Genomic DNA, 72089 nt, shown 5'->3' on the forward strand with positions numbered 1-72089 from the left:
TGGCTGATACTCCAACTGCTGAGCCAAACCAGCCAGGGATAGTTTATTATTTTCCCTACTTGGCATGATCAAAATGTTTCATATTTACACATTTAAAACAATAAAAAAACAGTTTCTCAGACTTACTAATGTCCTGGACAACTGAAACCAACTTATGGATTCATAGAAGTATATCGATGTGGGGACAGGGCCGTTGAGAACATCTGGTTAACCTCCGTCTGGTTCCAGAATCTCTTCTATGACTTGCTGTGGCCCTGCGTGAACACCTGCCCTGATGGGAATCTCTAACCACTGGGCCTTCCCCAGATGAAACTCTTGGAAAGTTATTGAGTTCATCGAAATGAGCTTTCTGCTGGCTGCAGGCCACTAGTCCCAGTTCCTCTCACCCTCAACACTCCCACCACCGTGGACTTGGGAGCTGCTGGGATCGGGGACCTGGGGCCAGCCTTGCAGGGGAATGATGGGAGAAAGAGGAAGCTGAGGGGCTGGAGCCAACCCCCAGGCGTTCCTCTTTGGAAAGGCTGGTTGTGAAGGGACTTGCCGGGCTGACTAGTCCTCTGAGAGGAGGAAGGCTGGCTCCCAGGGCAAAATTCCGTTGATGCACTGCAAACTGGCCCTGCATCGCTGCCTTCCCAGGCCTCACTTCCCCAAACGGGCACGTGAGCAGCTGCAGCAGCCTGGCCAGACGCTGTGGGATCCTGAAAGACCAGGCTGCGGAAGGGCAGGCTCCGAGTAGTGACTCACAGGGACCCTCCAAGGTGCACCCCCTTCCCTGTCTTTTGTGAAATAAGCTGAAAAAGGCAGTCACATGCCCGATCCCCTCTGCCCTGCCCAGCCTTACATAGAAAGTCTGGTACCAAATACAGCTTCCTCTGATTCTCTTGTGTCTTGTTGAAATGTAGCCAGATTCAAGTCCTGGTTGACAGGTAGAAACAACTTTGATAGACACAAATGAAAGCCTTTTTTTCTATATTGCAAACAAAGTAGTGACCAGTGGGAGTTTTTTAATTTAATTTTTTTAAAGGAGAAAATGGTAAAGGATTTTGGTTTAAAAAAAAAAAAATCAGCTGCCAGGGTAAGGTCTGGAATTAATTCAACTTGAACTTAATCTCTTGCCTTCTCATTGTCTTAGTGAGAAACTTGAGATTGCTGAGAACAGGGTCCACAGCTGTAGGTTCTTTCTCAGGGAGATCTCAGTGCCGCCGGAGGAGAAGGGGATGCAGTGGCTGTAAGCTTGGCTGCGTGAAGGCCCTTGGCCCTGCGTGGTCTCTGGTTATAGGTTCAGTTCCGCAGATCAGTGCTTGTCAAGCTTTGCTGCCTACAGGATCCCCAGGAGCTCTGTGCAACGGGAGCTGTGCCCCGAGTGCACCCCAGACCAGTTGAAGCAGAATCTGCAGGAGTAAGACCCAGGCATCTGTATTTCTTAAAACTCTTAAAAGCCAAGTTTGAGAACCAACGCTGTGCCTTGAAATATAAAAGAGGTGTTCTCAGGGCCCCGTGAAAAAGAGCAAATGTCAAAGATTTTACTATGTTAATAACATTAAGACCACTTGGGGGCTCGCCACTGGCCAGGCAGTGTCCCAAATGTTTTCTGTAGATTACCTAATTAAAATTTTAGAACGGCATGCTGAGTGAGGTAGGTGTGTAGTTGAAAGTGACCTTTAAATAGGTGAAGGAACTTGCCTAAGGTGACACAGCAGAAATGCAACTCCGGGGGCCCTGACTGCGGAGGCTGAGCTTGGCCTTGATGACATTTACTAAGGTGGAAAATGTCTTGCTCTCCCTCTCGCTCTCATGCTCACTCACTCCTACACAATTTAGTCAAGTGTGTGTGTGTGTGTGTGTGTGTGTGTGTGTGTGTAACAGTCCTGTCAATCCATTCCTTTTTAGTTGATATCCAGAAATCTGAATTCTCTAGGCACTAGAGTCCTTGAGCTTCTTGAGTTCGGAGTTCAGAGTTCACTTCACCGAGTGAGGCCTCCCATCTGGTATTCGAATCCACAGAGTCAGAGTTCTTTCATTCTCGCCCTCAACTGAAAGGCAGAGAAGACAGCGAGAACACCCGTGTTACTTTAGGAGACCTGGAAAGTTGATACAATTTCTTATTGTTCAAGATGGGGTGATGATGTAATGGAAAGGACAAATGAGATCAAGGTTTGTTTTCTTTTTTCCACCCCCAAGCTGTGTAATGTTGAGCAAGTCACTTCCTCTCTCTGGGCTTCCTCCTGTGAGAAAGAAGGAAACTGAAACAAGTGCTTGTTGAAAGGCCTTCCATCTCTAGCCAGGATCCAAAAGGTAGATGGCATCACAGCAGCCTGCCGGTTCCGAGGCTGCAGCAGGCTGGCCTGTTGTCGTGGGTCCATTTAGTTCTGACAGCATCATATTTGCAGGACCGATTCCGTCCAAATATGGTCAATGATGTAATAGGGAGCAATCGCCTTCAGACACTGGACAAGTCACTCAAGTAGCAACAGATGGTCCAAGAATAATTGGAAAAGACACACTTTATTGTGTTATGAAGATTTTGTATATAGATTTTAACTGCATGTGGATAAAAGTTGAAATAAAAAGAATATATGCAAAGAAAGTCCACCTCATGTCAGATTTCTGGATCCCACGTGGGCACCATGGGACTGGACTTCACTGCAGCGTGGAAGGGTGTGTGGCTGGGTGGAGCCAGCTCAGCGGGCACTCGGCCATGCGTATCACAACACCCAACTCAGGACATCTGCCTTGAAATAATCAGCAGTGACTGGTAGCCTTGCTAACTTGCAGTGAGGAATCTTTCTTCCTTTGGAGAGAAGCGTGCCTCTGCCATTGGGGAAGAATCCTCAGCCCCAGCCCAGAGGAGGTGGATTGGAACTGGACAGGTGAGCATGGGGTCCGGCCAAAGGCAGAGGGACAGCCGCAGAGGACATTTTCTCAGACCATGTTGTAGATATTGACTGCTCACTGACCATTTTCACTTCCCAACAGCATCCCAGTTCCCGCCTTAGGATTTTTCTCTCCTCCATCAGGTTTAGGCGTTGGGACTTGTTGGTCCAATACAAATTCTCCTGTTAAAGGTGAAAGGTTCCTCATGGAGCCCTCTGCTGGGAAGCAGGCATGTGACCTCAGCGTGATCCATGGTAGGCTCTCTCCCAGGACTGCGTCCTTGAGTGTGACTAATGGTTAAAGTTTATACTGGGGACAGCACCCGGGTGAGGCTGTGCAGTAGCTTCTGTGACTAAGACCTTCAGGAATGGCCGGGTCTCATCTGGTCCAAGCCTGGTCTGCCAGCGCCTGGGTTGGGCCTCCGTGCTTTTCTATTCTCCTTCTACCAAACTTCATCCCACCCCCTTTTGCTGAAAGAGCCCAGTGTCAGTTGCGTTTGCAGGCACAGGTCCTGGTGAGACATGTGGAGGCCTCCTTGCCGCATGAGGTTCCACCCATTTCATGACGAGGCTCTGTCCATCTCATTGTCTCTCTCCTGGAAGGGGTGGGTGAACCCTGAGCTTTTCCTTTCTCCGTGAACTCACCCTCTTTCTGTTTCTCCCTCTCCAAGCAGTGCACAAAATAGCTGATTCGTGGTCCACTTGCTGGATCCAGTTGTATTTCTTTCCTCTCACCTTGAGAGGTAGCTTCGGTGTTCCCCACTCTTTGGGCACACACCTGCAGGACATCTTCCCTCTTTCTTAAAAAATTTTTTTTCTTTATGCTTCTAGAGAGAGAGGAAGAGAGAGGGAGAGAGAGATAAAAACATTGATGAGAGAGAACATCGATTGACCGCCTCCTGCGTGCCCCCCACTGGGGATTTGGCCCACAACCTGGGCATGTGTTCCGACCAGAAATTGAACCAGCAACCTCTTGGTTCATAGGTTGACACTCAACCACCGAGCCACGCTGGCCGGGCTTCCCTCTTTCTTTTAGTGTATTAGCTAGCCTCATCCATTGTGCATGAATTTCACCAACCTAACTTTCCAAGGGCAACTGCGTTTGCAGGTTCTTGTAAGTCACTTCACACTGTTCTTTGTGTAACATCTAAATGTTTAAGTTCGTCTCCAAATGATTAATAGCTCTTTGAAAATTCTGTTTTCCATGCTTCCTGACTGAGGATAGCTTCCTCTGCCCCAGCTCATGTGTTATTTCTGTATTATACTCTGTGCCCTGAATGACAAGCTAGAGATGCAAAGAAACAAGAGGTTGGTTTCTTGTCTGCAGGGTTTATAAACCTATTGTAGACATGAAATAATTATAGAGCAACATACACCTTCAATACCCCCCAATGGCCAGTGGCAATGATTTTCAGATTGGTTTTCTAAAGCCCTAGTTGTTGTGTGATGCCCCCCGGGGCTACCTGGGGGGTGGGTGGTGACAAGGGGCCACCTGCTGTTCTGCAGATATCACCGGAACAGAGTTATCTGCCTTAAGATAAACATAACTATAAGTGACAATCTTGCTATCTGGCAGTGAGGGATCCTTCTTCCTTCGGAAAAACATTTGCCTCTGTCATTGGGGAAGAACTCTCTGTCACAGCCTAGGGAAGGTGGATTGGAACTGGACAGGTGGCTAGGTGAGCCATGGGGTCAAGTCAAAGGCGGAGGGACACCCTCAGAGGACATTTCTTCAGACAAAGGTTTGAGGGCTGCAGGTGTACAAGGCCCTTCATGATCTTCCCATGGACACAGACCCAGATCCCGTGTCCTGCTGACCCTCCAGGGGTTTCCGGCTGTTGGGCCCCTGTGCCACCCTCCCCTTCCTCGTGCAGCTCTTTCTGCTTTGCGTGAATCACTCGCCCAAACTACAGCTGACCTCGATGGTAGACTCAGCGAAGGCAGGGACCGTGTCTCATTTGTATGGAACTCCAATAACTAAGTGAGGGCCTGGCGTTTGTTTTTTGAGTTATGACTGGATTGCGCTTTCCTGTCTGTAAGCTTTGTCAGACCTGGAGATGCGTAAGGTCATTACTGGCTGGGGTAGGCTGGGGAGACTTCCTAAATGAAACCCTCAGGCTTATATTAGGCTATTGGAAAATGTGGTATATTTAGATTCATGGAAAGAAAGAAGGAGGGCACTTTAGGCATGAGTAGCATCATGAGCAAAGGCTCAAAGTTGGGTTTATGAGTGCTCCATAGAGCAATAAAGAGTTGCAGAAAAAAATCGATGAGGGAGCATTTAAAATACACCCATGTTGGACCCCACTGCAGACCAAATGAATCAGAGTCTCTGGAATGGGCTTGGGCCTCAGGACTTAAAGCTTCTTTTATTAGTCTAATGTGCAACAGGCCTTAGGACAGTCCCGGGACTGTCATGTCCGATAGAAGGGGTGTAAAGAGAGGCTGGGTTTGAAGCATGGAGACTCCAGATGTAATCTCTTCCATTTTTGGCCAGGAATTTTGGACTTTAGCCAATGCATTTTAGGGTGCTTTTCATATTTTGCCAACGTGTTTTTATGACAGGTTAATCTGGTTCAGATTCACGTTGAGGACAGTGGGAGGCTTGGAAAACTGGACAGCAGGATTATACAAAGGTCTAGGCGAGAGGTCTGCTCCAGGTGGAGGAGCAGAAGACAGAAGATGAATCTGAGAGGCATTGGACAGGAGAACTCATGGAACGTGGTGAAATGGAAAAGAGAATGTGTGTTCTGGTTAGGGGTGGCAGCAATGACAGAAATCTCTCTGTACGCAAACAGTCCCCCAGGCTGTAGAAGAGGAAGCTGGGAATGGTATTCAAGCCCTATATCCACACTCCTTTCTCCCCCCATAGTTCCTGGATATTAGGAGCCTTTCCCGCTTTTGATCTGAACATCTGCTAAACTATCATTACTTTCTATTTCCCTCTTCCCTTTCTTGAGAAACTTTCTGAAAGGGGAATCCACACTGCTGTCCTCACTTCCTTATCACCCACACTCTGACCTCCTACAGCCGGTCATCTACCCTCAATCTCTCTTGATGGCCTCCAGTGGTCTCCCACTTTCAGAAATTCAGTGACTTCAAAAAACAGAACACACAGACTTTTTCTATTAAGCCCATGGGCGGCATTAACTCTTTCTTAAAGCTTGACCCTCCTGGCTTCTGGGCTACTGGGTGCTCCTGGTCCTCTTCCCACCACTCAGGTGCCTTTCTCTCACTTGACTTTCCCTTCTGCCTGCGTCAGATGCCCCGTTGTCGCTCTCTCGGCACCTCTCATTTCCGACTGTCGGGGGATGTTGTCCACCAGCTGTCCCATCTATGCCCAGTACTCACCGCCATTACGACAGTATTTGCAAAGTCCCTGATCGCCCAGAAAGGGCTTTTCCTACAGAGTTTCACCGGAGCCCCGTTGCCCTCCCAGCCCTGCATCTTTCCTGCTGCTCTTCCCGGAATTGGAAACTTGGCTTTGGCACTTGCTAACTGAAGCCTCGATTTCTTAATCTTTAAAATGAGGATAGTAATACCTGTATCATAGGGGTGTTGTGAGCATTAAACAAGAAAATGGACATAAGAAGGCCGAGTTCACTGTGGCAGCCCCACTTCTTCCTTGAAGGCAGAGTCTAGGTTTGGTTTGGGTTGGTTTTCCTCACTAACCCCAGAGGAAATACGCCCGAAAGGATGCAATGGACACTTCCAAACACTAGAAAGAGAAGTTGCCGAAGTGATGATTTGAGTCAATTTTGAGGACCTGGCAAATTTCAACTGGACTGGGTCTGAGCTTCTTTTTCCTTCTGAATACCTTCTCAAGAATATGAGGTAAGCCCTGGACAGTCTGGCTCAGCGGTTGGAGCATCGGCCTGCGGACCAGAGAGTCCCGGGTTCGGTTCCTGCTAGGGGCACGTACCAAAAAATAAAAATAAAAAAGAAATATAAGTTACAGGTGTTTTGAGTGAGGTGTCTAATTTTTGGAAGGGTCTAATTGTTGATAAGGTTGGCTAGTGCGATGTACAAAGACAACAATATGAGCGTCTTTGCTATTCGCAGCCTTGCGTGTCAAGGTGAGGTCTTATCAAGGGTATCGAGTGCTTGGCAGCCTCTGAGTTGGATGATGTGATGGCAAGATTTTTACTGTCTAAGCTAGTCTAAATATTTTTTTGTCAATTTTGATTTATGAGTTGTTTTAGATCTTTGAACTGCTGAGCAACCAAATCCATGACTTGCTACTTGGATTACTGCCTTAAAATATTTGGGGGTGGGTGGCTGTAAAGTGATAAGGTCCTAAGGCATATGGTCAATAATCAGGGAGTCCCCATGACAGGGCTGCTGGCGACTTACTTGTAATTTGATGTTCTAGCCTAACTGTGCAAAATTACTTGGCCTTGAGAACTAATGCATCTAGAATTATTCAGGAACTATGAACACCAGGTAGCCTCTCTTTAATGCAACAAATTTTTTTTTAAAGGATATATATTATTTATTTAAATATATTTACTTTTAACATAAGTATATGGAGAGAGATATTCCCTTCTAATTTAGTCAATAATGTTAATATTAATTCAGTGTACTACTGAGTTAAAATATAATATGCAGATGATATATTATACAAGTATACACCTGAAACCTATATAATTTTTTTTGTTTTTTTTTGTATGTGCCCCTAGTGGGAACCGAACCCGGGACTCTCTGGTCCACAGGCCAACTCTCCAACTGCTGAGCCAAACCAGCCAGGGCTGAAACCTATATAGTTTTATTAAGCAATGTCACCCCAATAAATTAAAAAAAAAACCAAAACACAAAAAATAATAAATATATTGTATAAATAGTTTCAAAACAAACAAATAGCCTTGGTCGGTTTGGCTCAGTGGTTAGAGCGTTGGCCTGCGGACTGAAGGGTCTTGGGTTCAATTCCTGGTCAAGGGACATACCTGGGTTCCAGTCAGGGTCGTGCGGGAGGCAACCAATTAATGTGTCTCTCTTTCTCCCTCCCTCCCTCCCTCCCTTCCTCCCTCCTTCCCACTCTGTCTAAAAATCAGTGGAAAAATATCCTCAGGTAAGGATCATCAACAACAACAACAACAACAAAAACCCAATAAAACAAAACAAACACAAAACACACCATGCTTTTAAAGGTACGGAGAGCTTTCCTTCAGGTCCATGCTTCTGAAATGGTAGAACCCCGTTTCACCTCAGCATTTAATTTCAAATAATATCCTACACATAGAAAGTTAATGCAAAATATCTTTATACTGAAGCCTATAGTAATGTATCAAGTAAGGCCTTAATGCAACACTCTTAATTTACCTATTTCAACTGCCAACAGTGATTTGGAACGTTGTAGGCAAAGGTTTTTGGACTTGGTTCCAGACTTGCAAAGAAAATGCCTGATTGTTTTGTGTGAAATGCTTTGGTAGACATTGTGAAGGTATTAGATCAATGTGCTATAAAGTGAGGAAGTGGACTATATATAATTTTTGCTTTGTGTGTGGGAAAGCAAAAGGCAGTTTTCCAAAAATGTCTTCACTAAGCTTAATCACATTCCATGATTTTAGTTAACACATCTTATTTTCACTATGTGGATGGACTTCCAATAACTAAATGTGAATACTCAGTAGTGATGACCAATGTGCTATGGAGATAAGTGAGCAAATAATGTCAGGATGAGCTGAAAACAACTTAAGCCCAGTTTCTGTGATCTTTGTTACTCCTTGTATCAGAGGTGAAATGCATTATCTCATCCCTTGAATCTGTGTGGTCCTGTGACTTACTTTTTTAATCCTTAGAAAGCAATGGACGTTGTGCACTTTGGAGCCTAATTCCTGAGAGGCCTTAGAGCCTCTGCTCTGTCAGAATGCTGCCCTGAGTTGGCCACGTGAAGAAGCCACGTGAAGAAGCCACGTGGAGAAGCCACGTGGAGCTTCTTAAGCCTTCCCAGCTGAGGCCTCCTGGACCCAGCAGTGGAGAGCCAGCATCGACCTGTAGACGTTGGGTGTCCAGGCCCTTTCAAGCTCCCGACAACTGTGGTCTCATGAGTGACCATAGGTGAGGTCAGAGGAAGAATCACCTAGCTAAATCCCAAAGAATCATGAGCAAATAAGAAAAATTTCAACGTTGTTTTAAGCCACAGAAGTTTTGAGATTGTGTGCTATGTAGCAATAGATAGCTGATATGGAGGAGGAAACCGGCAAGAACTATTATCATTAAATGTTAATTGAGAAATAATACTTAAATATATTGGACAGTGACGTGTTAGAGCTCAGAAATTTGGAGCAGGAAGGTGACTTCAGAGGGGATTGCTCTGATTCTGTTAGTCCCTGACACCGTTTTCATGGATTCATGTTTTGCCATTCCCACGAGAGAAGCTGCTCTTTGACAGCCGGGCCAGGTTCATGCTTCTTAGTGTCCCCACAGAGCGTTTGGGGCCTTACGCAGGTTCTCAGGACATCTTTGCTGCTTGCTGGTCATATGGGAAGTGGCCAGAAGGTCCCGGGGCCATGAGTTCCCAAGGGGATGTGACCCAGGGCCTGTCAGCTGCTTGGTTTCCTTTGTAGTTCAGGTTTGCAAGGCGTTACCTTCTCTTGCTGTGCTGTGTTTTGGAGATGCCGGGTTTTTGTTGCCAAGGATGGCATGCCTGTGCACATTTGTAGGTTGGTACCAGGAGGGCATGGAGGCAATCTTTAGAACCACATTTTATGTACCATTTATTTTTGATAATGGCAGTCTTACAGATGCCCGAGTTAACGACAAATGGACCAAGATGTTCTTGCCATCTGTATCCGTAAAGGACATGGAAGTCTGGTCAGTTCAGAACCTGGAATCCTAGGCTTTGGAAACTTTCTACTAGACAGACCCAAACTCCGGGTTACCATACACAGTTAAGGAAAGTGCGACAGTCATCGGTCTGTGGGTGGGTTAAGAGTAAATGTCCTTCAAAGACTCTTGCAAAGAGCTTTTAACTTTTTTAAGAACGTTCACAGCATTCGATGTTCACTGCTAAGCTGGGGAAAGAGAGGGTTACTGTCTATATTTCCAGACAAGAAAACAGGGAAGCAAGGGTCAGTCTGGGATGAATCCCCAGGCCTTCTAGCCACCAGGTCAAGTTTTGCTCCTACAGACAAGATCACCTCAATGACTGCTGACAGGTAGTCTTGGGCCCTGCGGTTCTGTTACAGGCCTGGCCAGTCATGTTATGCTGAGTTTGAGGTTCTGATTCTGTACTTGTGGGAGACACGAGAGGCACTGTCCTGATGTGCAGACCTTTCTTCGGGGTGAGGGGCACTTTCACCAGCTGCGGGTATGCGGTGAGCAAACATCCCCAGCACTCAGCTCCTTCAGGGTCGGCCTCAGCTGCTGAGAGCTACCTCGCCCAAGGTCAGATCCTTCCTAGGACGATCGGTATCTGATGACTGAGCAAGGCAGGTTATAAAAATCCAGCAGCCATCTTGGACGGACGCTGGGCAACTCTGGTGGGCAATATTTGATCTAGAACTTTCTACCAGGTTGGCAGAGACTTGGTTGGGTCTGTGTCACTGTTTACCCTCGGCCCAATACTGCTTCTGCCCCCTCCCTCCCACAGGTGTGGGTTCCTGGTAAACATCCTGCTGTCTCGGCGTCAGCTGTCAGAGGCCCTGCCTGTGACAGTCCCTTCTCTCTTCGCTCCCGCCTGACAGAGGTCACCGTCAGGGTTTGTAGAGATGGGAAACCGTAGATAGACAGCCCACTGACATATTTTGATCAGCTCTGCAATGTTCACAAAAATGAATCAACATAAAAAAGATTGGAATATCACACATAAAATCTGAATTGCTAACTTTACGAAGTAGACAAGCTGGCAACATTGGCCCTCTATTCTATTCTTGCCAATACTGGTTTAGGGCTGGACAGTGATATCTCGCTGCAGAGAGCAGAGTTCTCCAGCTTGTCACAGTGCCTATGACTTGGACCTGTCCACTTTCCTCATTGACGTTACCCGCCCAACACCTATGGGCATCTGCGTTTTGCCCTTGACAGAAATAAATGGCTAACAGGGGGAATCTCCTCCATCCCACCATTTCTTGCTGATCCTACACGAGCCTTTAAGAATTGGATTCCTCTTGGCTCAAGGCTGGAGAGCCTTCATGGGCCCTGGGATTTAGCTAAGCAATCAGGGTCACCACTGCTGGCCCAGCCTTGCCACGTCCGTGCCACTCGCCACCCTGGGCAGAAGAGTCTCATCACAAGGTTCACATCAGATACCTCCCACACCAGGAAAGCGCATTTACTTTTCTTTAAAAAGTCTAATTATACTTTTTCCCACTAGTAAAGACATGTTCATTATTGAATATTTGAGAAAGATGCCCTTATTATTTTATCAAAAATAAACACCTCTCTCAATGTGCCCTTAGGTTAATAATGGACCCCTCACACCAAAGGAGCAGAATAACCAGAAACTCCTCAAACAGTGCCACCCACCTCCCTCTTGTTGCCAATATTGCCTGTGACCAGGTGTCCAGGGAACACTGAAAGTCCCTTTGCCAGCCAAGTTTGATTCCACCCCACCTCCCCAAATGAAAATAGTTGCTGCTTCTTCGAGGGATTGTAATTATAAGAGACCAAATTATAGAGCAGATTATATAAATTAGATCTACAATATACATAAAAGCCTTAATTATATAACAAATTGCTTTGAAGTGATTATTTAAATTGTGTATTGGCAGGAATTAGATATGTGAATATAATGAGTTTCATTGATTATAAAATTGTCTTCTCTGAGCTGGTATAATAACTGCCTCTGTTGGTTGCTGCTCAAAATACCAGCCAGCTGGAAGATTTCAAAAACTTAGATGGTTTGAATTGCGTTCAGAATATGTAAGGGGATTGGTTCCATCTAAAGCTTCTGTTCCTGGGTGATAAGGGGACCTAGCGTAGATCCTTTGGCCCCAACATGGGGCAGTCACTCTGGCAGGGCAGATGGGCTGGTTCCCGGGAACCAGGACAGTGCAGGGCTGGGAGGCCTGCAGTCTGCAAGGCAGAAGGTCTGCTTGGCTTGGGCAGCTGGAAGGTGCCCTAGACCTCCAGTCCTCTCCTCCTCTGTTCGGCCCACTTGGGGAAGGAAGCCTGTGTCTGTTTGGTGGGCATGTGCGGTCCTGCAATCTCCATGCTGTTCGAGGCTGACACTGGAGAGGGGGTGCCAGGGGTGTGGTGGGATGTCTGTTGGTCCTGTGTGAATCGTGACCATGGGGAGTCGTGGCAGGCTGGGACAGACTGCTCGGTTTAAGTCGGAGAATTAGGAGGAACTCAGACCCCTCATCCCTTGAACTGACCACTCTCACACCAGAGCACCTGCATGGAACAGGAGAGGGCCTTGGGAGCCAAGGGCATTCGATTGTCCCAAGAGGGCCTCAAGGAGACCTTGCCAAACAACGGTCACTTTTGGCCCCTGTGGTCTAGTGCAAACATTTTCTGTAAATGACCAGATGGTAAATATTTTAGGCTTTGCAGGCCACAGATTTCTCTTTTACTACTACAACTACTACAACAACAACAACAACTACTACTACTACTACTATTACTACTACTACTACTCTTCCTCTTCTTCCTCCTCCTCCTTCTTCATGGTTTGAACAAAAAATGTCAAAATCATTCTGAGCATGGACATTGGAAAAAAAAAAGATTTCAGGCTGGATTTGACCCCAGGGTCCTAGTTGCCATCCCTGCCTCTTCTAATGTATTTGGCGACAACTCCCTGGATGTTTTGCTCTCCACACTGAAGCCCCTAAGGTCTGGTGAGGGGCACCCACCGATGCGTCCCAGGGCTGGGTAGCCATTTTGGAAAAAATGGATAAGCTCTGAAGAGTCACATGATCTCCTCGGACACTTTGATGCATCCTCCAGCCCATGGTAGGTCCTCTTGGCAATGCCTACAGCTCCTGCAATTAGCATGTACTGTCTGGCATTTGTAAGGATCATTTTATGTGCCCCTGTGAGCCCAGACTGTTCTCGCTCACGTCCTTCCCACACACTGGCACCCTCCCTCAGAGCCCCTTGAGGGCAGGAGAAGCAGGCTTTCAAGCACTTTGCTTCCTGCCAGCCCCCACAGCAGTGTCTGCTGCTCAGCACTGAATATTGTGGTGACTGAGCGGATACCTCATGTGCCCCTCTGGGTGCCCATCTCTTTTTCCTTCTCCACTGGTGAATCCTGGGAGGTAGAGAAATTGAAGCTATTTTGTGCCTTGTGGAGTTCTTGGCAACGTGGGACCATTTGAGTGTTTCCTATAGCTCCTGTCTTGGTTCTGAGTGTTACTGTGTCTGAGCACTGCGGCAGCCTCTGTGATCTGCTCACACGGTCTGGAATGTGGCTGCTCTCTGGTTGGGAGAAAACCAGGAGCCCTCCTGAGCCAGGCTGTCGCTCTGGCCTGGACAGACTGCAAACCTGCTGTCCTCGCTTCCCTGCAAGAAGCCAGGATTATAGAGAATCAGAAGCCCTGACTGCCCTCCCCCCCCAAGAGTACCTTTTGGACTCAAGTGCAATGTGATTGGCTTCACCCTGTGCTTGTAGACATGTCTGTGTCAGACCCTTAGCCTAGAGGTTCTCATGGAATTCAGAATATTTGGTTCCCTCCCAAGGTAATTTAAGGATTACTTCCTCTCAGAGATTATCTTTTTAAGATGGCAAGTTTGTCAGACTACTCTTGGGTGCTAGCAATAGAAATCACTGACTCAACTGGCTTGAATAGTAAGAAATGTCATTTTCTTACATAACAAGAAGTCCTTAGGTGTGGTGCTGTGGAGTTAGTTAATTCAGTAGCTCTAGCTTCTGATTAAGGGCCATATGCTGTGTTTTGGCTTCGTCTTTGCATGAGCTTTCCTCATGAATGCAAGATGGCTGCCATTGTTCCAGGTGTTACATCATCATTACAGTACCCAAGAGGAGCAAAGAGATGCATACATCCCCTTGTATTTACAAGAAAAAATTTTTTGAGAAGCTTCTTACTGACTTTCTCTCTTATTTTTTTAGCCATAACCATGTCCTATTCCTACATCTAAATTCATCCCTGACATGGGTCATAAACCACCATGATAGCTTTAAATAAATCAGATCTAATTCTCTGGGATTAGACTTCCTGGGGGCATAAGACCCCACTGAGGGGTATAGCCACCCACAGAACATCAGAGTTCTGTTGGGAAGAAAGTGGAGAACACCCAATCAAAGTATCTAGCATAAAAAATACTTCCCAGAATCTTCCCTCCTTGAGATGTTAAAGGATTCAGAGCCTTCTAAAGATTTTTTTTTTTTTAAGTGAGTGGTAACAATTACTTAAAATTTTTTAAATTAAATTTATTTGGGGGACATTGTTTAATAGGACCAAATAGTTTCAAGTGTACGTTTCTATGATACAAGATCTGTATATTGTGCACTGTATGCCCACCACCAAAAGTCAAAACATCTTCTGACACCATATATTAGGCCCCCTTCACCCCCTACAACCCCTCTCCCTCTGGTAACTGTCACACTGCTGTCTGTCCACGAGCTTTGTTTTGTATCCCACATATGAGTAAAATCATATAGTTCTTAGCTTTTCCTGACTGACTTATTTCACATAGCGTAATATTCTCAAGGTCCATCCATGTTGTTGCAAATGGCAGTATTTTATCTTTTTATGGCTGAGTAGTATTCCATTATGTAGATGTATCACATCCTTATCCAGCATCTATCGAAGGACACTTTGGCCACTGTAAATAATGCTTCAGTGAACATAGGGGTGCATATATCTTTGCAAATACATGTTTTTGAGCTTTTTGGGTAGATACCCAGGAGAAGGATTGGTTGGTCATATGGTAACCCTATTCTTAATTTTTTGAGGAACCCCCAGAGTGTTCCATAGTGGCTGTACCAGTTTACATTCCCACTGGCAGTGAATGAGGGTTACCTTTTCTTCACAACCTCTCCAACACTTGTAATTACTTGTCTTATTGGTAATAGCCATTCTAACAGGTGTGATGTAGTATCTCATTGTAGTTTGATTTACATTAAAGTTCTAAAAGAGAACTTTTAGAGAACTCTGGGAATACCTTGAGCTATCTCATCTTGCCCTATCCTGTTTTCACGGAAGAACTATGGGTCTGTCCAATCCTGTCCCTGACCCTTGGCATCATGGCTTTGGAGACAGCCATGACAGCCATTGTTAATTGAGCACCTGTTGTGTACCAGCTGAGTGGGAAGGACTTTACACATATGGTTTCTAATCATATGGCTGCACTGGGAGGGCTACGTGATTCTCCCCGTTTTACAGACTGGAGACTGGAACCCAGAGAAGTTCAGTAGCTTGCCTCTGACTGCACTGTCTGTCTATGGCTGAGTCAGGAGTTGGTAAGGACATTGAGCATCTGCTTTGATCCGTGCACTAGGTGCTCAGGATACAAAGAAGAATCAAATCTGGCTCCTGTCCTCAGAGAGCACACAGCCTGCTCCTTTCTGGAGGGTCCCCATGGAGAATGTATGTCTCTTGTTCAGCCTGGAAGACAACTTTGGCCGGGTGAGGAAATTAGGAATTGTCATGTCCCTTCTACCTGAAGCCGTCCTGCCTTCTGCCATGAAGGTAGGACAGGAGGGATAAAACTTTGATGAATGTCCTGGTAAAAGAAGTAGAAGCTTGGGCTTGACGCCAGACTGCCTGATTCGAATCCCAGCTCTACCACTTTCTGCTTATTGGCAGGACACCCCACTGTCTGTGCCTACTTGGTGGGCTGCTGTGGGTTTAAATGAAAGAGACTAAAAGCAGAGAGGAGCTCAGTGAAAGTAGCAGCTATTATTACCGATGTCGACTGCTCTTCAATGCACTTGTCTTATCAAGTGCCGACGGTTAGCAGCCTGGCCTCCCTGCCCGCCTGCACCCAGTCTCGCAGCTGCTCACATCCTCCCCCAGGTTTGGGCACAGTGTCATGAGCTGCAGCTTGGAGATGGCTCCAGATAGCACCTGGCACTTTGAGGTGGTTGATACATACTCTTTAGTGCGAATGGCAGGTTTGTCAGCCAACAACTCTCCCTGGAGCTTTGATGCCCTTCCTCAGCCGGCTGCCGAGGGAGGCGATGGAACAGAAAATGAGCCTTCTCTGCCTCTCCAGGAACTGTTTATAAATACAACCCACTGTGCTGAGAGTCCCAGAAGGAGACGTGACTGAGCGTGCAGGGGAACCCTCTTGCTAGCCTCTCGTCTCTGGTCACAGGCTGAGGTTGGGGCACCGGGAAGTCCCCTGGCTTTGGCTTCCTCTCCTCTGAATTTGGAGACCATACCAAGTCTGGAGTCTCATTGAAAAATCCCCTGGGGCAGAAACGGAGACGGGCGTCTGTGAGATCTAGGGCACCCCAACCCTGCCTCCCAGGCGGCTGGCACGAGGCATGAGCTCTGCAGCCCGGGACACACGCAGCTCGCCCTCCCTGATCAATCTTGGGAGATGATTAAGGCCCACGGAGCCTGGCCAGGCTCTATTGGCACAAGGTGCTTTAGGAACAAGATGAAAGGTACAGCCATGATTGACCCTTGAGAAGAAGGCCAGAGGGCATTTTTCCTTGTCATGGTGTCATGGGAGAGCGGTGTCCCAGGGAAGCAGGATGAAGATGGAGGGGCAGAGGACACAAAGCCGTTGTTGAGTAGACAAGAGACCATGAAGAAAAGAAATCTTCTAGAATTCCTGTGGTTTTTGTTTTCTTTTTGTAGTAAAGAGATACACCGTGAGGGATGGGTGGCAGGTTTGCGGGTGATACCCACACCACCCTCTCCTTTTGGTCTCTGCTGCCTCAGGCGAACAGTCGGGACTGTCACTGCTATAGCAGGAGCCCCTTTGTTCGGGGGGAGGGTCTGCAGCCTCCCAGAAGCCCCTGCCTGGGTCCGCTCTTCCTCCCCCTCTGCATGGCTTTGCTGAGGGGCTGCAGGGAGGGTCTGCGCAGAAGGCCCTGATGACTGGCTTCGCTGTGGCCCTCAGACCTTTTATTGAGTGGCTGGCTGCTCTCTTTTTATTGCCGGCCTTAGCAAAGCCAGCTCTTGGGGCTGAAATCCAGCTGGGGGGATCTGATTTCTCAAAAGCCATTTTGATCTTTTTACTTCAAAGGGAGTTCTTTTCATGTAAGCCCCAGTCTGGTAGCCTCAAACCTGCCCCTTTGGGCTGTAGGTCTGGATGGGGCCTGTGGTCTCTTCTTTAAATCTGGCATGTAGAACCTGGGATCCCGGACTGGGGCAGCCTGGGGTCCTGGCACTGGGACAGCCTGTGGTCCTGGATCCTGGCACTGGGACAGCCTGGGGTCCTGGCACTGGAACAACCTGGGGTCCTGGAATCTGGCACTGGGGCTGCCTGGGATCCTGGATCCTGGCACTGAGGCAGCCTGGGATAGCTTAGGAGGTAGCAGGATTTGTCATCAGTGTTCCCATCTCTGGTACCTTGAGGTGCCCTGCCTTTTTCTCTATCTGGCTCTGCCCCATTTATCTTTTGATTCCCAAAGTCCTCCTGCTCCCTGTCCTCATTTGTCTTATCATAACATGTTCTGAGGACTGGCACTGACCTTAACTTTGAGGGTCTCCTCCTTCAAAGAGCCTTCCCTGTCACTCCTACCTCCCACCCCCGCCTACCCAAGGTGAGGTGTCTTTCCTCAGGTCCCACTGGATTCTGAAGCACTTTGTGACTTCCCGGGGGCAGCTCCTATCACATTTGCATAATCATCCCTTTCCTGTCCACAACCCTCAAGAGAAGCCGAGGACCTTGAAGAAAGGGGCTGTTGTCCCTCTACCACGATGCTAGCATCGAGCACACTCTCAACATGTGTCCAACAAATGATTTCCTGCAGCTCTTTCAAACTGCCCAGGATTTGCGGTGGCTCAGGGCAGTCCAGCGTGAGCAGACCGGCGGGGACAGCGAGGGGCATGCTCTGCTCCTCCCACTGGTGATGTCCAGAAGCAGCCCTTCTTTGTGCACAGCAAGTGTACTTTCATCTGTTTTACACTGGTATGCACTTATATTAAATGATGTATCATGTGTAATATACATAGTATTAACAATATAGTACATATATAGCATATCATACATGTAACATGACATATCTGTACATGCATACACATATATATGTATAAATATACATATAATGATATTTGTGTCAAAAGGATTCTGTTTAAAAAGAAATTAAAAAATCAAGACCTGAAGCTTCTTTTAATCCAGGTTTTCTCTCTCCTAGTGGCATTTGCTTTTTTTTTTTTTTAAATTCTCACCCGAGGATTTTCCCATCGATTTGTTTAGATAGAGTAGAGCCCCAGCTGGATTGGCTCAGCGGTTAGAGCGTTGGCCTGCGGTCCGGAGAGAACTGGGTTCGGTTCCCGCTAAGGGCACGTACCTCGGTTGCAGTTTGTCCCCGACCCTGGTTGGGTCATGCCGGAGGCAGCTACTCGATGTGTCCCTTTCACGTCGATGTTTCTCTCTCTCTCTTTCTCTCTCCCTCCCTCCCACTCTATCTGAACAGAAAATGGAAAAATGTCCCCGGGCGAGGATTAAAAAAAAATAATAATAGAGTAGAAAAGAGGGAGGGAGGAAGAGAGAGAAACATCGATGTGAGAGAGACACATTGATTGGTTGCCTCCTGCAGAACCCCGACTGGGACCTGGTATCGAACCTGCAACTGAGGTAAGATGTGCCCTCGACTGGGAATCAAACCTGTGACTGCAGCCGATGCTCTAACCACTGAGCCAAACTGGTTGGTGTAGGCATTTGCTTTTGAAGTCTTTACTAATTACCACTTACACAATGGAAAGCTTTTAGAAAGCATTTTCGATGTTGCTGAGCTGCCAGAGGCATTACTTCTTGGGTAGTGACTTCTTAGTACTGCACCTATCGCCCATCTCCACCTCACCTGTCAGCAATCCGGACTGGCATTAAGGAATAAAGGAGAAATTGGATTATCGTAAACCACAAAGCTGTGAATGTTGTTTATCTCTGAGGTTTTTGTTATCATTGTTGTTTTGCTCAGCATCAGGCCAGCTGGGAGGCCAGTGTCAACTGGGTTGATATATGAGGGACGGGAGTCCTCACAGACACAGGCGAAGTCCTTGCTTCTTTGGCAGGCTTGCTGGGTGGCAGCTGCTTTCATCAGTTACCATCCCCCGTTCCTCTGAGGTGGCCCCCTTCCCTTCCGCTCTCTGGTGGGCAGCACCTCCATCTCTCTGCTTCCTAGTGATTGAATCCTCCTCCCAGGAGGGGCTCCCTCTCGGCCTGCCCTTTACAGAGCAGGAGGCTGAGCTCTGGCCCTTCATTCCTGATCAGAACCCTGGTGACCTCTGTCCCACGGTGGGAAAGTGGTCAGACCACTGATCTGGGAATCCAAGAACCTCATCGTGAATCTCCAATTACCATCCATGGGAACTTGGATCATTCATGTACCCTCTGAAACCTCAGTTTCCTAGTTGATAAGCTAGAATAAGCACCCCGACCATCCTACCACAAGATGAGGCTCAGCTGAAACCCCGGGTCAGTCTTTCTCAGCCTTTCCTGCAACTAGAATCTCCTGGGAAGATTTTAATATCCCAATTCCCAGGTGGTGCCCCCCAAACCAATCAAAGCAGACTCTGGGACTGAGATCCAGCCATTAGTATTTTTTTTTTTTTAAAAGCTCTTTAGGTAATTCTAATATGCAACCAAGGTCGAGAACCACTGTTTAAGGTCAAAGTATTATGGACGCTCAAACTACAAGTGAATCTAAACTTCTATAGAAAGAAAATGCTTTCCATCTGAAAGCAGATGATGTCTGCTTACTAATCAGTCTTAATTTGGTTCAGAATCTCTTTAAGAATCTCCTGAAAATTGTGTATTCATTTCCCTAGGGATGGACATATTCACAAAATGTGCATGTAATTTCAGTGTATAATGCCACCTTCTTGGTTATATTACCTGCTACACTATACAAAGTGCCCCAATACACACCTTCACACCCACACACATTTCCTATCCTCCTCCCCTACTTTGCACTTTCTCTGTAGCTTCTACTACTATCAGCGCAAACAAGTCTCCCACAAGGGCAGTTTCTCAAAGTGTGGTTCTAGGACCATCTTGATTTAAGATCCCAGGGTGGGGTCCAGGAATCCACAGTTTCAGAAGCTCCCTGACTTTCTTTTGAACATTGAAGTTTGACAGCCAGTGGGCTAGGCCCCTGGATTCTTCATTTGAAATGTGGAGGGGCAAATCTGTTGCCATTTTTCCAACTACTTGCTACTCCAAACCCTACCCTCCAGATGGGAATCCATCTTCCTCTGCATATCAGTGGTCTCGAGTAAAATCTCTAATGTTCTAGAGAACTCCTAGGTATTTTCCAAGTTACTTGAGGCATGTGTGGGAATGTGACTCTCTCAATAATATGATCGGAGAGGCTTAGACTAAGGTCCCTTCTCTAAGGAAAAAATCATTCCCTTCCTTCCCTAATCATGGTTCTTGGAATCCCATCTTAGTTCAGTCATTCTTCTTGAACTCTTCTCACTCACCTATAGTCTGATTAATAACAAAAAAACATGAACGGTGGACTTATTTGATTCCATCTCCTTGTTCCAAGTTTTCCTTTGGCTTTTTATCACCTACAGGGGGAAGCATATCCCCATGTTTTGTTCCCAAAGGCTCTTCAAGATCTGGCCCACCTTTCCTGGACTTTCAATACGTACGCCAGCAGGACTGCACTGCATGCGATTCCCGGAGCATCACGTGCCGAGGTGTCCTCCTGGACTGCCCCACATCTCTTTACAGATGCCGCTCCTCTCCCCCAAACTCTCAGATGTCTCAGAGTGCAAGCCAAGTCCTCACACGGTCTCCACCGCCCTACAGGATCTGTCCAGCACCCTCCTCACCTCTCTGCCCTCATCTGCTCCCTCCCTGTGTCAGTTGCCCAGGGCTGCCGTGACAATGCACACACTGGGGTGGCTTAAAACAACAGACATTTATTCTCTCATGACTCTTGAGGCTAGAAGTCTGAAATCAAGGTGTCGGCAGGGCCACGCTCCCTCGAACCCGAAGGGGAAGAATCCTCCCTCGCCTCTCTCTGCTCCTGGCGGTTGGTGCTGTCTTTGGAAGTCATTGTCTTGCAGCTCAAGCATGCTAGCTTCTGTCTCTGTCGTCACGTGGCCTTGTCCCCGTGTGCCTGTCTTCACACGGCCATCTGATGAGGACGGCAGTCATACTGGATCAGGGCCCATCCTACTCTAGTATGACCTCATCGTAGTTTAACTAATTGCATCTGCAATGACTCTATTTCTAAATAAGGTCACATTCTAGGGCACTAGGGGTCAGGACTCCAAAATATCTTCTTTTGGAGGACAGCTCAACCCACAACATCCCCCTCCCCCACTGTCTTCATTTTGTTTCGCCCACACTGGCCTAGATAAGCCAGACTTAGCAAATAAAAATATAGGACACCCAGTTAAATTTGAATTTCAGATAAACAACAAACAATTTTTTTTGTAGTATAAATATGTCCCAAATGTTGCATGGAACAATTTTTTTAGTGTATGCCTCATTCAATATTTGGGATATATGTATGTAAAAAAACCCACAAACACTATGTTTGTTATTTACCTGAAATTCAAATTTCACTGGGCTTCCCATGTTTTGTCTGGCACCTGCACTCTTGTTGTTCCTTGAACACAACAAGCACGCCTCTCAAAGCCTTTGTCTTGGCTGTTCCCTACACATTGAATTCTCCTTTCCTAGCTCTGCGATGCTCATTCTCTGACTGCCTTCAGCAAGGCCTTTCTCGGTACCCCTCCCTCAAATAATGTTGTTTCATTTAGATGCTTTAGAAACTTAACTCTTGTTTAGATCAATTAGCCTGTGGTAAAACAGGTTTTGTTAAACATTATTTTGCTGCAGTTCCAAGAACCTAGCAATGTTAAGTGAGGGCTTACTGTACTTCCTATCTTTCTCACTTTCATTTTTTCTCTTATCTCTTAGCACTATTTAACAGGCTATCTATTTTACCTGCTGGCTGTGTTTATAGTCTGTTCCCCCAGTACACCACTTGGCCAACGTCATTGGTTCAGGGATGGGTACAGGACCCAAGCAGTCTCATCAGAGCCAGGGTCGGAGTTTCTGGTGGAACTACTAGGACAGAGCACTCTCTTCCCACTAGTAGTTCTGAGAGGAACACACGTAGTCTGCAGCTGCTGACAGCCACCTGACCACCAAAAAGGAGAGCGGGGACTCAGCTCCTGGCCAAAACCCCTGTATGATCTTTGAGGCCTGACCATAGGAGACTACAAAGGCTTTATTTATGCAGCTCAGGCTGCTGTAACAATACCACCGATGGAGCTGCTTAAACAACATACATTTATTTTTCACAGTTGTGAGGCTGGGAAGTCCATGGTCAGGGTGCCCACCAGAGGCTGTTTGTGGTGAGGGCCTGCTTCCTGGCTGACACCGCCACCATCTCCTGTGCTCACACGCTCGGTCTGTGTGTTTGCACTCACAGAAAGAATTCTGCTGCCTCCTGCTCTTCTTGTGAGGACCCTACTCCCATCAGGAGGCCCCATTAGAATTAGACCTAATCTAATTCTAATGACCTCTCAAAGGCCCCACCTCCAAATCCCGTCATATTGAAGGACAGGGGCTTCAACCAATGGGTTTCGGAGGGACACAAACCTTCAGTCCGTAACACATGACCTGACAGACCTCACAGGGGACGCTGCCCTCCCGCAGCAGACTTGGGGCACAGCAGTGCACTGTTGGCTCTGAAGGGAGGTGCAGTCGAGGCTTCTGCCCCCATGGGCAGCATTCTCTTAGCATTCCTGGCCCAGGCCTCCTCCTCAGAGGCCTCTTTAGGGGTGCTGGTGGTGGTGGGGCGCTCAGCAGAAACCTTTTTATGGGGGATGTGGGGAAACTTGAAGACATTTTTCTTTGCTCAGACTCAGTCCTCATGACTTTTCTACTCCTAGATCCATAGGAAGGCAGGAGACTATTGTCTGTGGCTCCCTCTGCAGTGAGATGATTCCCTGCATCTGTGTTGATACCTCTGCCCTTCCGCAGGTTCTGTCCCACGGGGAGCGATGAAACGGGGGAGCCAGCACTTCCATGTACTGTGGTAGAAAGTAAATAAAGGCGTAACTGTTACTTTCATTTTGCCTTGTTGTCTTAATTGACTGCTTTTGACACCTGTCAGCTCAGCGCTTGACAAACAGTCTTCTTGAGAACAGAGCCATGGAGGAAGAAATAGAGCTGAGAGACGGACCGGGGGACTGGGTCTCCAGAACACCATCCAAGCTCCCCTAAGTGTAGCTGTGCCGAAAGCCAGTGCAACACCTGGACCTTTTTGTTCTTTTGCATACACCAATTAGTTGTGTTTTTGTGTCACTGAGCCCTGAGTCAATTACATCCTCTCAGCGACCCCCATTGAGCCTCAGGAACTCCTCCCTGGGTTCCTATTCGCCCTTGTACTTGCCTTCTTGGTGGTTCAGATTACTCCATATCATCCTGCTGCTACAAAAGCCTGCCTCCCCAAGAGACATCTGCTCTTAGAAACCAGGGAATATAACGTTTTAAAAAAACCCCACCCTTATACATTTCCTTGCACAGAATCACACAAAAAGCTCTGTAGAATGAGGGCTTAATTGGATGAAACTGCAGAGGGCTATTTACAATCACTCAATTAGGCAATTATAAATAGGATGACAACTCTCCTTAATATTAAAAGAAACTACATTAAAAACCCCTTTAAATCCCCTGAGGAGATCAAATCTGTAGTAGGGAATAAAATTTGTATTAGTTATCTTTTACTGCATAATAAATTATCCCCAAACTCATTAACTTAGAACAATAAACATTTGTGATCTCGGTTTTTCAGGGTCTGGAATCCAGATGCAGGTTAGCTGGGTCCTCTAGCTCTGGATCACTCGCAAAGCTAGCATCATGGTCACCCAAGCTAGTCGTTTCAAAGCTCAACTGGGAAAGGATCTACCTGCAAGCTCACTCATGTGGCTGTTTGCAACCTCAGGTCTTCACTGACTATTGGCTAGAGACAACAGTTTCTTGCCATGTGGGCTTCTGCATGGGGCTGTCCCCAATGATGTGGTTGTTGGCTTCCCTCAGAGTGAATAAAAAAGCAACAGAGAGAAGATCCCACATGGAAGTCATGGTCTTCGTATAACCTAATCTCAGAAGTGATATCCCAATACTTTCCCCATATTCTATTTGTTAGAAACCAGTCAGTAGGTCCAATCTGCACTCAGGTGGAGGCTATTACACAAGGGCCTCCTTGTGAAAACCAGATGATAGCTCAGCTATCTTAGATGTTGCCTACCACAGTCTACCGTCTGACCCCCAATGAGTCACATCCATCCCTCGTGGGAATTACGCATCTCCTCTACCAAGGTCCCTAGAATCTCATCTCATTCCAACAGTTCGAAGTCCAGAACTAGAACTAAATCAAGTTCAGGTGTGGCCGAGGTACCTCAAGTATAGTACCTTACAGATAGATCCTCTTGATCTAGACCTGTGGCACTAAAGAGATACATTATCAGGCCCCCATCTACCCAACATACAGTTGTTGGTCAGAAAGACGTTCCTCTTTAATGAGTGGGAACATTGGAGGCACAAGGGTTCGTTGGGCCATAGAAATTCTGAAAGCCAACTGAGCAAGGCCTGGGGCTAATTCTTCAAGGCTCTTGGTGCCACTCTCTGGGCTATTGATTTTGCTCTCTCAGTCATCTTTTTTTTTTTAATGAAAGTAATCTTTTTTTTTTTTTTTTTTTTATGGAAGTAGCACATTTTTGTAGCTGAGTAGCTCTCACAGATTGCTTCCTGTCAGTAGAATTCTGGGGGTTGAAAAGCATCTCCTTATTCTGGGCCATCTTGTTTCCCATAGTCCAAGTTGGCAATGTTTCTACAAATATAAGTCTTTTAAGAAACTTGGGGGTCTCCTGTGAATCTCATTGGAGTTTACTCCATTAGGCAAAAGCCATACCTGCAAATTTCCCCTTTTGCTATTGCTGAGATAGCTGAGGTCCAGCACCCTTAACTTCCTGGAGGCCCTATAGTTTGATTGAGGGCCACACCCTTAATCTCTTGTGACATTATAGAAACATGTGTTTGGTCTTCATGCCCAGCTCCTGGCCAGAGCCCTTGTAATGTTCTAAGTGACAAAAACATCTTTTGTTATATTTATCTTTTGTCCCTAAAATAGTTCCAGAGTGATAGAGGTAAAAAGACCATCTTTTCATCTTTTCCTATTCATAACACACCCCTTTCAATCACACCTGAGTTTGTTACTGAGATAACTTTTGTCCCCGAGGATGGGGGTGCTGTTTGCCAGGGGAACCAACTATGTAATTAGAGAGCTGGAACTTTCAGCGCTACCTCCCAACCTCCAGGGGCCACCACTGGTCAGTATCTTAATCAAACATGCCTATGTAATGAAGCCTTCATAAAAACCCGAACCAAAGGGTTTTGGAGAGCTTCCAGGTTGGTGATCTGGTGGAGGTGCTGGGAGGGGGTGCACCTGGAGAAGGCATGGGCGCTCCGGGCCTCTTCCCACGTGCCTTGCCCTATTCATCTCTTCCATTTGGCTGTCCCTAAGTTGTATTTTTAAAAAAGTAATAAATGGGTAATAGTAAGGTGCTTTCCTGAGTTCTGTGAGTTATTCTGGCAAATTACTGAACCTGAGGAAGGGGTGGTGGGAGCTCTCATTTATAGTGGATGCTTAGAAGTACAGGTGACAACCTGGAACTTGAGACTGGTACCTAAAGTGGGGGGTGGGCGGGGACAGTCTTGTGGGGTGGAACCCTTAACCTGTGGGGTCTGTGCTAACTCCAGGAAGTTAGTGTCAGAATTGAGTTAGATTGTAGGACACCCAGTCAGTGTCCTCTGGGAACTGGAGAGTTGCTTGGTGTGGAAAAGCCCACACATCTGGTGTCAGAGTGTTGTGAGTAGAGGAAAACAGTTTTTCTTTTTCTCTTTGAGGGGCCTTTTATATGACTGTATAGACTCTTAGGCAACACCTTTGATCTTTCTGACGTCTTAACAAAAAGTTTTATTTTCACACCCTCAATTTCATCTTTATATCCTGTTTTCCTGGTAGTGTTTTGGATTTGACATTTGCTTGGAAATCATTAATTTTAGCATTGTTTGCTGTCTGGAGGCTGAAAAATGTCAAAATCCTTTTTTGTTTTGTTTTGTATAATAGTCTTTCCCTTAATTTTCTTCTTTCCACATGCATTGTACTATAAGTAGCAAAAAGAGTCTGGGTAGCACCTTCATCACTCTGGAAATACTCCTTAACTCAATCAAGCAGATCATTAGGCATATTTTTTACTTTCCAAAAATCTGCAGCTAACGGTGTTGGCTAGACTTACTGATACTACCTAATGAGGTCCCTCTTCCTGTAATTTCCAATAGCACGTTCCTCATTTCCTTCTGAGCCTCACGAGCAACGTCCCTAAAGTCAAGATTTCTAGTAGCAGTCTTCTCAAGACGATTAGGCTTTTCTCCGACATGCTCCTCAGATTCCTCCAGCCTCTGCCCACTGCCAGGTTCCCAGAGCCGCTCTCATGTGGGTTTGGTACAGCAGCACTCCGCTTCCAGGAGCTCAAATCTGTCCCTTTCCACATCTTACTTCTGGAGGCTACTATTCTCATGTGCGTAAAGAATATCATTTTGTTTGTGAACATGTCTTACAAAATTATATTCTTGTTTATGAACATACATTTTTTACTTTTCTAAATGGTATTCTTTGATAAATCTTATTCTGATTCTCACTCTTTCTTTTTTTAAATCTTTATTGTTGAATGTAGAATGTATTACAGATGTTCCACATTTTTCCCCCATTGACTCCCTCCTCCCCACTCCTGCCCCCCTCCCGCCTTTTCCCACACTATTGTTTGTGTCCATTGGTTATGCATATAAGTTCTTCGGTTTATTTCTTCCCACCCCCCCAACCCCTTTCCCTTTGAGGTTTGTCAGTCTAGCAATGAATTTGTGCTTCTTAATCCCTTCACCTTTTTCACCCATTCCCCCAACCCCCTCCCATCTGGCAACCAACAAAATGTTCTCTGTATCTATGAGAATGTTTCTGTTCTGCCCATTCATTTTGTTTGTAGATTCCATTGTCGATAGCTATGTATTCATTGCCATTTTGTTTGTTCATATATTTTATCTTTTTCTTCAAAAAGACCCTTCATCATTTCATATAATAACGGTTTGGTGGTGATGAACTCCTTTAACTTTTTCTTGTCTGGGAAAGTCTTTATATGGCCATCGATTGTAAATGACAGCTTTGCAGGATAGAGTAATCTTGGTTGTAGGGTCTTGCTTTTCATCACTCTGAATATTTCTTGCCACTCCCTTCTGGCCTGCAAAGTTTCTTTTGAGAAATCAGCTGACAGCCTTATAGGAACTCCCTTGTAGGTAACTAGCTGCCTTTCTCTTGCTGCTTTTAAGATTCTCTCTTTGTCTTGAACCTTTCGCATTTTGATGATGATGTGTCTTGGTGTGGGCCTCTTGGAGTTTATCTTGTTTGGGACTCTCTGTGCTTCCTGTATGTCTGTTTCCTTCACCAAGTTAGGAAAGTTTTCTGCCATTATTGTTTCAAACAGGTTTTTGATTTCTTGTTCTTGCTCTTCTCCTTCTGGTACCCCCAAGATGCTTGGCCCGCTTGAAGTTGTCCCAGAGGCTCCTTACACTATCCTCATTTTTTTTTTGATTCTTTTTTGTTTTTACTGTTCTGATTGGGCATTTTTTGCTTCCTTATATTCCAAATCGATGGTTTGCTCCTTAGATTTATGTACTCTACTATTGAAGCTGTGTAAATTATTCTTTATTTCAGTTAATGCTTCCTTCAATTCTGACTGTGCATCCATGATTTCTGACTGGTCCTTTTTAATGCTCTTGAGTCCCTCACTAAGTTCACTGAGGTTCTCACTAAGTTCATTGAGCATCCTTATAAGCAGTATTTTGAACTCAGCATCTGTTAGGTTGCTTATCTCCATTTCGCTTAGTTCTTTTCTTGGGGTTTTGTTCTGTTCTTTCATTTGGGACCTGTTTCTTTGTCTCCTCACTTTGGCTGCCTCCCTGTGTTTGTTTTAGTGTATTACTTAATGAGAGATATGGGGCTCGCTGAGACCAGATGCTGCTCGTTTGAAAGAATTTAGAAAAAACCTGAAGCAGGATCCAAGAGAGGCCAATCCTATGGTTAAGCAAGTGGCAACAGCTTGGGTGGGCCTGAAAATTGGGTGGGGTGGGGCGGGGCCTCAGGGAGTCAGCAGGGCGGGGCTACCAGTGTGAGCCAGGTTGCTGGAGTCCCAGATATGGCAGCTGTCTGCCGCCCCAGGGAAGGGCTCACCAAAGGAACAAAGGCCTCTTACAGCACATTTGTCCCGGAGAAAGCCCCCTCTCCAGCCCTCGCTCCAGTGCCAAACAGCTCAGTTCTTCCCTGTATGTCTCTGGCGCCCCTCCAGCTGCCTCCCCTCCAAGCTCAGAGGGAGAGAATCCGATAAGTCCGTGCGCAGGCCCTTTAAGGAGCTGTCTGGGGCTCCAGCCTCCCTGAGCCTCAGTTCCCGCTGGTTTTTCCAGCCAGAAGTTATGGGGACTTCTCTTCCTGGCACTGGAACACTGAGCGGGGCATCTGGTGTGGGACGGAGACCCCTCAGTCCTCAGGAAGGACCTTCCCAGCTGCGGGAGCCTCCTGATTTTTATCCGCCACACGTGGGTGTGGGACCAGCCCTTCGCGCCACCACCCCTCCTACCAGTCTGGATGTGGTTGCTGCTTTAATTCCGTAGTTGTAGGACTTCCATTCAGCTTGATTTCAGGCGGTTTTGAATGATGGTTGTTCTGTAGTTTAGTTGTAACTTTGATGTGGTTGTGGGAGGACGTGATACCGCGTTTACCTACCCGCCATCTTGACCGGAAGTCCTGATTCTCACTCTTTTCAACCATCTCTCTGCTTTCAGGACCCCTCCACGTTGTCATGTGGAAATCTACTCAGTTGCTTCCAACGATGTGTACTACCCTAGGAGTTATGTCCCACCCCCACCCCCATATTTTCTCTGTCTGCACCCTGGGGATAGGTGCCCAAATTACCTTCAAGTTTATGCCATCATCACAAATAACATGGCATGGGCATCCTGATTCATGGCCCCTCAGGAATCTGTGTGAGGATGTCTCTGGGATATATGTTTACCCAGAATGGGAATTGATGTGTAGGTTACACATCTGCTTAATCTGACTAGGCAGTGCCAAATGACTCACAGTAAGGCTGCGCAGTTTTCTTCCCACCAGCCATAAATAAAGAGACCTGTATCCCACGTCTGGGCTGACACTCAGTATTATTATCCAGTTAAAAACATTTTCAGTCTATTTGGTATGAAATCGTATCTCATTAATATTTGATTTGCATTTTTCCTGACAGTTGATGAGTTAGAGCATCTCTTCATATATTTTTGATTTCCTTCCTTTGCAAACTACCTGCTCATATCCTTGTTTGCATATTCTTTGAGATCAGAGACCAGGTAAAAATGTATTTCTGCACCCTTCACTGGTGCCAGAACACTGCTGAATGTTGATTGATGATTGATGAGAAGGTCAATGTGGCTGTGTTATCTGAGCTTCTGGATTTTGAGGCCTACTTTCCGTCCACAGAGCCTGAGGTGTTTGCTTTCATTCATTCAGAACACATTTATCAAATGACTACCCTATGCCAAGTCTTCCCGTGCAACTCTCCCTTCCGGCAAAACCCAAATGACCTGTCAGTCACTCTATCAAATGAACAGAAGAATGAAACTGGTCACACCAGTCATTTCGCATCACACAGACTCTAGTACCATTTTGAATGCCCTTTTATAGACTGACATTCTATGATCTTGGTTCTAACTTACTGATTGACTGATTTTTCTTTCACGGTTGTTTTTAACTGCCACGTGCCTATAGCATGGCAAGACCCAGGGGATCAGGGCTGTGTCTTTGCACGGTGAGAGGAGACTCAACGCAGCATTTTGTTAAGTTTCTCTGCTTTATAGGCAAATCCCACTTCTTAGTGAACAACGATTGCTGAAAAATACCATGGATTTCACAGTCAAAAAGAAAACTCTTTTGCTTACTGTACCCCATAAAGGTCACAACTCTCAATGTGACAACATTTATCTACATTTGCAGAGAGAGGAAGGGTTCTCAGCCCTGGCCTAACTATTCCTACACCCGGAGCCCAAGTCTGTAAGTCTTGACAGAAACATCTCTGCCCCACGTTGGAACCATAGCTGCCTCTTGAACAGCAGGGATTGTGGGTACTGACCTACTACTCAGTCAAAAATCTGTATATAACTTTTGACTCCCCCAAAACTTGACTACAAATAGCCTACTCTTGCCAGAAACCTTATTGATAACATAAACAGTTGATTTACACATATTTTGTATATTATATGTATTACATACTGTATTCTTATAATAAAGTGAGCTAGAGAAAAGAAAATATTATTAAGACTATCTTAAGGAAGAGAAAATACATTCATAGTATTTATTGGAAAAAAAAAATCCACCTATAAGTGGACCCACACAGTTCAAACCCATGTTGTTCAAGGGTCACTGTATCTGTTTATTTGCTCTTCCTCCTCTAGATTTGAAACATATTGAGGACACAGATAGTGTTTTATTCACTTATTTATTTTATCATACTTAGCAAGGCATTTGTCACATGGTAGGTGTTTAATAGACATTTATTGAATGAATGAATGCAAAAAAAAAAAAAACAGACCAAAACATTTATTGAGCACCTACTTGCTGTATACTATGCCAGATGCTGGGAATTCATAGAGGAAAGTGACATGGTTTCATGTGGAAATGTACAGAGGAGGGTACTGTGTCCTGTGGGGAGATGAGCTCCTGTAAACAGGAGATGCCATTTTTTGCACTCACCTTTTTCATTTCCAAAATAATGTTCTGCCCTTGAATTCTGCATATGACTTACATTCTAATAGCAAGAAACAGGCTTCTTCTCTGTGTGTTTGTGTGTGAGAGGTGTGGATGTGCCTTTTGCCTGTCTCACTGTATCCGCCCCATTACAGCTTAGAGTCAGTGTAGGGAGGCTGGAGGCCTTTTACCCACCATCCAGAGGGGCTTGTTCAAATGCATGGGGCATCTATGCAGCCATCCAGGGCTGCGGAGCTGACAAACCAGTGAGCCTCCTAATAGTGGACACTTAACGTCTTTGGTATGTGATCCAACAATTGGGGAAATCTGAGTTGCCTGGGAGTGAGCTTCCCTAGCTCCACCTCAAATCCATGTGAATTTTCTACTTTTTGGTCAAGCCAAAGGGACCTGGGTCAAGTTCTGTCCAAAGTATTGAGGTCTGAAGGAGACTTAGACAAGTAAGTTTGCTGTAAGGTCTAGTTATGAACCACTTGGAAAACATATCAGTCAGAGCTCTGTAGAAACCTTATCTCACTTCATATCAGACTTAGCAAGAAGCTTTGCACAGTGATTTCTAAAATGCCTAGTAGGCAGGAGGCAGAGCACAAAGTATGCTAGATTTTCTGTATTCCATGGAAAAACAAATACCCATTTCTTTGTTCTCATTTTAAAATCTATTCCTTATAAAAGGATTTTTTTTGTGAAGAATCATTTAATGGTTGGTATTTGAATCAAACAAAACAAATTTGGGCTTTCTTGAGCAAACCCCTGAAGAGATTTCCTTCATTTGCATATCTATGGACTTTGAATTTTGTATCTGTGGACATATCTGATGTGAAACAATCTTCAGTGCATTTTTTCATTGGTATTCTACAGGGCAGGGCTCTGTTATCGTTATTTGCTCCATGATCTTGAATCACTTGCTCAATAACCACAGTGTGAGCTTCAGTTAAATAGGCAACCTTTGCCTTGTCATTCTTTTAAAAAAATTATCGGACTAGTTTGCTTGTGTGCAATTGTTAATTTTATCTTTTATGTGCTTAGACACTTTTAGACAGGATCTAATGCACATGACTTCCTTCCTTTCTCTTTCTTTCTTTCTTTCTTTCTTTCTTTCTTTCTTTCTTTCTTTCTTTCTTTCTTTCTTTCTTTCTTTCTTTCTTTCTTTCTAGGGTTATGTGAGCTTTTCCATCATAAGTCAAATAGTCAAGACCAGATAAATTGATGAATGCTACCATTAACAATAATTGGGTGATATGGGGGCAACCAATAGAATAGGGGTCGGCAACCATTTTCTGCAAATGGCCAGACAGTAAATATTTTAAACTTTGTGAGTTATATAGTCTCTACCATAGCTACTCACATCCACCTTCACAGTACCAATGCAGCACTACCCAATATGTAAAAGAATGGGCATGGCTGTGTTCCAATGAAACTTAATTCCAAAAACAGGAAACAGGCCAGATTCAGCCTGCTAGCTGTAGTTTGATGACCTCTAATCTAGAGCAAGTGATAGTGCTATTGGTGGGGTGTTCTCTGTGTCCCCACCTGTTGCTGGTAGAAGTGGGCTTCTTGCAATGTCATAATAAAAATAATTTTCTGAGACTTGCATGGGAGAATGAATGGTATTCATTTTCGTGAAATTAAACCCCTGAGTTTCCAAGGTCCCATTTCCCTCCATCCTGCCAAGGAAAAAGTCCAGCTGTGTCTTCAGCAGGGCTAGGACTAAAGCCGTTGCCCAGAGTTTCCGTTCCATATTTGCATAGTCCAGTCCAGTATCAGGCCAGCTTAGCTTGTGTTCCCAGCTGCAGTCCAAGGTGTGTGGAGCCCCCATGGCTCTGGGCCATGTGGCTTCTAGGACCACATGGCTATGGAGGAAACATGGGCAAGTGCAAGGAAGCAGGAGCAAAGCCAGAGGAAGAAGAGAGGGAGAATTCCTTTGTCTGGGGATTTTAACCTTCTAAGATTTCATGTGCTTGCAGTACCCCCAGTCCCCAGCCAATTAACTTTCTCTAAGCTAGAGTGACAGGCAAGTATCTCCCTCCATCACCCTGACTTCACTGCACATGTGCTCATCTTCCCCTTTGTCCAGTCCCTGCCCCCAGTGATCTGTAGGGCGTGGACCAGAGGTTCCCTGAAGAGTGTGAAATTGCAGCTTTCTGGTGAAGCTGCCCAGATGGCCATGCTTATAACATCTGGTCTTCCCTTTGCTTTCTTCCTATTACTAATAACTAGCTAATTATAATGGTAACAATAGAAACACATAGCTCTGGCTATGAAAAATATCTGACCTACCCCATCTGCCTTCGAAACCCTCATTTTGAGGTGACCCTTTACATATAGCACCTGCTGGCCAGTTTTGTTTCTTGAGAGTGTTTACAGACATATGCAATGACCAGAAGCCCGAAGTGGCACCCTGTCCTCCTATTTTCAAGGAGAAACCTGTTGGCCTGTCTTAGCAGGGCCACAATAATGGACTGAAAAAGAGAAGGGTCTGAAGTAGAAACTAGGTACTTCACAAAGGATTGGTGTCTCCCAGGGACGTTGGGGTTTGGTGCTTGGGAAGAAAAGAGGACGTGCTTCTAGGAGTTAGCTAGGAGCTTTGTCTTCTAGCAGCCCAGAGATGAGCAAAAAAAGAGACTAATTTCCCAAATTCTCCTGGGTGCAAGGTTGTTTCCATTTCTGGGGAGGTCAGTGTCAGGGCCGAGCACCTGGGTGTGGAGTTCCAGATATAGGCTGGCAATTTGTATTTCTTTGGCAAAGGAGATGCAGTAGTTGTTCTGGTATTCTCTTTGGAACTGTTGACAGATGTGAACAATCCATTGCCACGTGGACTCCTTGTCATGTGTTAGCATGGCTGAGGCAATGATTCCACTGTCTGCCTGTGATTTCAGAAGGTGGCAAGTGAGACATGAAAGAAAGGCAAGAAACCAAAGGTATTGTTCTCCTGGAAGAGGGCCAATAAATACAGTAACTCATGGAGTGGAATTTGCAGCCAAGACCACATTCTAAGACTGTGGTTAATTCCCTTCCATCTAGAGCAGATCTGTAATCTTGTTCTTTGCTCTATGATTTTTTTTCCCAAGTCTGAGCAAACACAAGCCATCATTGAGTTCCTGGCTCTGGTAGGCTCCCAAGTGAGCAGCATCTGTTGGGTGGAGGAGTAGTTCATGTTCGAGATGTTTTTAGAGGGCTGACCCTGCACTGGTGTCAAGCCATCAATTAGACAGTGGCGAGAGGAAGCGAGGAGGCAGCAATGAGGTGGGTAATTACACACTATGGTACAGTTGACCTCCAAGAGCAGGTGGCGGGAGCAAGTGAAATTCCAGGCTCTGTCACTCAGGATTCATTTACGCTCTTGTGTTTTGGCCTGAGGGGATGCTCACTGATCTGGAAGAGATTGTCTATACTGTTTTGTTAATAGTAAGGATAATAAGAAAATAATGTATTTAATATAGAAGGGTATTTTCCTTTCCTTTTAGTTGCTTGAAAGTTGCTGTTGTCTTTAAAGCCCATAAATCTCTCTCCCTCTATCTGTGCACCGATACATATTTATGTACATGTACATTTATATGTGCAACGGGGAGGAGATCAGGTCTACATCTATAGTATCCACTCAGTATTCACTGCTTCCACATAACTGGCCCTTTGCTAAGGCCTTTGCCGCCCTCATATTTCTACTTCTTCAAAAGTGCCTTCTTTTACACGGGTACCACTTTTCCTCTCTCACAGTCCTGGAGAGGTGGCCCCCAGAGGACAGAGGACACCTAAGCCCTGGCAGCACACGTGGTGAATATGCTTTAGCCTCCCAGCCCTGCTTGCAGTGTTCATTCACTCTGAGCTGTGGTTCCTTTCTGTTCCCTGTCTCCAGTGTCCCTCTTTCCCAGGGGCTCAGCCTTGGCTTTCGGCCTTCAGTAGGCAGGGGATGTGCGGGTGGTGCCGGCTGCCTTCGGTCAGACCCCAGCGGCCTGGAGTTGAGTGAATAACCGACAGCAGCGCCCGAGAGCTTCATCCCCTCAGCTCCTGAGCCACGGAACACACTTCTTACAGCACCAGACCCCAGCGTGCAGGCGGTGTCCTGGACAGACAGAGGGCTTGGCAGCGGCTGGAGTCGCTTTCCAACTGCACCGAGGTTATACAAATGACATTTTTGAACTTTAAATCCTGCCATTCATGACCCTGAGCATTTTCTATTTCCTTTTTTTTTGTCACCCTCTTCTTTGAAGACCAAATCACCTGTTCCTTCAGCTTGAGACAATGTTTCACAGGACAAGAGAAGGAAATATATCAGAAACCCCAGAGGTGCCAATTATTTATGCCTTTCATGCTAACAACTTGCATTTCTACTCATTGGTTTATAGAAAAGTAACTGCCCCTTTCTCTCAAGATGCTGTGTGGGGGCTTTGTCTGTGCCTAAGTAGCCAGATCAGACTTTTTAATGAGCAAGACTCAAAAAAAAAAAAAAAAAAGTAAATTGACTTTTTACAGGGAAACAGGCCATTCCTCAAAAACTATTACAAATTCTGTCATCCAGAATACTCCTATGCTGTTTGCCTTATTTACAGATTTCATGAAAAATACATCATCATAATATTGATGTATGGGCCCTGTAGCATCCAATTTCTTCCAGCCCCTTGTTCCTGGTAGGGATGCTGGTCATGAACTCATAAATGCAGGGGCAATAGAAATAAGACCATGCCCCACAGAATATAATACACACAGATGCTTTTCTAAAATATCCTCATATCCTTCGGAAATAAGGCAATTTGGCTCTCTACGTTGGCTCCAAATGAAATAATGTTCTGGGAGGGGGAGGCCGGTAATAAAAGCGACAATTGTGAAGCGTTACTGGCAGTTTCTTCATTTTTACTGCAAGCTGGGCATATATTTGTTGTCATTGTCAAAGTGCTGGTGTTGTTTACAAGTGAGAGACAAGGAAGCAGGAAAGCTTATTCAGTTCTCTTGGCTGGGAAAACACCATTTCCTCATCACCAATCCAAAAACCACATCTTGAGTGGAAATTAGACAACACAGGGCTTTAGATTTGGTCAGATCTGGAAGGTTTTCGGTAATTTCCTGCTTGCCTTGCAGTGTTGAAATATCTGGGGATAGTTGTTATTCGAGCATGAAATCCAAACAAACATGGCCATTGCTGCCCCACTGGGTTTCAGTTGGGTGGATATTGACAAGAGCTGTGGGGTCCAGCCTTTGACAGTTTGGAAAACCTCTCTCAACCTTCCCTTCCTTCATGGGAAACCAAAAATGGGCACAGTAACTTTGCAGGCAGAGTGACAGCTGACCAACTCCTTCTCTGTGGACAGGGATGCAGGCCTCCATCCATCCCCAATCAGTTTGATTGGCAGGACAAAGCTCAGATCTGAGAACTGCATTTCTCTCAGAGTGCCTCTCACACCTATTGGATGAAGAACAAGAAGGAACTTGTAATCCCTTCCTTGTGCATCTGAGAAAAATCAACCCATCCCTTTCAGTTGGAGGTATTTCATGGGGAAACACAGCTGGAAGGCAAGCGCACACACATACCTCAAAACAAATCTAAAACGCAAGGGCCTTCGGAGGAGGGAGCAGGGACTGAAATCCCAGCTCAGAGCGGGCAGATCCTCAGCAACTCTGCGTGCACGCCTGTCCTCATTTATGAACGGTCAACAAAGCAACTGCAGGTGATTTGGGCTGACGCTGCAGAGGCCTCTCAGATGGCCAGGCCCCTGCAAACGTATTCACCGCCTCATTAAAGCAATTTCAAAATCAATTCCAGATTTGACAAGCCGTCAGTACATTGTTGCTTCTCTGTGAGGGGAATGACATGTTAACAGCAATTAGACTCTTGCACGCGCACGTCGGAGCCTGTTCAGCATATTCTTTATTAGAAGAGCCCAAAAAGCGTTATTATAATCATCTAACCTGGGGTCATGGACACATGCTCTGTGATCTCTATCTCCATTGGCAGTCCCCTCGGTGAAATTTTGCCTATTGTCCGTAGAGATTAAAAGAAGTGCTTACCCCAGATGCGATATTGGAAAATCAAAGGTCAGAGCAAAGCTTGTGGTAGCCTCTATGTTTTTTAATACAAGTTATAGGAGCAATCAGATTAGCATGAACAGATATTGCTCCTTCTAACAGATGGAGCAGGATTCTTATGCAAACGAGGGAGGACAGGCTACAGTCATTTGGCAGGAGTGGGGGTGCTGTTATCCCAACTGGGGTTGGCCAGTGTTTGGACAGTGAGAATAGCGAAGACTGGACTCCAGTAAACAGAGGAATACTAGTCCTTTATCTCAAGGAAAACCATCTCCTTCGCAAATAATATCAGTCCATTGTGTTTGGAACGGCCTTCTTTGTAGCCAGCTCTATCGGTCAATTAAAGTCATCAGTGAGAGTTTTCTTCATTGCTTTGGGAGCCTGGCAGAATCTACTGAAAAAGAGTAATGTAACCTGATTTTTCCAAGACTCAACCAGCCCAATGAGATCCAAATAAGTCTCAATCCAAATAAGTCCTATTTATTTCAGAGTGGGGTGTGTTCCAAGAGGGAGTCTGTCACGGACCTACAAACAATTCCCTCTCACTTGTCTCTTCTGATTTCAGCTCTGTTAGCTACCATCTGAAAGTGGTTTTATGCCTAGTGTTCAGTGTGAATAAAGCTAACATCTTAACCAATTTTTTGAGTAAGTACTTTTATTGTTTCCACTTTGAAGAAGAAACAGGGGAGTAGTAAGTTTCAGCCCACTGCCCAGCATCTCGGGATCTCATAGGCAGAACACAAGATGCGAACTTAGGCAGCCTGACTTCAGAGCCCCATGGTCGGTTGTTACCCTAAGCTGGCTCTTGAGAAAAAGCTGATCTCCACTCAAGGGGACAGCCTCCTCAAGCTCCCACAGTTGCAAAATCTTCAAGGTTCCATAGAAATGTTTGCTGACTGAATGACTCCCTGAATGAATAAATGTCGATTTGTTGCTAGTGAATGTGGGATTCCTGTGGTGTCAAAAGAAGCTGCATTTTCAGGGACCCATAAGGGCAGATGAGGTCTGGTAGTAATATTTATTTGTAATGCAAAATCAAAAGGATGCCCCTCTGATATTCTGTCTCTGTCCATCCTGCTATGGACAATCAAGGCCAGAAATAGAGCCAATGTCCAGAGATCCTGTGCCATATTAAACGTTAATCCCAGTCCAGTGTTTGGTGAGTTTAGCTTGTGTTCCCAACTGCAATGCATTGCTTCGCTGCTGTATCCAGGCTCCCACCCGGAGCAGTCATGGCTGCTACAGAGAGAACAGGGAAGAGCACCGGCTAGCGGGGGTCACCAGCAAGAGAGAAAGAGCTTCTTTGTTCACTTGGCATTAAGTATTCTTGGGCTTGGGAGGAACCAGGTGCTTTTTCAAAATAACCAATCAACTTCCAAAGCTTTTGCATTGGCCCCACCCCCTACACTGATCTTTCCCCCAGGTTAGACTGACAGGCCTCTATAGACAAGAACCTCCCCTGCACCATTTTGACTTTATTATGCAAGTGCTTATCTCCACCTGCTCCCCACCTCCGACAATCCAGGAGGGGAAGGGAGGGGTGTTTATCCTTGACAGGCAATGCTCTGATCCCCTGGAGTGTGTATGAAGCTGTAGCTTCCTGGTGAAGCAAACAGGCCTCTGCTTCCCAGCTACATATGCTCAACAAAGTCAGAATTCCCTTGTTCTCTTCCTGTGTATCAATAATTAGCTGCCTATGGTAACAGATTGACTTTGATGGCTGAATTCATGCGAAGTTATATAATCAAATTTCCAGGCTCACAGGTGTGTCTACACAGACTGGCCTATTGAATACTGTGAACAACCCTGAACACTGTAGTCCATATTCCCCTCCCCTGCTTCAAGCTCCTCTGTGACGCTTGTCACCAGGGACATATGATGTATTGTGTTTGTCTCTCTCTCCTAAGAGAATACATGGCAAGACTTTTCAGTGTTTTGCACACTGCCATTTCAGTGCTAGAACAGTGCCTGCAACAAACTAGGGTCTTGATAATTGTTGAATAAATGAAAGGGTTATGTATTTCAGGCATAAATCAGATAGGGGATGTAGCCCACCTTTGGTTCAGAAATATATCCATAGACCTATGTGCATTATCGATGAGAAAAATAGCATGAAAAAGCTGGAAGGAACATTGGTGCTCTTCATGCTCCCTTTGTCGTTTACAGAAAAAGTCATTTGCTTTTGGTAACACCAAGCTGACAGTAGACCCAGGACTGAAACCCCTTGTCTGGGAGCTTTTCCAACCCTATATCCCACATACTTATTGTGACCAGATCTAGGGATTTCCTTTTCCACTTAGTGCTTTATTAAAGGTCTTCTCAGAAAGCCCCCCACTGATCAGATGTTGCCCCCACCCACACACTGGGCTGGTTCCCGGTTGGCTGACCGCCTGGGCTTAGAGGGTCCCTGTGGTTTTGTTGGATCAGGGGTTTGCTACCTTTGAAGCAGGCCTCCTCATTGCTGATTTCCCCCAGGCATTTGTTTTTGAAGTTAAAGCTTCAAAGGCAAGTAACGTTTGAAATTCTTCAGCTATTCACCCTGTTGGAGAAGCTCAGTGCAGACACTCAAGAAGCCATTTGTTGCTTTCATTGGGCTCAATAGATAAGCAGGAAGACACCATTTGGAAGATGAGCTGACACCCTACTTTGAAGAATAGTGTCTCTGTAGAGATTCTCCTTGGGCTTAATATTTTGATTTGCAGTTTTCCAGAGAGAGGTTTGCTCAAATTGCCTTTGTGTGTTTGTGTGTGTGTGCCAGGGAGGGGTGGTGTGTTTTGTGTATATATATATATGTGTTTGTAATTTTTTTGGATGGTGGGTAGGCAAAAGGTTTGATTAAAAAAATCTTAGCATTTCCAACAAGAACTAATAGAACAGCAGTTTTTGAAGTGTGGTCCAGAGATCCCTGGGGATTCCGGAAACCCTTCAGGAGTTCTGTAAAGTAAAAACTATTTTCTTAATAGTACTAAGACATTGCCCTTGCTGTCATCAGCATACTGAGGAGTTTCCAGAAGCTATCTGATAATGTGATATTGCAACAGAATGAATGCAACAGCCGATATGAGAAACCAGCCACCCCGTTAGGCTCAACATTAGAGAGATCTACAAAAATGTACAACAGTACCCCTCTCCTCACTTATTTCTTTTGAAAAATGTAGCTTCTTTCCATAAAATTATATTTTTATGTGAACATGTGTAGGCTTTCCTTTTTAAAGAAACTAATTAATACTCTAAAAACTTCTGAGATTAAATTTCGAAAATAATAAAGACTGATTATGTATATATCCCATCATAAACAAAAGCTTTTGGATCCTCAAATATTTTTAAAAAGTAAAGTGGTTCTGAGACCAAAAAGTTTGAGAACCACAGTAGTAGAGCTGTCAAAACTCAGTGTGAATGAAGCCACAAAGATCATGTGGAAGGATCGTGAACGATGATCCGGTCCAGTCCTCTTGCTTGCTCAAGCAGGCTAAGTATTACTCTTTCTTACAGATGGAACAACTGAGACCCAGAGGGTTTACAGACTTCCCGAAAGTTCTGCAGCTGCCGAGTGCAAAGTTAGGGAGAGCAGTGACATGGAGGCAGCACTGAGACCCAAGTCTTATTCCTTCTGGAGCAGAGAGAGCTCCCCACGACCCCACACTGCCAGGGATGCAAACGGTTCATCTTAAGGAAATGTAAGCTATAGACACACCCTCTTCTTCTTTCTCTCTGTTTCTTTGCATGTTAAATTTATATTTGGTAAGTGTGCTGGTGAAGAAATGGAAAGTGCTGGAAAGAACTGTTTATTTGCTTAGCTTATTGGGCTTAGAAAGTGTGGGCTGGAGTTGGTGATGCTGGCTGTCATCCTTTGAGACTCAACTTGCAGAGTTCCACTTCCCCACTCACTGGCAGGGCTGTTGGCAAACCTCCGGCTGGTCACTAGAGACATTAGTTCCCCACCACTTCCCCACCACATGGACCTCTCCATAGGGTAGTTCAGAGCAGGGCAGCTGGCTTTCCTCAGCGTGAGCAAGTAAGAGTGAGAGACGCAGCTCAAGAAGGAAACTAAATTCCTGGTGCAACCTAGTCTTGGCAGTGACGTTCTATTACTTTTGCCATACTCTAAGTTTTAGGCTCCAGTCACTAGGTCCAGCCCACATCCAAGGGGGAGGCATGGGTGTGAACATGAGGAGGAGGGTTCCTTGGGAGCCATCTGAAAGTCTGTCTGGGATCCTCTCACTCTTGCCGTGAATCCATACTGCCTTCCAAGTAGAGTAGCTTGTGTTCACTGTCTATGGGCCGGTCTAGAGTAAAGGGCATGGACTCTGCGGCCAGTCTTTCTGGGTTTGAATCCCAGCTCGACCACTTAATAGCTTTTGACCTTAGGCAAGTTATTCTGTCTCTTGGTTTCTCAACCATACAATGGGCATGATAATAGTTGCTTCTTCACGGGGTTTATTGTGAAGCTCAAGTTAATACATACTATAGAGTGCTTAAAACAGTGGCTGGTATGGTGTAAACATCAAATGGGTACTTAGAATTATTACTGCTATACACCAGGCACATTATGCAAATTATCTAATTTATTGCTAACAATATGCCCTCAAAGTAGGTATTTTCACACCATCTGATCAATAAATAATTAAGGCTTAGAGAGTTTAAGCTCCTTGCCCAAGGTAACATCACTGGTAAATGAAGGGACTGGGATTCTTGACCAGGCTTGGATGCCCCCAGATCTGGTCTTCTATTCTGTTACGTTGGGAAATGCACCAGGGAATGGAAATAGCCGTGTTAGGGTTCTGGGAAAGTGAAATAAGAATGCACTTAATATACTGTTGATATAATTATGAATTAAGAGGGAAACATTTTATAATCCGCCCTATGGACATCATTGGGAAGTTTTTCTTGAGCTAAATTTAATTTCGAAAATAAATGACTGGTACCCAGACTCAAAAATAACCAGGCACTTAGGCGATAATTGTTTACTATGTGATTTTTCCATCTTCTCTATGGTACTTACCTTGCAATGACATGATCAATAGTTATCCTGCAAGTAGCAAGTATGGCCCATGAAATTTGTGACCTGGACAATCAGCCATTACAAGAGTGGAGTGTTAAATGGTCTGGAAATGATCAGAGCCATCAGATCCACACCAGTCAGAAGGTAAGGCCGCCTCTTCCCTTTGACACAGCCATCCAAAGATCTCCAGACGAATTCCCAGGCTGTGGATTGGCACCATCTGCAGGGCTTTCCACGCGTGAGCTGGAGCTGTCTATGGCAGAGTCTCCTTCCAGGCTGAGAGCTTCTTGTACATGAAGGGAGGGAGGTGCTGCTCTCTAGATCCACTCAGTAAACATTCCACAATCGACTGTCAGGCCAGTGCATACGTGTGGCCATTAGTGGACCAGTGGCCCGTTGATTTGGTTGCTCTCAGCAGAGCTGGGCATGTTTCCTTGTAACTTCCTTTTAGAGAAAAACTCCAGGGAAGGCAAATGTCTGTGGATGGGCCTTGAGGAATTGGGGAGTGCTCACCCCTTCTAATCTCAGTGCAGGCAGACTGTACCGGGGAGAAGGCAGCTGCTGCTCATCTCTATATCCTCTCCAAAAAGAGAGAATTAATTCCACGTTTATTCATTCAGGGGTAAGGAAGATGGGCAAGATCAGTTCCTGTCCCTTAAGAACTTGCATCTTTTTTTTTTTATCATCCTCACCCGATGACAAATCGAGGACATTTTTCCATTTTTTGTTCAGGTAGAGTGGGAGGGAGAGAGAGGAACACAGAGAGAGAGAGAAACATCGACGTGAAAGGAACACATCGAGTGGCTGCCACCCGCACAACCAACCAGGGCCGGGGACAAACTGCAACCGAGGCACGTGCCCTTAGCGGGAACTGAACCCGGGTCTCTCAGGACCGCAGGCCGATGCTCTAACTGCTGAGCCAAACCGGCCAGGGCAAGAACTTGCATCTTTATTGGGGATTCATGATGGATTCACACCAGCCAATAAAGAATGTTGCAGGGCATGGGAACCTGTGAACAGTGACTGGGGATTTCAGAGGGCCTGGGACATTCAGATAAAGCTAACGGAAAGGGTAGAGTTTGAGCCAGGCCTGGAAGGCTTTAACTAGGTCAAGAAGAAGGAAAATCCAAGCTCCTTAGTGTTCTAGGCTATGTCCGCAATCTGTCTTTTCAAGCCTCTGATTAAAGAAGGCAGCCTAGTGCAGATGGGTTTTGAAGTTAGTCAGACTTGGCTGAAAGTCTTGCATCTCACTCACTAGCTATTGGAACCGAAAGCAAGTCACGTCATCTCTTTAAAACTGTTTTCCACACACAAAACAGGAATAATAACATCTGCGGAGAGTGATAGTATTTGAAAACAAATGTACTTGCACATAGTAGGTGCTCAATACATATCGGGTTTCTTCCTTTACACGGTCCCTTCAGATCCTCAATTGGACCTCTAGGCTGCAGGCCCAGCCAAGCCCATCCCAGTCTCCACATCACCTATGCCAATCGTGGTCTCTTGAAACCCTCCATCAAGGCGGCCACAAAATGCCACCTCCTCCATGATGTTTTCCTTAGTTCCTCCAGCCATAAGGGATCTTTCCTTTCTTCACACTCCGCTAGCCACTCTGTCAGATATTCATCCCACTATCACTAGATACTGTTACTAGAATTACTTCTTTGACAGGGAATAAGCTGCTAGAGTGCATTGATCATGTCAGATTTACCTTTCTAGATCCACAATACTTTGCAGTGCTGAACCACACAATGTGTTCAGGAAATATTTGTTGCATGTCCAACTGAAGGACTGCAAAGAGGGCAGAAGGCAATTCTGAAAGAGAACGCACTGCAAAAGCAAAGGCGTGGAGTTGGGCACGGCTGCGGTGTGTTGGGGATACCACATCGCTCCCAGATGGTTTGGGTCGGGACAGTTACAAACTTGGCAGCTTGGAAGCTTCAAGCATTTGTTCCAATTCCTCACTCAACTTGAGCACCGCCACTCCCTTCACCACTTTTGAGGTTGCCTTGATGTAACCCTGAGTCTAGCTCACTTTAATGTACTTAACACTTGAACTGGAAACTGTTTCCCACAGAGCTGGTTATATCAGCTCTCAGGAGTAGAGGTGACTATATCTGGGTCACAGATTTAATTGGGACAGTCATCTCTAACGGAAATGCTCTGAAAGAGGTTGAGTGTGCCCATCTCTGCCAATTAGGAAGCAGATTCAGGCTGCTCCCACTCATATGTGTAGTGTTTGTTAAGCTGCTCAGACCTCATTCATAGAATTAAGCTGAAGAGAGAGGACTGGAGGTGCTAGAGTTTGATGTCCTCTCCAAGTCAGGAAAATTTGAGGAAATAATTCTAAAGTAGACCTGAGACTCCCAAAGTGGGCAAAGGGGAGACGGGGGTTGGTCACCACTTAAACTCAACAACTAAGTGCAGGGGGTTAGGTACAGAGAACACATTTGAGTTGAACATCACATTAGGAAGTCCTAGTTATTTGAAAATTTTTTTTGATTTTGCATAGGCTCATAGCATTTGCAGAAGAGACTTTAGTGATTAGATTCATGATCATGAACGTCACACACTAGTTGGTATCAGAGCTGAGCCTAGTAATGATATCTTTCATTTACTTTGTGCTTCTTACATTTTTTTTTTCTTTATTGATTTTAGAGAGAGAGAGGAAGGGAGAGGGAGAGAGAGATAGAAACATCGCTGAGAGAGAACATTGATTGGCTGCCTCCTGCATGCCCCCCACTGGGGATCAGGCCCATAACCTGGGCAGGTGCCCTGACCAGGAATCGATTGAACCGGTGATCTCTTGGTGCCTGGGTCGACGCTCAGCTGCTGAGCCACACCAGCTGGGCTGCTTCTTACATTTTAAAATCCTTTTACGTACTTTTATTTCTCAAAACCAGTTATGTAAAGGCGTTACTATCCTCATTTTAAAGATGAGGCCGTTGAAGTTCAGGCTCTGTTTATGTGACACAGAGAAGCTTCAGGGACACTGATCACACCAGGAGAACGTTGGGAACATCATTTAGTCACCACTCAGCCTGGGAATCCCCACGCTCTGCAGCCCGGGGGGCTGCTGTGAATTCCCCAAGACGTTCTGACAGCAGTACCCCTGGCATGCTGTTTAAAACGTCAGGTACACAGTTTCAGACAACTGTTAGTAGGCCACAGAAGTTCCCCGAGACGTTCGGTACCTTCGTCAAATCTGTTCTGACTCTGTGTGGGCGGCTGAGTTTCATCAGGAGGGTGCTGAAAGCAGCTGCCCCAGAAGGGCTGGATTTGGCGGAGCAGACCCTCAGGTCTTGCCATCGCTGAAATGCAAACACGGCGCTGATGTATTACACATGCTTTTTTATTTGCAGTCTTTGCCAGGATGAGATACTTGAGATGTGAGATATTTCCTCTAAATTTATGTACAACTCCAGGTTCTCAAATTCCGCAGAATTATGTGTGAGAGGGGAATCCGCTGTGGGCTCCAGAGGTTCTTAAAACACACTTAAGAGATGCCGTACTCACTGGGCATTGCCTCTGGGTTCAGTCACTTTTCCTAATAATTTCTGCTATTGGTATGAAAGGCACACAGGTTGTAGTTTTACCAACTGGATAGAGAAGTTGGAAAAAAAAAAATCTTTACTTGTGTTCAACTTTCATTTATCATCAAGTCCCAGCTTTCCAAAGAAGTTATGGGACTTGCTGGTTTCATTAACTTGAAGAGGGAAAACAACAAAAAGCTGCTTTTCTTTTGTGTACAGAGTGAGCTGCTGGTAGCAAGGGTCAGGGCGGCAGCTCTGTGGCTTTCAGAGACTAGCCAGATGGCTTCATAAACAGATTCCCTGGGTGGCGGGGGCAGAGGTGAGGACAGACAATGAAGATGGGGGTGTAAGAGCGAAGCTGGAATATCTCTTGAAGACAGGAGTGGGAAACTGGGAAGCAAAACATCTGACTTGGTGTTTAAGAAAGGCTAAGTAATGGGGTTAGTGGTATCACACTGTCTCTGCAGAGGACCTCGAGACACGTCTAAAGTTCTCATAAACCTCAGATAGGTACACCCTCTTGTTGTTCTTACCAACTTTTAAAAATGCTGTATATTACTCAAGAAAAACCACAAAACTTCGAACTGGTACTGGTTTGCCCAATTTAAGGTCAGATTTTGCATAGAAGATTCAAAGACAGGAAATGCATTGGCGCAAAAGCAACCAAGAGGGCATTGAAATAATACCACCATTTCCATAGTCTTCACATCAAGATGCGTTATGTCATCTGTGGGCATTTTTTGGATAGTTTGTTTGCAAAGTGACTGCAGGACCTTTGCGTTACCAGGGAGCCTCTGTCGTGAAGTCCCATAGCATGAAAGAAAAGGGACTTTTGCTGTGCAACCTGGAGTCTTTCTTAGCAAAGAGGGATGAGAAAGAAGCTGCTTGGTCAACCGATAAGTTTGTATAACGATTTCCACAATTAAACAAAGTAAGATATTGGTTTCTTCTCTTAGGAGAAGTAGTGTCCAAGTTCTCCAAAAGAAAACATCACCATCTTTTCATGCACTTGAGCAAACAAATTTTTGGGGGGCTGCATCTTCATTATGTGACTTATGGAATTTTATGCCCATAAAGCATCATTTATCTCTGACAATTCTGCCAAGTTGACCTGTTAAATTTTTTTTTCTTTTATCCTCACCCGAGGACATTTTTCCATTTTTTTTGGTTCAGATAGAATGGGAGGGAGAGAGAGGAAGAGAGAGAGAGAGAGAAACATCAATGTGAAAGGGACACATCGAGTGGCTGCCACTCGCACGACCAACCAGCACTGGGGACAAACTGCAACTGAGGTACGCGCCCTTAGCGGGAACCGAACCCAGGTCTCTCTGGACTGCAGGCCGATGCTCTAACCGCTGAGGCAAACCGGCCAGGGCGACCTGGTAAATTTTAAACTATTGAATTTTCATAATCCTTTTATAAATGAATATGGTCCCAACTGGTTATTATCCTGAGAAAACTAGGAGGTGATCTGAAAAAGATGATGATTTATGATAACATGAAAGAGTACCAATTGCTCCTCTTGGATTAAACAGTTCAGAGTTGAACTAAAGTCTAGGGACTTAAATTTCTAATCAGTAATATCCAGTGCGAAACTTTCATTTAAAAGATAATAGAGTGTATTTCCTAAGGAGAATTAATTTAAATATATCAGTCAACGATTTCACACAAGATTATTAAAATTTTTAATTATAATAATACATATAATCAGGGATGTTCTGATTTCAGGTTTAAGAGTCAAGGATTTTCCAAAAATATATCCATATTAAGTCAATATATCTATAAATTGGAACTAATGACATCATTACAGGAATGACATCATCAAGGTGATATTTACAAACTAGGCTTATTTAAGAATTTTATGGGGGGATGTTTGTAGCAGCGTTATTTACAATAGCTAATATCTGGAAACAGCCCAAGTGTCCATCAGTAGACGAATGGATAAAAAAGCAGTGGTATATATACCCAATGGAGTACTATGCAGCTGTAAGAAAGAAAGATCTCTTATCCTTTGAGACTACATGGAGAGACCTGGAAAGTATTATCCTAAACGAAACAAGCCAAACAGAGAAAGACGAGTATCATATGATCTCACTTATTTGTGGAATATAATGAACATAACAGTCTAAGGAATGGGGTAGTCCCAGAGACTTGGAAGTGGGGTACAGACTGACAATCCCCAGAAGAGGGGGTGGTGGGGGAGAGATGAACCACAGAACTTATATGCATATATGCATGAACAATGGACATGGACAACAAAGCTGGGGACAGGGCAGGGAGGGAGGGGGAGGGGGAATCAGTGGGGGAAAAAGGAGAAACATCTGTAACAAAAATTAATTAATTAATAATAAAAAAGAATTTTATGGGGAGAAAAAATAAAAAAGAACATAGAAACTTGGAGGGGCCCAAGGGCATGGACCAGTTAAGTGTCAAAAAACCAGCCTTAACTTTAAGTTCATCAAGTCTTATGCATTAGAAAAGTTGTTTAATTAAAATGCTAGATTAGAGAAGCTGAATGGCAAAAGGTTTTTTTCCCTTATCAGTAGGTTCTTATCATTGAGAACCAAGAATATTTACAAATCCTAATTTTATGTCCGATTTAATTAACAGTGTGAAGAGCAACCCTATGTTAGTAAATGCTGATATTACTTCCAAACTATGTCTGGTCAGGTAAAGGGCCCTGAACTCGGAGCTGGGTTCGGGTTCGGGTTGTGTCCGGTATCCTCTGTGACTTGGGACACATCCCTTCACCTGTCCAAGTATCAGCTTCCTGGTCTGTAAAATGGAGTCGGGGTGCCCCTGACCTCAGAGGGTCGCAGTGAGAATTACACAGATGACGCTTGTAAAACATGGAACAGAACGCTTGACAAAAGGGACGGAGGAGGAGGACGAGGGCGATGACCATCTGCTGCGCTCCCTGGACGAGTTCTGGTGGTTCCCCCACACGTGGAGCCCCATGTAGCCCCACTACTTCCACATCGAGTCTTCTCCGGTGGAGCGGATGACCCTCAACAAGAGGTTTGCCTTGGAGCACGGGATTCCCATCGACATGGGCTCCGCGGGGGCCCGCACCACTCGGGCGTCCACCCGGGGCACCTGCGCTGTGCGCGGCCTGGAGGAAGGTCCGGGGCGTCCAGGTCACCAGCACGGAGCACCCGCACCTGAAACCCGCGAGGCACTGCAGGGTTCTCCCAAGACAAACCTGTGGGCTTTTCACTCACGATTTTCCACGAAGAGTACCCAGGAGGCCCTAAAGAGCTGGACAGAAGCATCCAAGGAGGTGAGGTGTTCTTCACCCCGGTCCTCAACCCCGCTCCGGTTCGAGGAAAGAGCACTGAACACAGAACAAGCATCCCGCGAACGGGGACGAAAACGAAAACCAATGATGTCCATGGACAGCAAGATGTTTGACTGCACTGTGTCCACTGAGATTATTTTGAAGATTTTAAAATGCATGCCTTTGAATACTTTGGAAATGGCATGAGAGGTGAAAGATACTACATATAAACAGGATACAGCATTACATGTAAAGCATTGTAATTTTGTTTAAAACACTATACATAAAAATACTGAAAAGAAAGAAATCGTTGAAAAAAAAAGAATTTTATGGACTGAACTACTAATCCCACAGATCCCCACTCTACATCAAATCACATATATTACAAGGTACCCACATTTCACATTGTACACATGTATACATACACAATTTTATAAATTTTTATAAAGTGGATTTTAAAATTATGTGGTTACTTGTAACTTATTTGTAATGGACTGTAATTGTGTGATCATGATTTATGTATAATTAGACATTGTTTAAAAATTTTTAAATTTTATTATTTTTTGCTTTAAAAATGTATTAAAATTTATTTATTTATCTTTATTGTTGAAAGTATTATAGATGCTGCCCCCTGCCATTTTCCCCCCATTGACCCCCCCCACCTTCTGCTTTCCCCAAATTATTGTCTGTGTCCATTGGTTATGCATATATGCATATAAGTTCTTTGGTTTATCTCTTCCCAACCCCCTCTGAGGTTTGTCAGTCTGTTCCCTACTTCCATATCTCTGGATCTATTTTGAATGACAGCTTATTTTGTTCATGATATTCCATAAATAAATGAGATCATGTGGTACTTGTTCTTCTCTGACTGGCTTATTTCGCTCAGCATAATACTCTCCAGGTTAAATTTTTTAAAATTACAGTTTACATTTAGTATTATTCTGTATCAGTTTTAGATGTACAGTATAGTGGGTAGATAATCAGGTACTTTGCAGAATGGTCCCCCTGATAGTTCAAGTACCCACCTGACCTCATACATACTTATCATGATATTATTGACTATATTCCCTAAGTTGTTAGAAATCCTTTTCTTTTCTTTTTTTTTTAAAGATTTTTCAAATTGATTTTTAGAGAGGAAGGAAGGGAGTAAGAAACACTGATGTAAGATAACACATTGATGGGCTGCCTCCTACACACCCACACTGGGGATCGAGCCCACAACCCAGGCATGTGCCCTGACTGGGAGTCGAACTGGCAACCTTTTGGTGCATGGGACGATGCCCAACCAACTGAGCCATGCTGGCCAGAGCTAGAAATTCCTTTGAAGTGAGAAAAATCTTACCTACAATTCTTTTCCAATGAAATCACATTTTTAGAAATATTAAATTTAACAATGAGTGACTTTGTCATGTTTGTAGGTATTCAATTAAATAGATTTTTGTGATTTTATTCTTTTGTACTTGGAAATCAATATATTTTCCCCCGATCTCTAACATTTTTATAGATTTTTGAGAAGGCTTGTGTTCATAGTGCCTATTTATAAAGTCCCTGTTTACAAAATCTTTTAAAGTTTAAAATGTTTTAAAAAATTCATAGAACATTGAACAAGTATCACTGTGTCATTGTTGTTTTCTGTCTCTTGTCCTCAATAGCTAGTTTATATAGGTCCAGGAACCAAGAGGTAAAAATTGGCTTGTCCCCTCTTATCAACAATCCTAGTGACTTGTGGAATTCACGCTTCTCATCCTTGAAAACGTAACTTGTGCTGGCTTAGAAGTCCTGGTTTTGGTAAGAGGGGTTGGAGAACTACCAGCAGAAGTAGTACAAGTTCTACTGAATCTGAAGCTAGGACTACCACCCAGCTTAGACTCCTTATGCTGATGGACTATATCTGTGGGAGAAATTGACTCTGATGATCATGAGAAACTAGGATCGCTGCTACGCAATGGGGGCAGGAAGGAGTATGTCTTAAATGAAGGGGACTCTCCAGGAAGTTCCAAAGCCCATGTAGCTGTAAATGAGCAAATGTAGCAACCATAGTCCAAGAACAGGAAAGCCACCGAGGGTTCTGATTCTTTAAGCAATCCTTTGGTTGTACAAGTTATTTCCTCCCTTAGCAAAGGCTGTATTTTCTCACTTGGATTTTACTATAACCTGACTCCAACTTTCAGTCTGGAGTCGTTGAGGGCAAGCAAGGTGGTTTCGAGGAAGACAGGCATCAGCTTATAAGGACCTGCCTCAGGTAAGGTCCTATTGCTGCTTGCAGGCTTGTTTCTTCCAGTAAGGGAGAGGGCGCCTCCTGCTAGACCAAACATTTAAGAGAGTTCTGAGTGTTTCAAATTCTCAGGTGTATCTACCCAAATAGATACCTTATCCTGGGTTTCTGATTCATACTCTTTCTTTTCTTTTTCCTTTCCTTTCTTTTTTTTCTCTTTTCTTTTCTTTTCTTTTTTCTTTTCTCTCTTTCTTTCATGCTTTTAGTTAATAAAAATGATATAGGTTTCAAGTAATTCTATAATACATCATCTGTGTATTGTATTGTGTGTTTACCACCCAAAGTCAAATCCCCTTTCATCACCATATATTGGATCCCATTTACACTTTACTCTCTCTATCAGGACTCTGACTTTGTCAAAGGGACCTATTGAGGCTGTGCTCTCAGTCTCCTTTGTCATTCTGATACCCCTATTATTAAATCCGGAGCATAATTTTCAGCCTAGCTGTAGAGGATAAGCCCTCTATCTTTCCGCTTTCAAAGTATCTAAACCCACTGACAAAATCTGGATAACCCCATAATTCTTAAAATTATCATCACCTCTCCCATTCTAGGGCTACCACCCCTGCCGCATAAACTCATGCTCACCTTCCACCTGTGCTTCATCCAAGTTACCACCAGTGAGTCTGAGTACTTGTGATGCTACTGCATGCCAGGACTCATCACCACCCTGCTTACTACCAGCAACAATCTTTCTGATCCATGAATGATCCAATTCCAAAAATCCATCCCAAGGGTCTGCTCCCTAGGGCCACTTCTGGTCTCTACTGTCTTAATCTGTGTTTTCCCCAGAAGTGTGAGCCTGAGAGAAAGCTTACCTCTTTTTCCTTTCTTTCTTTTTTTCTTTTATTCTCACCTGAGGACATTTTTGCATTTATCTTCAGACAGAGCGGGAGGGAGAGAGGGAGGAAGAGAGAGAGAGAGAAACATCGATGCAAGAGAGACACTGAGTGGTTGCCATCCACACGACCCCAACCGGGGCTGGGGACAAACTGCAACTGAGGCACGTGCCCTTAGTGGGAACCAAACCCGGGACTCTCTGGTCCACGGGCGGAAACTCTAACTGCTGAGTCAAACCGGCAAGGGCTCTTTTTTTAAAAAAAAAGTTTATTTTTTTTCTTTATTGATTTTAGAGAGATAGGAAGAGAGAGGGAGAGAGAGATAGAAACATCACTGAGAGAGAACATTGATTGGCTGCCTCCTGCATGCCCCTCACTGGGGATTGGGCCCACAACCTGGGCATGTGCTCTCACCGGAAATCAAACTGGCAACTTCTTGGTGCATGGGTCGATGTTCAATCACTGAGCTACACCAGCCGGGCAAGAAAGCTTACCTCTTACCAGATTATTTTAGGAAGTGACCTATTGGGAAGGGAGAAACAGGCAAGGAGAGGAAGTTAATTCAAGGGGGCATTGTTAAAGTAAGGAGTTAGTCATCTCTTTGGGAGCCTTGGGCTTGATTCCAGTGGGGTCCGCCTGAGGAGCAGTATAGTATGTTTCTCAGGAATGTCTGCTTAAGAGACAGGAGTGTTTATCCAGTGTACCTATCTACTATCTTCCTTTCTCCATTACAGTCGTCGTTCACCACTTCCTGCTTCAACTTTTGCGGCTTCACTCTATCGTGGTTTTTTCAAATATATTCATTAAAAAGTTGATCGAGACAGTGAAAAATGATACAGCACGTGCTTGGTTGTCCGAGTCAATTACACACCCCTGTTTTACAATTAAAATTAAAATTACAATTAAAATTACTGTATGGCCCTGGCCGGTTTGGCTCAGCGGTTAGAGCATCGGCCTGCGGTCCGGAGAGACCCGGGTTCGGTTCCCGCTAAGGGCACGTACCTCGGTTGCAGTTTGTCCCCGGCCCTGGTCGGTTGTGTGGGTGGCAGCCACTCGATGTGTTCCTTTCACGTCGATGTTTCTCTCTCTCTCTCTGTTCCTCTCTCTCCCTCCCACTCTACCTGAACAAAAAGATGGAAAAATGTCCTCGGGTGAGGATTAAAAAAATAATAATAATAAAAAAAATTACTGTATGTATGGACTGTAGGCCTATGTATTCAAGCACCCCTGCAAATCCTTCAACACCAGGTACAACCGCTGGACCACTCCTTGTGTGTGGGCAATAACTTTTTTTCCAAAAAATCGGGTGTGGTGAAACCAAGCCAATCAGAGCGTGCTGTTCACTGATTGGCTATCCTATCCTCTTCCTATCCTGGCCACTGATTGGCTCAGCCTCACGCAAGTTTGTTTCTCTCATACACGCTTCTACATCATTACACATCGGAAGCATCTTTGCTCTTGTAAGTGTTTACGATTTCTAAGAACTTTTATCTAAGCCCCACGATGGCTCCTAAACGTGCTGCTTCTTCTAAGCCTTCTGATGATGAAACTAAGCGCCAGAGGAAGATGCTTACCATCCAGGAGAAGGTGAAACTCTTGGATATGATCAAAGATGGCAACAAAATAGTGGAGGTTGCCCGCCATTATGACTTGAATGAGTCTACTGTTGGCTCCATCTGTAAAGATGAAAAGAACATCCGGCTACTGTCTCTTTCAACAAGGAAGCAAAGTGCATCGTGACAAGTCATAGTAAGTTCATAGTGAAAACAGAGTCTTCCCTAGCCGTTTGGATAAGCGACAGCCACAAGAAAAACATTCTGTTGGATTCGCTGGTCATCCGGGAGAAGGCGAGGCAGCTCTATCAGCTCTTTACAGAGGACGAACCTCAACCAGGACCCTCTTCTGCAATGTTCATGGATTTCACGGTGAGCAAGGGTTGGTTTAAGAAGTTCCAGAAGAGGTATCATCTGAAGAGTGTCGTTCTCTACAGAGAAGCTGCCTCTGCGGACCAGCCTGCAGCAGAGGACTATGTGAACAACACGTTTCAGAACATCCTTGTGGAGGGCGAGTATCATCCAGAACAGGTGTCCAATATGGACAAAACAGGACCGTTCTGGACAAGAATGCCTTCCTGGACATTCATTTTCTTTCTTTTTAAAATTTTATTATTGTTACAGATGTTTCTCCTTTTTTACCCCATTGACACCCTCCTCCCCCATCCCCACCACCCCATCCCCAGCTTTGTTGTCCATGTCCATGGGTTATGCGTATGTGCATATAAGTTCTATGGTTTATCTATTCCCTTCCCCCACCACCCCCTCCTTTGAGGGTTGTCAGTCTGTACCCTACTTCCATGTTTCTGGGTCTACCCTATTCCTCAGACTGTTATGTTCATTATATTCCACAAATAAGTGAGATCATGTGTTATTTGTCTTTTTCTGCTTGGCTTGTTTTGCTTAGGATAATACTTTCCAGGTCCCTCCATGTAGTCTCAAAGGATAAGAGATCTTTCTTTCTTACAGCTGCATAGTACTCCATTGTGAATATGTACCACTGCTTTTTTATCCATTTGTCTACTGATGGACACTTGGGCTCTTTCCAGATCTTAGCTATTGTAAATAGTGCTGCTACAAACATGGGGTTAGATATATTCTTTCTGATTGGTTTTTCAGGCTTCTTAGGGTATATTCCTAGAAGTGGGATCACTGGGTCAAATGGCAGTTCAAATTTTTTTTTTTTATCCTCACCTGAGGACATTTTTTTTTTTTTTTTATATTTTGCTCAGATAGAGTGGGAGGGAGAGAGAGAGAGAGAGAAACATCAAAGCGAAAGGGACACATTGAGTGGTTGCCACCCACACGAATGGCAGTTCAATTTTTAATTTTTTGAGGTAACACCATATTGTTTTCCATAGTGGCTGCACTAATCTGCATTCCCACCAGCAGTCTGGACATTCATTTTCGAGGATAATGCCAAAGTCCGTGGCTTCAAGGTGTATAAGGATCACGTGACTATCGTATGTGTGGAAATGCTGAGGGATATTTGCTCAAGACTGCTCATCTACAAGGCCAAGAACCCTAGGGCCCTGAAGAATAAAAACAAGAACCTGCTGCCAGTGCATTGGATGCACAATGACAAGGGCTGGATCACGAAGCAGCTGTCATTGGACTGGTTCCACGAGTGCTTCATCCCCCAAGTCAAGCTGTATCTCATGGAGAAGGGACTTGAGTTTAATGTCCTTCTCCTCTTGGACAATGCTGGAGGTCATGCACAAGACCTATCCTACGACAGTGTGCGGATCAGTTACTTCCTCCCAACACCACTTCGCTGATCCAGCCCATGGATCAAGGCATTATTCACACATTCAAGGCCCTCCACACGTGAAACACCCTGCAGCACCTCGTCAAAGCATGGACCTTGAGGAGAACTTCTTGCTGAAGGAGTACTGGTGGCAGTATACCATCGTGACCTATCTGAAGAACATCTAGGCCATGTTGAAGGACATAAAGATGGAGACCATGAAGGCCAAGTGGAAGATGTTGTGGCCTGAAATTGTCCACGACTACAGAGGATTCACCCCAGAGGATATAAGCAACTCAGCAATGGATAAGGCAGTTAGGCTGGCCCGGATCTGGGAGAAGAAGGTTTCGCGGATATGACCTGTGATGACGTGGATGAGTTGCTGGAGACACATTTGGATCCCTTAACTGACGGGGCTCTGGTGGAGATGACTAAGTCTGTGAGTGAGGAGGAGAAAGAGCAGCCAGAGGTTCCTGGGGGTCAGGAGGAGGAAGTTGGCCTTACACCTGTGCGTCTCTCGCAAGTCGTGAGTACTATTAAGGTAGTAAAGGACATGACTGGCGAATGGGACTCAAATGATGCGTGCATTGCGGTTCCGGAATTCACTTGATGGAGCGATAGAACCCTACAACAGCCTCCTCATGCGTATGAAAAGACAGCGCCAGCAACTGCCTACCATGATGTTCTTCAGCACCCAGACACCCACTGCCTTCTCCTAGTGCTCCTTCAGCAGAAGACGACGACACACCTGCTGAAGATCCTGCATCACCTGAAGACTCTCCTACTGAGGTCATGGCTTCAGAGGAGCAGTAACCTTGCTCTTCTTTGCTGTGCAGTACATCTCTTCATCTTCATCACTTCATCATCGAACAAGTTGCACTATTTTCATAGATTAGTAGTTGTGTATAAGAACTATGTGTGTGTGTAATTAAATGTACAATAATAAAAATATGATATTTGTAACATCTACTATGTCTTATTTTCTCTAATATATTGGGTAATACGAGTGTAATAGTGACTAAAGGGTGTTATTTCATGTCTAGAGGGCTCTAATAATGTTAAAAAATGTATTTAGAAGGTTGTAAACAGGTTTTCTGTGCTCTAACTGCAAAAATATTTGATTTATAAAAAGTGAATCCTACACCGCGGAAATTCATTTATCACGGTAGAGTATGGAACTGATTAACCGTGATAAACGAGGGCCGACTGTAGTCGAGGTTTGTCCAATGGGGCTTTAACTCCTCACACTTCCGAGTTGTGCACCTGCTAGAAATGCACCGTGTCCCACATGGCAATGCAGAGAAGCCCTGGGGCGGCCGAGACAAGGTGTTTTCAGGTTATTCTTGCACATGGCTGTTGCCTCAGCATTGGCTCGAGTGAAAAGTAGGCCAGGAGGACACGTGATGTCCCATCAGGACCCATCCAAGAACTCACCAGTTAAGCCAAGACCAGACTAGAATGAAAAAGACCCATCAGTGACATATATCTTATGTGGTGTGTGCTACTCTCTAATTTTTTAAAACTATGTATGAAAAGAAGATCCCATTTCATTTTCTTAAACACACACACACACACATTTAGAACATGGAGATAAAATGCCTAGAAGGGAAAGTTACTTGCGTATTCCAAAGGGAAAAAAGTTTAAAAAAAAAATGAAGAAAAGGAAACTAGGGAAAGGCCAGATGCCTAAAGGACTTAGAAGTAAAATCTAACCTTGGAAGACTAATTCGCCTCTGAAATACCCACGCTTGTATTCTGAGAGAACCGTTCCTCACCCTTCAGGTTCCAGGTTAAGGCTCTCTTCTCTCCTGTGGGTTCTCCGCCTCCTCCCCCCTTCCCCCCACTCCGCAAGTCCCCGCTCTCCCCACAGGGTCCCTTACTTTCCCATTTGCGCTCCCTCCGGCGTCTGTCACATTGTACAGCAGATTTTTGTTTGGCCTTCCTAATAGACTGGGGGCTCCTCTCATTTTTACCAGTGATGCCTTTTCTAGCACCTCATATAAACTCAATTTCTAAATTTCACTCATTGAATCATTTAACAGATGACCTGCTGTGTACTGGGCACAGGGGGAGAAACACCATGTTGTAGGACCCACGTCCTGTCCTTCGCAGGAGGGAGAGAAATCCAGTGGGCAGGTGAGGAAGTGGCTGATCAGAAGTCTAATGCCCATTATAAAGCCTGACATCTTAATTTAGAAACCAATGGTTCTGTCGGGAGCAAAACCCATGGGGTGACCCAGGAAGATAGGTTCCATCAGAAGTGAAGACAAACCAGCCAGGACGTTGGTGACCCTCCCCTAGGGGTCTGAACATAAACTTATCTCATGCAGGAACATGTGGGGAGGGACCCAGAATCGCAGTAACTCTGCCTGAGCCAAAGTGGGCCTGGGAGAGGGAGGTGGGAGATGCAGGGTAAGGGCCAAGTCAGATTGCTAAACCCACCTGGCTGCATTCAGAAACCGGGGACTTGTTGACGCTCCCATTAGAACAGTGGTTCCCTAGAATGATAAACAGTTAAAGCAAGATCTGCATTGCCTGGCTCAAGCCAGTTTCTCCCACCCCGTCCTCTAATCCCTCTCCACCTGTTGGCCTTTTCCAGCTCGGACTCCTCTCCCAGAATGAAGGTCACCAGCTGTGAACAGGACTCTTCTCTTTTAAGATGTGCTAACTAGGTCTTTCAGGTTGTGCTGGCCCACGGACATGACCTGTGAATGCTTCAGAAAGAAACAGCCTGGGAAGAAAGAGTGATTCAAAGACACCACCACTCACACTGAATATCAGTTCTCAGGTTGGCTTCAGGTCTAGGTCAAGAGTTGAAACAGCCCAGACAAAGATCGTCTGCTCCCTCAGAGTCAGGCCTCTTGGGACCTGTCTAAGGTTTCTGGTTAGGCAGCTGTCTAGGCCTCAACTTCCTTATGGTGGAGTGTTCTGTCAATTTGGAAATTTTTATGAATGATTTTGAAAGCATCCAGGCAGGTCCAGCTTGTCTGTGGGAGGAGAAGAGGCTGCCTGATTTGTCACTTTTTAGAATTTAACTGAGGCAGATTCTCCGGGGAAGATGGTGGTGGGCAGGACCAGAGGGAGGGTGAGTGTGTGAGAGAGTAAGCGAGTGTGTGAGAGAGTGTGAGTGGATGTGAAGGTGGATGACCAAACCGGCTACCTCCATAAGCAGCCCTTCAGGGTGCTTCTCCCTGCCCCTCTGGGAGGTCCCACCATTTGGGAAGATCCCGGGAGGAGGCAGTGGGAGCAGCTAGGGCCCAGCAACCTGAGCCCACCAGCATACCTGGCACCATCAGACCAGTGGACACTCCGTGTTAACACAGACCAGTGCACAGTAGCGGAGCTCCCAAGGTGCCGGTTCTGGAAGCCAGGACAGCCACGAGCCCAGCACCATCCCCCATAGTAACAGCCTGATCAGCGTCAAGATATACCCCCAGCAACAGAGGCTGGGGAGCAGACATCCATCTCCAGGCAAAAGAAGTACAGACCAGCAGCTGAGACCCATTCCCCAAAACTACAGCCAAAGCTGAGCAGGGGTTGAGCCCAATGGGGCAGCAGTACTCCCCAGCCTCCAGCAGTGGGACCTGGGGCTCCACAGAAGCATGTGAGGTCCAGTAGTTCACAAGAGCAGTGGGAAGCCTGAGCCCCACAGAGACTGGTGTGATCCAGCTGCTGGCCCACGGGAACTGCAGGGTGCGGGGGCACCAGAGAGGCCTGTGCGACCATCCAGTTACCCATGGGACCTGTGGGGTGCTGAAGCACCAGAGAGGCCCTTGCTACCCAGCAGGGACTGTACAATCTAGTTACCCGCGGGACCTACGGGGTGCTGAAACACCAGAGAGGCCCCTGCGACCCAGCAGGGACTGTGCAATCCAGTTACCTATGGGGCTTGTGGAGTGCTGAAGCATCAGAGAGGCCTGTGTGACCCAGCAACCCCAACATAAGCATAGAGCCGGGTCCCCAAAGGGACTGTGAGATCCAGTTACCCGTGGGACCTGCAGTGTGCAGGGGCACCAGAAAGGCCTGTGTGACCCAGCTGCACACAAGATAGGCGAAGAGGATATGAAAATGGAGGCGAGTGAATAGAAGCTACATAGATGATCTCCCAGGACCAAATGGGAATTACAACTAAAATAAAGACAAATCCTCGGAAAAAAGCAATGGAAAAGCAGCAGGACAGGACCATATAACCAGGGACACTGGTAGGATCTGTGGAGCCATGAGAGGGTGGCAGGCTGGGAGCCTACAAACAGCAGAAGTCTTAGCTGTGAGCAGCACCCTTGGAGAATAAAGACCAAACCTGCTCCACAGTGCAGAGCGCCAGGACAGACCGCTAAAATAGCCACAACCACTAACCTGGGGGCTACGACAGAGGGAGGGAAGACTGGGCTGGAACTCTGTGGGGACACCAGGGATTTGGAGGACACTCAGAGTTTTTGCTGAGTTGCGGCCACAAAGGATGGTGGCCAGGGTCCTCCTCCCCTGAGCTGTGGGAAAAAGCAGCAGCCCCCTGACCCCCTCGGAGATTCAGCCTTTCCCAGGTGAGGCAAAGAAATTAAAATTGAGGCTCATTAACAACCAGCATCTATCCCACCCTCTGGAAATCCTCTTATGAGGGCTACACCAGGGCTACATTCCAAGGCACTGAGTAACTGAGACTACTAACCACCAGGAAAAAGCTAGAGGATAACCAAACATTTCCTGGGCTTGCAGATCTACCCAGGAAAGTAAGACTTGACAGTGGTGTTTAACGTAGGCCCACCCAGGCTCATCCAAACCCAGTAGAGGGAACCACAAACAGCAGAACACCAACACTCATGGGGAAAATTTGTCAGGCTCCAAAACCCACTGAGATAGCCAAAATGGTGAAACAAAGAAACAAATCCCAAATGAAGAACAAGAGAACTCTATTGAAGATGATATCAATGAAATGCAGCTAAGCAAATTATCAGAGGTAGAGTTCAGAACCATGATCTTGAGGAAGCTCAACAGCATGAGTAAGGACATCAGTACCATGAGTAAAGATATAGAAACATTGAAAACCAACCAAGTGGAAATGAAGAATGACATAGCAGAAATTAAGAACACATTGGAATGACTAACCAGCAGGATAGAGGAAGCTGAGGACCAGATCAGTGAATTAGAAGACAGAGTAGGAAAAATCAACCAATCAGAAACCAAAAGGAAAGAACAATTAAAAAACAGGAAGACAGCTTAAGAGAACTGTGGAACAACTGGAAACGTAATAACATTCGCATCATAGGAGTCCCTGAAGAGAAAGAAAATGGGCCAGGGTTAGAGAATATATTTGAAGAAATAGTGACAGAAAACTTTCCTAACTTGGTAAAGGAAGAAGGCATTCAAGTTCAAGAAGCACAGAGAGCCCCAAGTAAACAGAACCCTAACAGGCCACACCAAGACACATAATAATTGAAGTGCCAAAAATTAAAGACAAAGAGAGAATCCTAAAGGCCGCAAGAGATAAGCAACAGGTTACCAACAAAGGAAACCCCATAAGGCTCTCAGCTGACTTCTCAACAGAAACACTATAGGCCAGAAGGGAATGGCATGAAGTAATCAAGGTAATGAAAAACAAGGATCTGAATCCAAGACTACTCTACCCAGCAAGGCTATCATTCAAAATAGAAGGTCAAATAAAGAGCTTTCCAGACAAAAAAAGGCTAAGGGAATACATTAGCACTAAACCAGCACTGCAAGAAATGTTAAAAGGATAGCTGTAATAAGTAGAAGAAATAGAAAGAAAAATAGAATCCACTAAACAAAAATGGCAATAAATAAGTAAATATCAATTATCACCTTGAATGTGAATGGTTTGAATGCTCCAATAAAAAAACAAAGAGTAGTTGACTGGATAAGAAAGCATGACTCACATATATGTTGTTTACAAGAAACCCACCTCACAAGAAAAGACTCATATATGTTGAAAGTGAAGGGATGGGAAAAAAATCTTTCAAGCAAACAGAAAACAAAATAAAACAAAACAAAACAAAACAAAAAGCTGGGGTAGCAATACTCATATCTGATAAAGTAGATTTCAAAATGAAGGCCATAACTAGAGACAAAGAAGGCCACTACATGATATTGAAAGGATCTATCCAACAGGAAGATATAACCCCTTGATAAACATATATGCATCCAATTTAGGAGCACCAACATATATTAAAAATCTTTTGGAGGACTTCAAAAGAGAAATCAACAGCAATACAATCATAGCAGGGAACGTAAATACCCCACTGACATCACTGGATAGAACTTCTAGGAAAAAAATTAACAAGGAAACACAGACTCTAAATAAAGCAGTAGATCAAATGGATTTAATAGATATCTACGGAGAATTACACCCCAAAACTGCAGAATTCACTTTCTTCTCAAGTGCACATGGGACATTCTCAAAGATAGACCACATGATAGGACACAAAGTAAATCTCTAAAAGTTCAAGAAGATTGAAATCATATGAAGCATCTTCTCAGATCACAATGGCATGAAACTAGAGATCAACTAGAAATCAATTGCAACAAAAACATGCAAAGACATATGAACACATGGAGGCTAAATAGCATGTTATTAAACAATGAATGGGTTACCAAGGAGATCAAGGAAGAAATTAAAAACTTCCTGGAAACCAATGAAAATGAACACACAACAACACAAAATCTATGGGATGCAGCGAAAGCAGTTATGAGAGGGAAGTTCATAGCACTGCAGGCCTACCTCAAGAAGCAAGAAAAATTTCTAACAGACTGTTCGAACTTCACAATTTAAAGAACTAGAAAGCAAACAAAAAGAAAACCCCAGAGCAAGTAGAAGGAAGGAAATAGTAAAGATCAGAGCAGAAATAAATGACATGGAGACAAAAAAAAAAACACAAAAAAACAACTCAAAGGATCAATGAAACAAAGAGTTGGTTCTTTGAAAAGATAAAGAACATTGAGGGACCCTTAGCTAGACTCACCAAGAAACAAATAGAGAGAACCCAAATACATGAAATCAGAAATGAAAGGGAGAAATAATAACTGACACCACAGAAATACAAAGGCCTGTTAACAAATATTATGAACAAGTATACGGTAGCAAATTCAACAATCTAAGTGAAATGGACAAATTTCTAGAAACACAGACTCCCAAAACTGAATCAGGAAGAGATAGAAAACTTGAACAGACCAATAACAACAGAAGAGATTGAAGAAGTAATCAAGACTCTTCCAGCAAACCAAAGCTCAGGCCCAGACGTCTTCACGGGGGAATTTTACCGAACATTCAAAGAAGAACTAAAACCCATTCTCCTCAAACTATTTAAAAAATTCAAGAAGAAGGAAGACTTCCAAACTCATTTGATGAGGCCAGCATAATTCTAATTCCAAAACCAGAAAAAGACACTACAAAGAAAGAAAGCTACAGACCAACATCCCTGATGAACATAGATGCCAAAATCTTGAACAAAATACTAGCAAATTGAATCCAGCAATACATCAAAAAATTATTCCCCATGACCAAGTGGGATTCATCCCAGGGATGCAAGGCTGGTACAATATTCACAAATCAATAAATGTGATACATCACATAAACAAAATGAAAGATAAAAATCATATGATCATATCAATAGATGCTGAAAAAGCATTCGACAAAATCCAGCACCCATTTCTGATAAAAACGCTCAGCAGTGTGGGAATAGAGGGATCATATCTAGACATAGATGAAAGACCTACAGCCAACATCATCCTCAATGGGCAAAAATTAAAAGCATTTCCCTGAAGAACAGGAACAACACCACGATGCCCACTTTTGCCACTCTTATTTAACATTGTACTGGAAGTCTTAGCCACAGCAATCAGACATGAAGAAAAAAATAAAAGGGATCCAAATTGGAAAGGAGGAAGCAACACTGTCATTATTTGCAGATGACATGATACTATATGTAGAAAACCCCAAAGACTCCATCAAAAATTTACTAGACTTAATAAATGAATTTGGCAAAGTAGCAGGATACAAAATTAACATCAAGAAATTGATGGCATTCTTATACACCAATGATGAACTCACAGAAAGGGAAACTAAAACCACAATCCCGTTTACCACCACAGCAAAAAAATTAAGATACATAGGAATAAACTTAACCAAAGAAATAAAGGACGTACTTGCAGAAAACTACAGGTCATTGAAAAAAGAAATAGAGGAAGATATAAAAAAGTGGAAGCACATACCTTGTTCATGGATTGGAAGAATTAACATCATTAAAATGTCCATACTACGCAAAGCAATTTATAGATTCAATGCAATCCCCATCAAAATACCAAGAACATATTTCACAGAACTAGAACAAATACTTCAAAAGTTCATATGGAACCAAAAAAGACCCCGAATAGCCACAGCAATCTTGAAAAAGAAGAACAAAGTTGGAGCGATCACATTACCAGATTTCAGGTTATACTACAAAGCCACTGTAATCAAAACAGCCTGGTACTGGCATAAGAACAGGCATATAGACCAGTGGAACAGAACAGAGAACCCAGAAATGGACCCAAGGCAATATGTTCAATTAATATTTGACAAAGGTGGCAAGAGCATACAGTGGAGTAAAGACAGCCTCTTTAATAAATGGTGTTGGAAAAACTGGACAGCTACATGCAAAAAAATGAAACTAGACCATGAACTTACACCTTACATAAGAATAAACTCAAAATGGATAAAAGACTTAAATGTGACTTATGAATCCATAAAAATCCTAGAAAAAATGTAGGCAACAAAATTTCAGACGTCATATGCAGCAGTATTTTCACTGATACATCACCTTAGGCAAGAGAAACAAAGGAGAAAATGAACACATGGGACTACATCAAACTGAAAAGCTTCTGCACAGCAAAAGATACAATCATCAAAATGGAAAGGCAACCCACTGTTTGGGAGAGCATAATTGCCAATGATATATCAGATAAGGGGTTAATTTCCAATACATATAGAGTGCTCATACAACTCAACAGAAGGAAGACAAAGAACCCAATTAAAAAATGGGCAGAGGAATTAAATAGACACCTCTCCAAACAGGACATACAAATGGCTAAGAGACATATGAAGAAATGCTCAACATCACTAATCATCAGAGAGATGCAAATTAAAACAACAATGAGGTATCACCTCACACCTTTCAGAATGGCTGCCATCAACAAATCATTTAACAACAAGTGTTGGGGAGGTTGTGGAGAAAAGAGGACTCTAGTACACTGCTAGTGGGAATGCATATTGGTGCAGCCACTATGGAAAACAATCTGGTGTTACCTCAAAAAATTAAAAATTGAACTTCCATTTGACCCAGTGATCCCACTTCTAGCAATATACCCTAAGAAGCCTGAAATACCAATCAGAAAAAATATATGTACCCCCATGTTCGTAGCAGCACTATTTACAATCGCTAAGATCTGGAAACAGCCCAAATGTCCATCAGTAGACAAATGGATAAAAACGCTGTGGTACATATACACAATGGAGTACTATGGAGCTGTAAGAAAGAAAGATCTCTCATCCTTTGAGATGACATGGAGGGAACTGGAAAGTATTATCCTAAGAGAAACAAGCCAAACAGAGAAAGACAGGTAGCATATGGTCTCGCTTATTTGTGGAGTATAATGAACATAATAGTCTGAGGAATGGGGTAGTCCCAGAGATGTGGAAGTGGGGTACAGACTGACATTTCCCAAATAGAGGGTGGTGGGAGAGAGATAAACCACAGAACTTGTATGCATGTGTGCATGAACAATGGACATGGACAACAAAGCTGGGGACAGAGTGTGGAGGGAGAGGGAGAGGGGAATCAGTGGGGGGAAATAAGAAACATCTGTAACAAAAATAAATTAATTAATTTAATTAAAAAAATAAAAAAATAAAATTTAACTGAGGCAAATTCATATCACAGAAAATTAACCATTTTAAAGTATACAATTCAGTGACATTTTGTACATTCACAATGCTGTGCAACCACCACCTCTATCCAGGTCCAAACATTTTTGTCACCCCAAAAGGAAATCTCATACCTATCAAGCAGTCCCTCCTGATTCCTCTCACCCACAGGCCCTGGCAACCACCACTTTCCTTTCTTTCTCTATGGATCTATGTCTTCTGGTCTGTCATATAAATGTGATCACACAGCATGTGACCTTGTGTGTCTGGTTTCTTTCATTTAGCATATTTTCGAGGTTCATCCATGCTGTAGCATGTATCAGAACTTTGTTCCTTTTTATGGCTGAATCCATCACATGTTTATACTACATTTTATTTATCCATCCATCCATCACATATTTTTTGGCCCTTCTTAAGACCCTGGATGTTGAAACTGGGTCACTGGGGCCATTCTGTGTACTTCAACAGGAGAAGCAACTGGAAGAGGAAATGAAGACGGCCCCGCGCACCACCCTCTAGAGCAGGTGCCTTCAGAGGAAACACATTTAGCTCATCAGGAGCGTCTCCTTCCAACGTTGTTGTTAACAAAATGTGGGAGGAATCTTTGTTATATATATTTTTTCTTATTCAAGAGAAAGAACAGCTTGAATTCCCTAAGTGAGTCTACCTTATCAGATTAGATCATTTCTTAGTGTTCTTAACGTGGACTTTTTAAGAAGGCAAAAAGACATTGGTGAACACAGTTCTCCAAATCTCTAAATATAGAAGCAGCAGGGCTCAGACAGGAGAGGAGACAGAGCCTGCCTGGGGGTTGATGTTTCGCCCTGGTTTGTGTTCCACCCTTTGGGGCCCATGGCCACCTTATCACTAGCTCACCATTTGTCCCAGCTGAACTGGAGACCGGTGAAGCCCAGAGAGCTGCTCTTTCTGTGACGCACTGCCTTACCCACTGCACATTGCAACAGAGGAGATGTGACAAAGAAGAGGAACCTCAACAGAAAGGACCAAGTTGGGGACCAAAGGCAGCCAAGAGGCCTGACTTTGAGGGAGCAGACAATCATTTGTCTGGGCTGTTTCCACTCTTGACCTTGACCTGAAGCCAACCTCGGAATGATATTCAGTGTGAGTGGTGGCATCTTTGAATCACTTTTCTGCCAGGGTATTTCTTTCTGAAGCACTCACAGTGACAAGAAACCAGCTTGAGAAGGGCAAACTGATGCACAGTTAGACCTGGCTGGGAGGAGGGAAAACCCTCCCTCTGCGTGCGTGTGTGCATGTGCGTGCGCGTGTGTGTATGTGTGTGTGTGTCTGTTGTTGGGTTGGGGGATCAGCCAGGGTGGGTGACCTTTTGACTTTATCCCCAGACATGAACTCCGAGATCTCAAGGCCAGATTTTATTAGCAGATCTTTCTAGAAGACTTTTCTCCAGAGCCCACTTACCCGAATGAAGTACTTATAGTTAATGCAGTGTGGTTTGTGGGAACAACAGCTTTATGGGGCTACAAGTGTTACAGCTGAATCTGTAGCCACCTTCTCCATTTCCAACATTGCTTCAGTTTAACTGACTGTTGATGCCATTCCTACCTCTGAGCTCCTGTTGGGTCTTAGGCCTTCTGTGGGACAGATGACAAGCCCTCAGCCCTCCAGCACTGAGAGGTGTGAAGGAAAAAAGGGAAGCAAGAGAGGCAGAGGCTTGAGTGTTTGTTCAGTTCTTGCCGTGGGCAAGTCCTTTACCACCTCAACCCTGTGTTCTCTAAAATGAAAGGGAACCGAGATAAGATGTTTCCCAGTGTTCTGTACACACCAGTTCTCGTCAGTCATTGGCTGTCACTCCTGGAAATCCTGCGAAGGAGGCTTTGATTCCCAGCATTGTTAGCCTGCCTCCTGCCAGGGCAGAGGAAGTCGGTGGGAAGAAATGCAGGTACATTGAGGCTCTGCCGGTAACGAGGCCCGAGGGCACGGGCGTGGCTCTGGTGGTGCATTCTTCCCAGTGCTGTATATTTAGGATGTTGCTAGTTTTTACATTAAAAACAATAGTCCGAGGGAACAACAGTGTAATGTACTGTTACTGTGGTTGTTATTTGGTATTTAGTGTTATTTTCTCACCAGTGCATCCTGAAGTAAGATTACTTGGCCTGTGGAGATTTTAAAAGTTATAATGATTAGGACACTGGGTAAGTGCTCAACGTTAAGCCCAAAATGCTTTAAGACTCCAAAAATATAGTGACTCAACAAAGAAGGAAGTTTGCTCTTTTTTACAACAAAGCAGAGGTAAGCAGTCCAGGGCTGGAGGAGGAACTATGATGTATCTACGTCACCTGCCACATCTGGTCCTGGGTGCTGCTCCGGCTCATCATGTCCTAGCCCACAAGGGAAGACAACGTCAAGAGGGCATGTGTGCCTTTCTTAGCAGGGCATGACCCAGAAGTGGCACGGTTCGTACTCACATCTCATTGGCAGGACTTAGTCACATGGCCACACGTGATCTGCTAGGAGGCTATCCCATGTAGTCTCCACGTGGCTAGGTGCCTAGTTAAAATTTGGGAGTTTGTTTTAAAGTCAGAGAGAAAGGTTAATAGTGGGAGACCATCTTCTCTTCCAGAAGACTCATGCTAAATTATTTTCCAAAATGATGTGTGCTCAGTTCAGTTCCACCAAAGCTGCAGGGTTGTGCCGGTTTAACAAATGTTTACTAAGGACCTTTTATCCAGTGAAACCTCCACACACCATGGGGATGTGGAAGGTGCACGGGACAGCTGCATACACAGGAAACAACTAGAGACAGGGATTAACTGAAGTGCTCAAGTGTGTGGTTCTGACCCTGCATGTCAGGGAAAGGACAGGTGGAGTTTGGAGGAGGTGACTTCAGGTGGAGTTTGCAGGAGGATGTTGCTCATCTACTCTTGACTGTCTGCCCATAGGGCCCAGGGCCACTGAAGGAAGTTTTCACTCGACCCTCAATGCCATTCTAGCTTACTCTTTAACTTTTTACTAAACCTTTCCACTGCCAACATGTAGCAAGACGGCAGGGTTTTGAAACGGACTTTCTTTTCTGGATATGTACTGGAGTACTGCATGGAGCAAAGGAATCAAGGGGAGGCGGGAAACGAGAACCCCTGCGGGCCAGAGTGGGGAGGCTCTTCGTTTGTTCAGTGAATACAGGGCTTCCAGCGTGTGCTTCCCCATGCCACACGACAGCCCTTGGGGACAGGGGGGTTTCTAAAGATCTACTCATGGGCCCAGCTACTACATATCACTGCCCAGAAAATATTCCCTCTGGGTCCTTTTCCTTCATGGTCCATGAGTTAGAGAAGGGAATGAAACTAGTGTAGTAGTTGGGTGAATGGCCGAAATGAAATACTGCGACAATATCATTGATGGTGAAAGACCGTATGCCGCTGAGGTTCTGACTAAGAAAAAACATTGCCAAAACCAGGGAGAAGGACATATTTATTTTTGTCCCACCTCTCCTAGGATTTCCATCTCTTTGCCATTCTCCACCAGGATTCTCATGATGGTCCACACCCTCTCCTCTCCAAAATGTGTCCTATTTGGCAGTATCTCATGTTCTCTGTTTTTCTCTTCTCACTTTCTTACCCCCATTGTGAATTATATATGTTCTACATTTTCTGGAGTCTAAGCCTGACTTCTGTCTGCTCCCCCATTTCTCTATTTCTCCATCCCTCCATCTACCCTATCATTAAATCATCTATCCCTCCATCTACCTGTCGTCCAATCTCCCTCCCTCCCTCCCTCCCTCCCTCCCTCCCTCCCTCCCTCCCTCCCTCCCTTCCTTCCTTCCTTCCTTCCTTCCTGGTAAGCAAATCGAACGTACAGTGTTAATGACTTCAAATATCTCAACAGTAACCCTTCTCCATTTGAGGGAATTTCTGGCATGAGAACAGGCTAATGGGATAGATATTTGGGGAGAAACATGTGGTGAATTTAACTATCTCATAGTCTCTGTTTAATCATAGAGCTAGTTAACTTGAATCTGTTATGTCAGGAAAAAAGAAAATTTGAAGATGATTCTGCTCAGTTCACAGTCACCTCTGCCTAATTTCTGTCATTACAGAATGTGAAATAAACCTACAGCCACGACCACCAAGGCCCTGTTGCTGGGAAGACCCAGGCTTGTGGCAGGTGAGGAGGCCTCTGCAGTCACCTGCCCTGGTCTTATCGCTGACCTCTTTGGAGGATTTCCGTGGTGGGGCTCCTTCCGTGGTCAGGGCACTGGGATTGTGGGTACAATCTGCCCTGTCATCACTTTCACTCTGATTAGCTTCATTCGGAAGAACTTTTGACTGCCTTTCACAAACACAGGTCAGCGTGGGAAAACCAGTTCCTCTGTATGGGTCTGATCTAATCTCTGAGTAGAGGCTGATCTTGGGAAAAAATACACCCCTTCTCAAGTTAAACATGTAGGACATGTCAGCCGCTGGGTGCGCCTCGGGTTTTCTCACTCGGGGCCCTCAGCCCCTTGGGGCAGCCAGCTAAGAGGTGTCTGGCTGGCTTAGGCCAGCTTGGTGCCACTGGGCTCGGGGTGTAATCAAACACTGTCGCTCGGTGGGACATGGTGCTCCCTCTGGGTGAGTCAGAGCTCGGGCAGCTGTTTGCAGCAATGCCGCCCACTCACTCCACACCCCCTGTAGACCTCTGCAGGTGGCCTGCCTTCTGGTGCGAATGAAAGTTGGTCAACTGCTGCTTTCTTTCTCCTGCGCAGGCACGCATGTTTAGACTTATTTAAACGAAATTAAACGGTGGGAGTCCATCATTAGAAGGTTTCTATTACAAAATGATTGGCAGTCTGCAAGGCCCTTTGGAGGAGAGCGGGGAGATCAATATTACCTAGAACAACAGGGCAGACATCACTCAGGGTCCAGGCTCTCCACTGGAGAGGGAATCTAGATTTCCACCGGGGCAGGCAGTGTTTGAGTATGATGAAGCAGTGTGTTGGAACTGGTGATCTGGCAGTTATTTGAGAAGTCTTGGGGAGACTCTAAATGTGCTTTAAAAAAAGGAAAACGAACAAAAACAAAAACCTCAGGGAAAGCTGTTCAGAAACAAAGAGCGAATATTTCAACAGAAGACCAGGAACCAAAAGTGCAGAGCATTTGGTTCACTTGTGGGGATATCTAAGGTCACAGAAGTGGTGTGGTGACCACGTGTGCTTTGGGAAGCAGAGGACAGGGAGATCCTGCCGGCTTCCAGACCAGGCAGGCTAATGAGCGGCCCTTGTTCCTCACCTTTAAGCCTGGGCCTCTCACTTTGTCGCTTGAGAAGCTTTGCAAAAAAGCAGGGGGAAGCACAGGGGGTTGTTACCCGGAGCAGATCAATTTAATGGGCTGCAGTTTACTCTTCATCTCTGTCATGTGAGCTGATTAACCTGTAGGCTGGGGAAATGCAACTGGCAGCGAATTGGGCCATTGCTGGGGCAGTGCACACCCTTGGCACGACTTGCAAATTGCCGAGATAGGGATCTCTGGGTGGCTCCAGGGATGAGGGGAACCTGGTTCAGCTGCAACTCTGGTGGAACATCAGCTTTCAGGCCCAAGGAAAGGCTGCACATTGGCCGTGAAGGTGAGTAAGAGGAAGAAGGAATGAAAGGGAAGCCCCAGATTAAGAAAGGGGGAGGGGGAAGGAAGGAAAGAGGGAAGGAGGAGAGGGAGAGGGCAAGGGAGAGAAAAAGATGAGACTAAAGACAGGGGAAGAGTGAGGGAGAGAATATAATACTTCTTTCAGGTGCTGCTTTTGATCCTTGACAATAAGTCATTGAGGGGGTCACACACCCAGGCCAGCTTCCCCCAAAATATACTGTATAGTGTTAATTGGTGTTTTACGGGATAATTTTCTTTTCTTTTTTAATGGAGGGAGATGTCTTCTGGTCTCATCTATTTGGGAAATATTTGGTTCAGGTTTCTTAAGTGCATTCCTTCTCAGAGCTCTCCATAAACTAAAGTGCATTATGGAGCTCCTTAGATGATTTTATTGGGGAATTATTTATTCAAGGACCACATCCTGGGACAAGCATTCTGAGAAATGGAGTTTTCGAAATAATGATCCAGGCCTTTGCCCTGGTTCCAGGCGACACTGAGCCATTTCCATGCTGGTTCTACCTTAAGTTGAACAAAGCCCTGTCGTCAACCTTCGGTGAAGCACAGAAGCTACAGGGCGTGCTCCAGAGCCGTTCTCCTGACACCAGCACTCCGCTCATTCATTTATTGACACACCCATTCATTCAAATCCCACACTGTCCGCTCCTGTGTCTCTGGTCCTGGCCCTGAGCACTTACTCTGCTCTCAGACGCCACGCTTGGCTCCCATCCCTGCAGAGTCTGAACCGTCCCGATTCCCTCTCCGGCAGTTGACATTCAGTGCTGCTGTACAGTCTTGGTATGTTCTTCGGCTTTGCCTTCTCCTCTGAACTCGCCGTCTCCAACTGTCTTCAAGGTCAAGGCTTGGCTTCATATAACGCACCTCTGGCTCAGTTTTCTCAGCAAGAATAAGCTTAAAACCGTCATCAACTCCCCTTGCTCTTGAGAGCGTGGATTTGAGTATTGTCCACCCTCTGAGCCTCTTCCAGAGTCTCAGCGGCTACTAGAGTCAGGACGTTTTTCTTGTAGTGACCTAAATGTTTTTTTTTTCCAGTGGATGAGTTAGTTACTTCCTCTTGTTCTCCACAAGAGCGATGGAGAATGACGGGGTGTGTTAGCACTGAGGTGAGCAGGCCCCTCTTTGTTGTTAGCAACTGCGTTCTTCCTAGAAAGGAACAACTGCCCAGGCGCAGTCCCTCAGGTGCCCTCTGAGGACCTCCCCTGGGGTTGGAAGGGAGCCAGCAAAACTCTTTCTGGCCCTCTCCTTCCCTCTCCCAGGGTATCGTTTAAATAGTGACAGTCCCTGGAATCCTCACCCAGGACAGAGATCCTTTTAGAGACATGGAGTCACAGGAATGTGTCCCGTGGAGACAGTCCTACGGTGCAGGTCTGTGAGATGCTACCCAAAGGTCATCCGTGTGTGCTGACTCATTGCTTCCCCTAGTGAAGGTGTTTACTTCAAAGGTTTTATGGGAGATGTGTGAACACATGGCAGGAAAAGTACTGCTACCCAGAAGCTCAGGGTAAACAAATAAAGGAACTGAAGTACT

The 72089-nt window shown here is 45.0% G+C and overlaps 1 long non-coding RNA gene across 1 annotated transcript; it reads left to right on the forward strand.

Annotated features, from left to right (window-relative positions):
• The first annotated feature begins 1863 nt into the window (after positions 1-1863).
• On the forward strand, positions 1864-41901 carry LOC118625766. The gene is made up of 3 exons (XR_004958721.1): positions 1864-2870; positions 40300-40484; positions 41832-41901. It is a non-coding gene; the product is annotated as an uncharacterized LOC118625766 (long non-coding RNA).
• The last annotated feature ends 30188 nt before the right edge of the window (positions 41902-72089 follow it).

This window comes from Molossus molossus, unplaced genomic scaffold (assembly GCF_014108415.1).
Source record: "Molossus molossus isolate mMolMol1 unplaced genomic scaffold, mMolMol1.p scaffold_m16_p_11, whole genome shotgun sequence".
NCBI classification, from domain to species: Eukaryota; Metazoa; Chordata; class Mammalia; order Chiroptera; family Molossidae; genus Molossus; species Molossus molossus.